Here is a 72089-nt window from a genome sequence, read left to right on the forward strand (position 1 = left end):
ATTTCATGACTTAATTGTAGACACAGACAGAATAAAGTCCATTATTTCATTCAAGAACTTGAAATCTTTAGATCCTAACTTTGTGGTACGACCCACTGAATTCGCAATATTGAGGATCATTGGACACAGACTTTCCATACAAGGATACTGTCAATTGCTGATAAGAAATGACAATTCTTTATACATACGTTATGAGGTTTAAGTTAGTGAAAAAGCACCGTCAATACTGGGTTAAAGAAATTTGAAAAAACTTAAAGTGGAGTTGGCTTTGCAGGTTTCTAAATAAACGTCTGATGCTTTAATTAAAGATTTGATATCTGCTTGTGCCAAGTACAGTAAAGGTGTGAGAATTCAGCCTATAAAACGTCAAGTGATCAAGTCTTTCTTGAAAGACGAATAATTCCTTATGGTCTTCTAGAAGCAGTACATAAGACTTTAAACGATTTGTGTGCGAAAGGTATAATTGAACCGATTCAGGCTTCAACATTGGGATACTCCTATTGTTACGCCACTTAAGTCGGATGGCAAAACCCCTAGAATATGTGGTGACTATAGATAAACATTGAACTCCTGTTTGTTGAAGCAAACGTGCACGACGGTAGAGGCTGACGATATTCTAAATCGACTTCATTGTTCGAAAGTGTTCCCGAAAGTTGACTTGAAAGATGCTTATCTTCAGATCCCTCTAGATCAACCTTCATCTATTTTGACGACAATTAACACTCCTTCTGGCCTGCTCAAATACAATTTCCTTCCATTTGGGTTAAGTGGTTCTCCAGCCATATTTCAGGAAGTTATGAATAAGGTAGTTAGTGCTCTTGAAGGTGTTGAAGGTCATCAAGATGATCTCATTGTTCATGGTTCTGATGAGGTAGTTCATGACTAGAGACCTGTTGATTTATTGCGTCCTTTAATTGAGAAGAATGTTACGGTGAATACAAATAAGTGTTCATTTTGTGTGTTTAGTTCCAAAAGTCTTGGATACCTAGTTGATGGTAATGGTTTTAAACCAGATACGAAACATCTAGCTCCACTGACAAATGCACCGTTTCCAAACAATCTTACAAAACTACGTTCACTAGTGGGTACTCTTCAATACTATTCCCGTTTTATTCCTGATATTTCTTGTCGTGTCAATTGTTTATTTAATATTTTGACATCGAATCCATTTAAATGGGGTGAGGAACAAGAGTCATGCTTGCGAAGTCTAGTAACGTTTCTTCTGTTAGGTTTGAAGCTTCACGAGTTCACTTAATCTGCGAACGAGAACAAGACTCAGTGACCAAAGACTAGTAATCTAGCTATTGATGCGTCCCAGCCTCGCTATCTAGAAGGAGAAGTCCAAGCTTGGTATGGAAAATATATTCTGCAAACAGCCAGAAACGAGCGAGCACACAAAAACAATTTGAAACGTATATATACAAATATATATAATCGATTTTGTCATAGTAAAATGTTTTTAAACATGACTCATTAAGTTCATCAATCGACAGGCATTCAGATATTTAATCGATAAGTTCATCATTTGACTTCCATCCAAAGTGATGCTGTCCTTCAAACTTACTCATCACATAGTTTAAATCATGTACTTATTACTGATGCATCACCTGTGAGTATTAGTACAGTTTTTGAGCAGAAGGGTAAATTAGTTATCTGTGTTTCACTCAAACATACTATTACTGAACAAGGTTATTCACAAACTCAACGAGATGTATTTTGAGGCGTTAAAAGACTTCACAAATATTTATTTTTAAAGAAATTCGCTATTCCTAAGGAACAAGAGGCTTTAGAGTTTATTTACTATCATGAAAAATCCTTAGCACGTTCCTCAGCCGGGATGGTTCAATGATGATGCAGTGCTGTAAGCGTCAATCACCAAACGATTCGGCAGAGAAGTGCCAAATAAATCCAACATATTGACTGTATATCTCGACGAGCACTACATGACAGACGTTTCAATACTTCAGACTGTTGTTTAGTGCAACCCTTTCCGGTATGACGTCCAGATCTCATTGGAGAAACTCGGTAATACTTTGGATATATATTCAGTGCCATACGGGAATGTTGGAATGTCAATCTTAAGCATAGATTTCCTGTCTATTTTGCAAAGAGGGATGTTCTATCCACTATTCCTGATTTTTTTTGAGTGATCATGTTGTTATTCATGATTCATTAAGTGAATCTGTCCTTGAAGATCTTCAGAGTGGCCATTTGGGTGTCGCGAATATCAAGTCCTTGACAAGGCTCACATGCTGAGAACTGGTGATAACCGCAGACATATGTCGTACAACAAACAATTGTGTGAAATATCGTAAGTTGAAAGGTCATTTATCAAAGTGTACTCCATGGCCAGTATTGTTCGAGGCCTGGCAGAGAATTCATGCAGACCATTGCAGTTCATTTCTTTGCAAATATTATGCACTTACAGTCATTGATTCTTGTTCGAAATCGCCTGAAGTTTTTTCACAACTTCACCGAATTCTGACTTCACAATCTGAGGATTATGAAAGGTGATTAGTCGAGGAGGGGTTCCCATGGTGTTAGTGGTTGATAATGACTCTCGTTTTGCTGCAGATGCAGTCACTACATGATTGAATTGCATAGGGTGCAGACATCTGTTTACTGCTCCTAGTCACCCTTATTCTAATGGTCAGGCAGAAAAGTTTGTCAGGACATTGAAAGCTGATATTGATTTTGTTGCCACCTCAACATTTAATGAACTGGAGAGGGAGGTAGATGCATTTCTACTGCAGCACAGAAATGCTAAACATCCTCCGACGAATAAGACTTCATCAGGGCTGTTAAGAGGAAACACTCTTCATTTGAATATGAAGTGTTAAGAGTCTGCAGAAGGTACACATTATCGTGGAAATGATCTTCGACCAGCGACGGGGATTGTGCCGAAGAATGTCGGGAAATCTACTGTGTGAATTCTCGATATTAATGATTTCAATACACACAACCGACATGTAGATCAAATACAATTCCAGGAACTGTGCGAGTCTGTTTCAATTTCTGTTGTTAATTTTAATACTAACGAGAACAATCTGGATAATACAGAGTATACATCCAGCACACTGTCGGACAGATATATGATGAACTTAAGGAGAAGACGTCCAATCGGTTACAGACACTGAGACTCCAATTTATGCCTTGGTGGATATGTTAAATTTGTGAAAGGACGATTCCTTTGTAGTTTATGACTGACTAATTTCGAACTGCAAATACAATACGTACGTTCGTGCTCACCCAGTTCCTCTTGGTCGAAATAGCGTTATTTCTGGGATTCTTAGCTCGAACTATAATTCAAATACTCTCAATTATCAAAATAAATCAAAGGACCTGTGTTCTCTTTGCAAGTATGATGTTCAGCACTAGTAGTTCTGTTTTTCTATTACTTGAGGCTGATCAGTGATGTTTAATTAAGTGACATACTTCCACGGGATTACATGGATGCTTACTTTAAATAAGATAAAATGTTGGTGATTTTGTTGGGATCTGAAATATCATTCAAGTACCATCCATCAGTTTGGGTTTTTAATGCAATAGCTTCGATTGAAATACATAACATAATGTAAAATGATAAGACAAACGTGACAAGATGAGTAACCGTCAACCAATTTTAACAAAATTAAGAGCAACACTAGCATTACTGAAGTTAATAATCACGATACTAATAGCGAATCAGTGATGCACACAGATTACCACTCAATCAACTTTTATTAGATAATATTTAACAAACTACTCATTATTAATTAAGCATTTATGACCCTCACACTTTATGCTTCACATCTTCTTAGTGTGAAATTCAAGCTAGTAATTCGGTGATCATTGACGTAGAAAGTTGCACGAATGAGAGTCAACCAATGTTGCAACAGCTTAGATAAGCACAGTGATAGGAAATCAACGGAATGATGAACGTTGGATGAGGAATATTAGATCAATCGGAAATGTTATTGCACAAGAATAGATTCAAGAATTAGAAGCATGAAATGATACTCATCTAAACATTTCAAAATATATTAAGAATAACTTCAACCTTACTACTGAGACCGAATTTTGACCATGTCACCAGTCGGTTATTGTGCAACTCCAAACGTAACTCAGACTGTTAGGCCAATATTAGCATGTACTAGATTGAGTGGTGTGAACATGTCAGCAGAAGAATAGGTTATGTCCACCAAGTCAATGCTAACCTACTTTGATATCTTTTATTCATGTCGACACTAAAACTTTTTTGACTTTATATACAGTGTTAGTGCGTTCTTAACTTGAATACTGCATATAAGTGGCTAGCCTCTTCTCAAACAAAGACAGTGAGCTTTTGGAAAAGTCCGAGAGAACAGTAATTAAGCCGATTTCAAAAATGGCGATGCTCCCATATGATACTCGACTGGCCAAACTAAACCTATTTCCACTGTCATCTCGAAGAATTGGATGTAACTTGATTACAGTTTTCAAATCAGTTAGTGATAAATTCGCACTTGCTTTCCAAAACAGAGAATTTACGAAAAAACTCCAAGAATGTTCACAAGCCCAGAGCAAATTACCCGTCGGGTGACTATCAACTTTCCCATCGAATTATCAGCGTGTGGAATTCATTACACGTGATTCATGTGCTCTCCCACAACCATGATAGAGCATATAACCCATCGGATGACATAACCACGTCACTGACAAAATGATTGTGTCCATGTAAAGACCTTACAGATACTCCACATTCACCAGATTCTCGCCTCAAGTCCCAAACAATGAGAGATTTATCTCGAGAAGCTGAAACAAGAAGATCCGGTTGGGTAGCATTCGTCGCTATCTGTGTGACCCACCCACAGTGTCCAGATAGAGTGCCCCTAAACACCAACTGTTCATTCACACCTGAAACAACGTGACGAGTAACGACTCTTTCAAAAGAAAGTTAAATCAACTGAGAGACCACCACTGTCATGACTATTACAGGTCATCTTGCCTCGTGTGCTTTCCAAACTGAAACTGAATCTATGAACAAGGTATACCTGAATCAACCTATTAAGAATCACGATAAATTGACGAAACCAAAAAATTAACAGAATACAAGATAATCTGAGGAGATGTAGAATAACATTATGAGATTGATGGATGTCATGTACCATTTTGTCTCCACTGTCTTTTTAGTAGTTCACACAACTACATATGGCCTTCGCAGTCTTCCAAACTCATGACCTTGGAGGACAGATGCGGTTGCAATGTCCTTGCGAGTCATATTTACAATGCGTTAGGATCCATGGTAACCTTATAATTTCATATTCTGCGTATAGTTTGAAGATCATCGTCTGATCCATGTTAGTCCCAGAATAGTGAATAAACTAGTAGATTTCATACGTTATGGACCGAAGAATATGCAAGTAAGAAATCTCTGTAAATATTAATGTGAGGTTGTTTGTGATTTTGATCACACATTGTCCAAATACATTCACAATTCTGAGAAGGTCCCTGTTTGTCATGGTAATTCTTGTTTGTTTGAGATAATACAGTAAACATGGAAGAATTGTTCATGAAAAATCCTAGAATTCCTGAGATATCTAGATTACGGGTAAGTAGGTCTTCAATTTTTATTTTCCTAGCTCAAAGAGCTTCTGGACCTTTATTTACCGCTTGAAACGTCTTGCGGCATATATGAGTGCGAGAAGTTGTCACTCATGATGGAATTTTGGAAATTGGCCCATAAAGCATTGGTTGATGGGAATGTATCTCGAAGTGATATTGATGGTTGTGTTTTGGAAGGTGGAATAGTCTTAAGGTCGGTCCTGACTTTTAACGTGCTTTTATCACTATTTCACACTGTGGGACGCAAGTGCGTGCTCGTAGGAGTAGGTTTCAACACTACGTACGCGAAAACATATAAGACATTTAAAAAATTATAATTAACAAATAGATTAGTCATTTGATAATTAACGTATCCATTCTGCATTTGGTCAAGTGATTTTTAAAAAGGATTTCTTCATTCTCAGTAGATTGGTACATCCACTGACCCAGTAACACTTGTTATAGTAATTAATACAATATCTTCCGAGAACTGATCGTGTGAACCGAAATCTGCTTATGCACATTTGTAATCACTATAGTGGTGGTAGTAGTACATCTATCGTTTGTTGACTTCAGATAGTGGCTGTGTTTATGAATGAGCATAGTTCTAAGTAGCGTAAAGAACTAAAACACTTTGGCCAACGGTATTTGGTTAAAATGGTTTGCATCACCGTCATATTTTGCGCTCTTGCCCTACATCAGAGTTCTGTAGTAGACATTGTATACACTTAACTCAACGTTCAATAGATTTCCAAAAGTAGTCATTTAATCAGCAACAACAAAAAACAACCTGAACAAGAACGATGAAATTTAGTTAGTCAGCTCTTAACCAAAGTTTATTAACGAGTAACTGGACCTTATCTCTATCTACCTTAATTATGGCACATGTAGCTTTATTCCGACAAAAGTTAATATGTATGCTTTAACATCACAACTAAGTATCTAGTTATTCCCGTGTTATATACACACTGACGTTTAAAAGCACTTCAATTTGTACTGTTACTTTTATTTTAATACACAAAATGAATAACCTATCTTTAATTATAGGAAAGTGTTGGATTTATCAAATATTGAATAGTAATAACAGAAAGGTACACATACACACATTCACTCTTTTTCACATTTATAACTTTCCACATTATTCACATCTTACTAATTCATATTTTCCTACCGAACAAAATGAATGTCTTGATAAATTGTTAGTTTAGGTTTGGTTGTCAGACGTTATATTTTTTTTGATATTAATTATTACCGTGACGACATTCATGTAAGGTTTCTGGACGTAGTGCTGGGATTATTTAATTTTTAGATTCTTAGATTATTTCAAATATAATTTTTACAAATAATATATTTTATATACTTGGCGCTCAATTTCTATCAAACTGTTCGTTCAGATATTGACGAATATTCGTATAAGTCATCTAAGTTGCCTACATTCATTCAAACAGAAGGTGCTGCATTAGTTAATGTAATTTCTTAATGACACAGATGACTAAAAGTAATTAAGGTCTTACAATCAGTTTAACAATAGCTTGAATGAAATAAAATGTGAACATAAAAGTGTCGTCTAAGTTGTCACAAAAGTCAGTTGTGCATCTATATTTTTTTAAGTGCTCACAAGAATTTATATATAGTACGCAACTCACTAGATATTTCTGACCTTTATTCACTTGACTAAAACGTTTACTAGCACGTATATTGAGTGGGCTTTCAAAAGTATTATTTCTCAAGATAAAAGTCAGTACCCGCTCCATTCGTTGCGTCTTGCTGTAATAGTTCGCTCATATACTCTTTCCTTGCATCTGCACGCCCCTCCCAATAAAAAAGACTTATTCATTCACATAAATACTATTTTTTTCTTGGTTGACATAATTAAACTCTGTCAAATTTCTCATTGATTCTAAAGAGCTAGAAGATTAAAGCCAGATACTATGTTCGAATTCTCATGGATATTCTTTGTCACAAAAGTAAAGATAACTATTTTACATTCCAAGCATTTGTAACTTACTGTATTCTGACTAGTAGTATCTTAAAAACGTTGGCTGTGGTATTTAACATTCATACCGTAGCTATAAATCTCTGTTTTAAGCACAAACATGTATGGGGTTTTATTTATGTCAGTCTTCATTGAAACATTTATCAAAAAGCCTCAGAATGTTGTACCGAAGTCGTTGATCCATTCGAGTTGTCGATGAACTACGAAGCTGCCAATTTAAAAACTGATTTAAACGTTAGTTAAGTTGGGTTTTTTTTATCTAAGAAATGCATTTATTTTAGTCCATCTTGGGATTTATTCGGTTTGATGTTAAAAAGTAACCCTTTAAACGTACAGTACGTACCTATCCTTTTATGTTGACAATAAATCTGTGAACTTGTTCACATACATCGAGGAATCGCTTACATAGTTGACAAATTGCGATGTTGTACTACGAATAATTTGGTTACAGTATTCTTCACATTAACTGACATTGTTTGGTTCAAAGTAACCAATGGTTGGAGACTCTTGGTGACATGGCTCAGAATCGATCACAATGGCGTCGGTGTATACACTCTCTATCTTCCCTTAAACTAAGAGATTAAAATCACTTCATATCTTTCTTTCTACGAACCAATTCTTTCTTCTTGTACTATATCTCTATATGCAATCTTTCTCTTATATATTACCACCTTTGACCTAACCACTGCTATGAATCTGGTGTTCATCTTGTTGTGCTGATGCGGTATGGCAACCTGGACCAATGCACATATGTGCCTGGTCCTACATTGTAGCTGACTGACTGACTCAAAGTAACGTACAGAACTAACATCTAACTTAGAAGATATCGGTATTAATTTCAGAGAATATCCTGATCGTGTAAATAAAAAGAGTAGCTTGCTGCTTCATTTTTCTTATCAACCTTTAAACCAAAGTAATAGTACACTGAAAGTATATTTATAGTCTTACAAAAACATACTTTTCTATCCACATCAATTTCGCGTTCAAAGAAATCAGTTAACAGTGCATCTGCTTAGGTTGCTGTAGTGCAAGGTAAAAATATAAACGGAATAATTGACAAGAGTAATTGAAACTTAAAATCAACTACAAATATGACATACAATGGCGAAAAGTGAATAAATTCGGAAGACTAAAATGTTTGTCCGTTGGGTTAGAATATCGCGAAACTCTATTTGTGATACCTTGGTTATCTTAAAGCAAGTTCTGAGACAAATTTTAATTTTGGAATTCGGTATGTCAGTATACTGATAGTTGATTTTCATACCCAACTAGATTCTTAATTAAGCTTTACTAAAAATATGATGTTCTCTGTGCACACTTTTCACTACTGGTTAGATTTACAACTTAATATTCAGAGGTACTATTTGGTCAACTGAGGCGTCATTTCATTATCTAATTGAACATTTTCATTCGATGGTATGTTTAAGAACTATGGTGTTTTGGTTTGTGGAATTATGTTCTCAAACACATCGCGAAATAAATACTTCCTCAAACATACAATATCACGTTTGTTTTTTAGTTAATTTATTCGTTGTTCGGTTTTCCAAGTTTTAAATCATCCAGACGTTAACTAGTATATTAAAGTTCAAAACGCTTTCAATTTGATTATTCTTAAATTTGCTTATTTGTATATTCTTTAAATTTCATTCTTTTGTCCAATTTTAACCGCAACACTAATTTTAGGAATAATGCAACTGATTTTGTAAATAAGTTGGCTGAACTCAGCATACCACTAATTATATTCTCTGGAGGCATAGGAAATGTTATAGAGACAGTTCTGACATCGTCAGGTGTATCCTTGGAAAATGTTCGTGTTGTTTCAAATTTTATGGACTTCAATCCTGAAGTAAGGATTAATATTCTTTTGATAGGTTTCATAATTAGTATTGTCTGATTACCCCTTGATAATCTAACACAATTGCCTGGTAAGCGAACTTGAAGCTATATGGGTATATAAGGGCTTAGTTACCTCTACTTATTTAGACAATCGTAGATATACATTATGTTTTATTAATCTCCAATACATACGGTGTTTGTGTTATATCTCAAAGGGCCGCCGATTAGAGGGCAGTGACTTATCGATCGGATCAAGAGACTCAGAATCTCGATAGACTATTCTGGTCCGTTGTCCCCGACTCAGCTAACGCGATCAAGAAATCTTTGTAAGGCGTAGGAAGTGTATTCTACAGGCAAACAGCAGATACCAGGTCAGGTCAAGCACACAAGTCAAGCGTATTTATACAAATATTTACAATCGACATTGTCATAGTAAAATGTTTTTAAACATTAATCAATAAGTTCATCAATCGACAGGCATTCAAATATTTAATCGACAAGTTCATCAATCGACATCCCTTCAAATATTTAACATTTAATCGATAAGATGAAATTACAAAATATGAGTTTTGGGGATCTATAGTCCCCAACAGTTTGGGAGATTATTATCAAGAGGAGAAGCTGCGTGAATAAAGGATTAGATAGTGGACGAACTGTTTCTTGGAACAATCTAAACAGTTCTTACTGGTTTCTCACTTATTTTATCCTTCAAAAGTTCGGATTCTGTCAATAGATGCTCTTCTATTTTTAAGGCCAGCTAGTTATCGGGTGATTTATTCGCTAATCGAAATACGACTTATTCAATATTAGTACTGTTCTAGACCAATGACGTTCGACCGGTATGAGCAGTCTAGCGTCTCTATTGGTCCTTTGTTCGCCTAGCCCGTCCAGTTGAGTCCAGAACGCCACTAACGACTTCCACTGTGCAGAGCGTTTATTCCAAACACACTTGGTTTATATACCAGCCAAACAGACCTCATCACACAATAAAATAGGAAATAATATGTATACAAGATCAAGCTAAAGAGTGACTGTGAACATGAGAGACTGTAATCAATGAACTGAACATAACTTAAGAACAGTAAATCGTATAATAATGATCTATAGGTCAAAATGAAAATTATAATAAGAGGAATATAGATATACATAATCTAGCTACTGAACAGTTATACAATAGGAATATGTATAATGTTAGTCCATTAATAGTTCTCAGAAGTTACCCGTAATTTAATCTTCACTAGGATATAACAAATGCTAAGTATTCTAATGACACGAAGTACTAATGCAGTTATCCTGGCCCCCAACTTCTGTAAACAGTTGGACTTGATTACCTAGGATTGGTTAGAGTTTCTTTATTTTATTCAACAATAACAATCACATCCCACATCTGCCCCCAAATGCCCTGGTGCGACCGAAATGCTCTCACATAGCCACGTGCATACAACCACTGCCAGTAAAGTCCTACTCACTGCCTTCTCGCGGCGGGGGTATTGTTTACGAAATTTAGAGGACGAAGAGTGAGTGTCTGGCGCTTTAACCGGGTTGGTGGACGCGGAGGGTTCACCTAGGGGAGTCGGAAAACCCTGATTCCAAACCAGTGGTGCACATGAGCTTCAGTATCCTAAGGGAACAAATAGCGTATGAACCAGTCGTTGGTCACCGACTACTATGCAACTGCATCTCCTTACGTTGCTCCACTACCTTGTGGATTAGACCTTTAGGATGAAGGCTTCGGGTGTGGCCCCCTAAAAAACCACCTGCTTCGGTTTGGGCATCTGGGCATTATCCTAGCCCTCACGTAAATCGAATGATTTGTGTGGCGCATATCTATTTAGTGTCTTCTTGTACCTATGTTTATGTGTTTAAATAAATAATAAGTACATCCTACATCTGTAGAAAAAAGAGCACTACATTAGACTCCTTCAGTAACAGCTGAAATTTCCAGGCTCGAAAGCCACCACACCAATGCCGCTTTGAGAAACTGGGCAGGATAATTAACTCTCACATTTGAAGCGTAGCTCCTACCCTGATTTTCTGAATTCGTTACATTTATTCGAGGTCTAGTCCATTTGACCCACTGCAGTAAAACAAGTTGGGTTTTACCATACCTTGCTGTCTTAGTAATATCCAGTTTGTAGATTTGAACTCATCATAAAGTACTGTTATCTAATTAACAAGTGTAGCTAGCAAGTAGGAATTCTTGCCTCGGATATCTTGACGTTTTTAAACCACAACTTTTCTTGTTAACAGACATGTTTTAAACTTTATTTGCATAGTAATTGTTTTCAAAAACGATAATTTATTACTCTTGTACTTAAACTGTACATCATTGTAACTTTTATGTACACGACCATGTTACTGGAGTGGTGTTATAGTTACAAACAACAGTAAGTGTTGTGATTATAACAAACTTTTCTTATAGTTACAATTTCTATGGGGTTTTAGATCCTTAATACATCGTTGATTCAAAATTTGTCTCTTCTCATACTAGCTATTCAATCCTTATTTTTATAAACTGTACAGGAACCTTTTTTCCAGCATAGTTTTAAAGTAGTATTGTCGTTTTGATGTCCTCTTTTACTATTTAATAATTTATATATTTTAGTCTCTACGAATCACATCGTCTTTTAATGTTAAGATACCTGTAAATGTATTGTTTTAGGGTCGTTTGGTTGGATTTCAAGATCCTGTTATTCATTCTCTTAATAAAATGTATAATGTAATACAAAATTCTGAATATTTTGAAACCATTCTGTCGAAAAGACTTTGCATTCTGCTTATTGGTGACTCAACTAATGATGCAAAGATGATTGATGATGGGGAAAAGTTTTATTATGAACAAGTTATAGTTATTCGTATAGGATTTTTAAATGAAAAAGTAAGTATTTTTAGGCTCAATATCCTTTCACAAACGGAATCTATTCTTTTGTAAATTTCTTGTGAACGTGGATTTCAGCTATTGATATTAAAACTGTCTGTATCTATAATTTGAGAGAAGTAGTAAAAAAACGTTTGACTTAATTTCATAGGATTGTTGAAGTTCATACGTAAGATATCTTCAAAACTTCAGTAATTCGAGATATGTTCCACTGATACACTGTATTGATGATTCGAGACTGTAGTTAAAACAATGTTCAGTTTTCGAATAATCTGGTGTTAAATCAAACATGAATAGAGACTCATTCCTTTCAGGTGAGGTGTTTTTACTCAAGGCTCATAAAATAATAAAAATAAAAATGAAATATTAACTTGAAATTAATCTCTCTATATATTTAAATTCAATAAAATTAACTAATAATCCTGATGTTACTCAACTGACTTTCTAATTTGTATTCAATGGTTAAGAAGGTGTAAATATAACCAGAATATGCGACAGAATTCTATCTTGTGTAACATAGTGTGTTCAAGTCATGTTTAATTCTTTTTGACTTTTTAAAACAGCCTTTGATAAAATAGTTATTGTTATTACAGTGTGGTAAGCATTTATAGTTTACTTTGGAGATATTTTTATAGTAGTTACATTATTTCTCATTTGAAGACATATGGTTCGACGATTTAAGCACTTGAATTTAAGGAGGTCAATACCTACCTAACTCCGCCTGGAGTCCCTCCGGGGGCTACTGCTGGTCCCAAGCCCGGATAAAGGAGGAGGGTTGGGCATGGGGTTAGCGTCCCCATCCCGTAGAAAACTAACTCGCTAAAAAAACGCTAACCAGAAAAAATTATTCAAACCTTTTGAACTCTGCCCTGGGAGTCAGAAGATCTTCATTTAGAAGAATTATGACGCCTCATGATGAAAGCCGAATCCCTTCGGAAGTTGCGAGGCCGATGCCCCTTCTGACAACCAGAGCGACCATTTATTTAGGTACATGGAATGTTCGTAGAATGTGGGACACCGGAAGAGCCTTCCAGATTGCTGCAGAAATGAGAAGATACAACCTAGAGGTACTTGGGATCAGTGAAACACATTGGACACAAGTTGGACAACAACGACTAACTACAGGAGAGTTCCTGTTATACTCCGGCCATGAAGAAGAAAATGCACCACATACACAAGGAGTTGCATTGATGCTGTCCAAACAAGCGCAAAATGCACTTATAGGATGGGAATCTCATGGACCAAGGATCATCAAAGCCTCGTTTAAAACAAAGAAAGAGGGCATTTCAATGAACATCATCCAATGCTATGCGCCTACCAACGACTACAATGAAGACGCTAAAGATCAATTCTACAATAGGCTGCAGTCAATAGTCGAGAAGTGCCCAACAAAGGACCTGACCATTCTGATGGGAGATTTCAACGCCAAGGTTGGAACGGACAACACTGGATATGAAGACATCATGGGACGACATGGACTGGGAGAAAGAAACGAAAATGGTGAGAGATTTGCAAATCTATGTGCCTTCAATAAACTGGTCATAGGCGGCACCATATTCCCACATAAACGCATACACAAAACCACATGGACTTCACCGGATCACTCTACACAAAACCAAATCGACCATATTTGCATCAACAAAACGTTCAGGAGGACTATAGAGGACGTGAGAACGAAGAGAGGAGCTGATATAGCATCAGATCATCACTTACTGGTCGCCAAGATGAAATTGAAACTCAAGAAGCACTGGACAACGGGGCAGACAGTATCACAAAAGTTCAATACGGCCTTTCTCCAGGATACTAACAAACTCAACGAATTCAAGATAGTCCTCAGCACTAAGTTCCAGGCCTTTCATGATCTACTCAATGGAGAAGGAACTACTGTGGAGAGCGACTGGAAGGGGATCAAAGAGGCAATCACTTCAACATGTCATGAGGTCCTGGGTCACAAGAAGCACCACCACAAGGAATGGATCACTGTTGATACACTGGATAAGATTCTAGAAAGGAGGAACAAGAAGGCAGCAATCAATACCAGCCGAACAAGAGCAGAAAAAGCCAAGGCACAAGCTGAATACACGGAAATAAACAAACAAGTGAAGAGGAGCATCAGAACCGACAAACGTAAATATGTGGAAGATTTAGCAACGACGGCGGAAAAGGCTGCAAGAGAAGGAAACATGAGACAATTGTATGACACGACAAAGAAACTCTCTGGAAATCGCCGCAAACCAGAACGACCAGTGAAAAGCAAGGAAGGCGAGGTAATCATCAACATTGAAGAGCAACAAAACAGGTGGGTAGAACACTTCAAAGAACTGTTGAATCGACCAGCTCCACTGAACCCACCCAACATCGAAGCAGCACCCACGGACCTCCCAATCAATGTTGGCCCACCAACAATTGAAGAAATCAGCATGGCCATCAGACAAATCAAGAGTGGCAAAGCAGCAGGACCGGACAACATCCCAGCAGAGGCACTAAAAGCAGACGTAGCGGCAACTGCAAGGATACTCCACATTCTCTTCAATAAGATTTGGGATGAGGAACAAGTACCAACAGACTGGAAAGAAGGACTACTGATCAAAATACCGAAGAAAGGCGATCTCAGCAAGTGTGATGACTACAGGGGCATCACTCTTCTCTCAATACCGGGAAAAGTCTTCAACAGGGTATTCTTAAACAGGATGAAGGACTGCGTAGACGCCCAACTTCGTGACCAGCAGGCAGGATTCCGTAAGGATAGATCGTGTACAGACCAAATCACAACTCTACGGATCATTGTGGAACAATCAATTGAATGGAATTCATCACTCTACATCAACTTCATTGACTACGAAAAGGCATTTGATAGCGTGGACAGAACAACACTATGGAAACTTCTTCGACACTACGGCGTGCCTCAGAAGATAGTCAATATCATACAGAACTCATATGATGGATTACACTGCAAAATCGTGCATGGAGGACAGTTGACAAAGTCGTTCAAAGTGAAGACCGGTGTTAGGCAAGGTTGCTTACTCTCACCCTTTCTCTTTCTCCTGGTGATCGACTGGATCATGAAGACGTCAACGTCTGAAGGAAAGCGCGGGATACAATGGACATCTAAGATGCAGTTGGATGATCTAGACTTCGCAGACGATCTGGCCCTTCTATCCCAAACGCAACAACAGATGCAGGAGAAGACAAACAGTGTGGCAGCAGCCTCAGCAGCAATAGGTCTCAATATACACAAAGGGAAAAGCAGGATTCTCCGATACAACACAGAATGCACCAATCCAATCACAATTGACGGAGAAGATTTGGAAGATGTAAAAACCTTTACGTATTTGGGCAGTATCATTGATGAACAGGGTGGATCTGATGCAGATGTGAAGGCGCGGATCGGCAAAGCAAGAGCAGCATATTTACAACTGAGGAACATCTGGAACTCAAAGCAACTGTCAACCAACACCAAGGTCAGAATTTTCAATACAAATGTCAAGACAGTTCTACTGTATGGGGCAGAAACCTGGAGAACTACAAAAGCCATCATCCAGAAAATACAGGTGTTTATTAACAATTGTCTACGCAAAATACTTCAGATCCATTGGCCGGACACTATTAGCAACAACGTACTGTGGGAGAGAACAAACCAGATCCCAGTGGAGGAAGAAATCAGGAAGAAGTGCTGGAAGTGGATAGGACACACATTGAGGAAAGCACCCAACTGCGTCACAAGACAAGCCCTCACATGGAATCCTGAAGGTCAAAGGAAAAGAGGAAGACCAAAGAACACATTACGCCGAGAAATGGAGATAGACATGAGAAAAATGAACAAGAACTAGATGGAACTAGAAAAGAAGGCCCAGGACAGAGTGGGTTGGAGAATGCTGGTCAGCGGCCTATGCTCCATTGGAAGTAGCAGGCGTAAGTAAGTAAGTAAGTAATACCTACCTCTTACCATCGCATGATATATGACAAACTTGTACTTATCCATTATTACTGATTTTTGCGCTGATATTATCGTGGTGTAAGTCATGTATACTAAGAAGCTTCTTGATACTGCTATCGGCATTGTTCTTTAAAACTCACAAACCTTTATATGTTGCTTTTTAATCAAGTAAGTTTGTTACTTAACAATTTGGTCGTCTTATTATGAACAAATGTTTTGGGAACGCAGGATTTCTAATTTGTCTATTACATAAAATATTGATTATGAGAATTCTTTGTTGTCACTATCTGTTTAATTTATTTTCATTATAAGACTGAATATTGTTTTGTGTTCTAACAGTGTAGTTCAGTGACTAGTACATGTTTCCTAATACTTATTCAACCAGATACGAAGAGCGTAGGGCGAAGAGTTGGATCTATCACAGTGTTAACAATACGGTAATTCTAAGGCGTAGCATGGATTTTATGTCTTGTTGTCGTGTCGATTTTGAGTTAGAGTTCACATAGATTCCTATTGTTATTTATGGTAATAGTGTTTGTAATTAAAAGCATTATATTCCATATAGAACTTTTCCGTTGAATGTGCTTTTAGTTCGTTAAACGGTAGTGCCCTTTACACATTTCAAAATAAAGCATTCACTCCATGTAAATTAGTCACTAGTAATTGGCAGAGTTTACTATGATATATATATACTGTAATTGGACTGAGTCGAAAATATAACTATTTGGGCTTCCTGATGTTGGTAAACCATTACCTTAGAATGCGCATATCTCTTTAAATTAAAGGATAAAATTTTAATTTATTTAATGTATTCTATGTGAATGACTAATTTTTTTCAATCCATTCTTTGTATATTATGGATTATTCAATTTACTATTTATTTGTGTTCACAGAATGACGAGAAAGTGGAATTATTCAGTTCATTATACGATCTGGTTCTTTTGAATGACGAGACATTTGATATTCCTTTGTTCATCTTATCATCTATTGTTGATTCTACTGAACTATGTAAACATGAGAGCAACAATGAGACCCCAAATATCTGACAATAATGCTTTTAAAGACATGGGTGTTTCTGATAAAAACTGTATTCTAATTATAATAAAGTATTTAAATCCTTGTTTGGTTTTTGAGAAAAATGTATTATTTGGTGAAGTAGCAGTACCAAAGCATTCAAATTCATAAAATTGATGCTCGGCTAGTTGTTCAAGGGAAATATAAAGTGTTCTGCTAATAATTTTCCACTAAATAAGAAAAAGACTCGTAATTTATTAGTTTGATTGCTTGAATTAACGGATGACTAATTGAATTTTCAGTATTTTTCATACACATAGTTCCCTTTATCATTTTGAAAAGAGCAAGAACAAAGATTCTAGCAGAATAGCATGAATTCATTTTATTTCGTAGGTTCTCGTCAGCTGCTTACAACCTGTGATATTTAAAAATCATAATTGCATAATGGATTTAAATTGCTTACTGAATATTGTAAATATATACCTAATGTGAAAGAATATTCTACAACATTAATTGTGACAACAGTTCAAAAGTGGGTTAGAAACAATTGATTACATAATGAATAAACATTTATAGGAATATAGTGATTAGAGTTCAGTTGAAGGATTATTAATTTGAAAGATAGTTGAAAAAATAAAATAGAATCAATGATGTAATAAATGCAACAGAAAAGAGAAAAAAAATTTAAGGTTCAGTGAAGGAATATTTGTCACCAGGGCTAGGAAAGATTAACCACCGTCTTCTTTTGAATACATAGGTCAGGTTTTTGACGCCTGATGGCAATGGCTTCAGCAAACTTCAGAAGACTGGAGTTTGGCTGCTTACTAATCACCCTAAAGGATTGTAAGGTATCTACCTGATGTCCTGTATCAAGGAGATGTTTGGTGATTGCACTGTTCAGAGTCTTTCTCTTGTTCTAAGACTTTTTGGAACATGTTCAAAGAATCTAAGATATGCTCTCCTTTCAGTTTGGCCGATGTAGCTGCTTTGGCAGGTACACGTAAATTTATAAATACAGTTGGCGGTAACATGAAAGGGTTGCTTGTCGATCTTTGATTGGGTTATTGAACATGTTGTTTTATAGAGAATTAAAAGTTTAGCAGCCGGATAAGTTCTGGCTAGCGCTATATTCAGTCTCTTGTTGATAATTTGTGCGACGTCATCACCTTTAAAGTTAAGATTTATATATACTGGCTTTTTATTCACCATAGTTATTTCCGTTTTCTTTTCCTTGGACCTTTTATATTTGTCAATAAACTTTTGTGGATAAAAGTTGTCTTTTAGACATTTTTCTACGTTCATTAATTCTTCTTCCAGTTTGTCGGTGGTGCATATCTTTTCTGCCCTGTAAAATAGTGTTTTAACCAACGCCTTCTTGTAACTAATTGGACAAAAACCATTGAAATTCAGGTAGAGGCCATTCCAATTACTTTTTCTATAAATTGAACGTTGGACTGTCCCGTCTCCCCTGCGTTTTATGGCAACATCAAGAAAGTGGAACATATCGTTCTGTTCGTGCTCCATAGTAAAATGTATGTTATTATGAGCGTTATTGAAGAGTTTGAGCAGGCGGATTGCATGTTGTTTATTATTACAGATAATAAATGTGTTGTCCACATACCTGGAGTATTCCGTTGTTTCACTAATTGCCTGTTTAAGTATCGTGTTTTCAAGATACCCTATAAAAATATCTGCCATAATTGGACCTAGTGGACTACCCATTGCTACGCCATCGACTTGGCGATATATGGTGTTAAATTGGAATTGAACATCTGTTGTGCATATTAGTAGTAGTTCTTTTAATTCTGGGGCTGGTAAAGGCAGGAGATCATCATTCTGACAAATTATATCAATAGTTTCAAAAAGTGGTATATTGGTGAACAAGGATGTTACATCAAAAGAGACCATGAACTTGTCGTTAACATTCAGTAGTGAACATAACACAGATTTGAGTATATTCTATTTCAAGAGCCTGAAGTAAAACAAATCGTGTACTTTCATCAAATAATCTGACTATTCACTATGAAATATTTTCTTTAACTTGGAGATATTCGAAGAAAGTTCATCAATATTCATTGTTGACCATAGAGAAAAATGTGACAAATTCTACTGAAAATCGTAATTCCTATACTTTATTTTAGAATATTTCAACTATGATTTTCTATTTCTACCCATTTCATACGAGAATTCTGATTGATTTCTTCAAACAACACAATGTATATGAATCAATTTATTTAACTTACCCCTTGTACGAGACTTGGTATGGTGTTATTTATAGCCACATAAAAGGCTTCTAAATATTTAATTAATAAGGTTTCGGTGTACGATTTTTCTAGTGAACTTTCAATGAAATATTTCGTCTACATCATCAATCATAGAATATATCTTTTCCGTTGTTATCAATATACGAAACACTGTCCTTTACAAAAGTGTTAATTTTTGTCAATCGTTTTTTGCATTAATTCTATAAGAGATAAAGGTCGCGAATGGATAGTTGAAGTTTTTGAAATTTCATATTATTTTATTGTTGTTGGATAATCTGTTTGAAAACTTGATGAAATTTAAAGTCATTTTAAAGAAGCAATATGTGAAGACCACATATACACTGAGATTTTTATAAATTCTGGCCTACTATTTGTTTAATAAAACTATTTTGTTTTGTTTTCTGATTTATTGGAAAATGCCAAGTTTTAAATCATATTTATTACCGTTGCATCTCTTCATTGTAATCTGTTCATATACATCTTGTAATTGATGATGGCTTTTGTTATGTTTTCAATACCATTCCATAGTATATACCTTTATTGATAGTGCAGTTCATCTCATTGGTCGTAGATATTGGTATTGTGAAATCGTGAGCAATCATTTCTGACGTATTAGTTGAAGGATCACTTCCAAATTATCTTTCATTTATTTTCTATTATTTGGCGTAATCATTTACCGTATGATATTTGTTCGTTGATAAATGGGAATTATGTTCTACATTACTGATGTCCTGAGAAATCGCTTAATTCAACCGGTAGTATGGTATTTTATTATTGAAGACTAAGCGAAACATATTAGTCAAGTGATACAATGTCATCCCAATTATAAAATGTAACTTTGTGTTCGATAGTACTTTTTCTATGAAATATAAGTCTACCTAAATAACTCGAAGATTTGTTTTATAACAGCAGGGACGAATAATACTATTCTAAATCTAGGAGGAAACATCTGTTCTCTCCACCTTGTTAATAACTGCCACCGGAAACTGGAGTTTCCAATCCACCGAATTTGACAGTCCAACTGCAAGTTCTAGTTTTTACCCACTTATATAAATTCTCCACGTCCCTGAACTTACACTTTATTTCACTGGTTATTTAATCTGTTAAGTTTTAAGGTCAAGTAAGTACTGTAGAAACCATTTCGAAGGAATTCGCATATGCTTTCCGTCGTATTCTAGTTATACAAATAGTGAAACACGTATTTTTTTACCTAGTTCACTTATTTGAATAACGAAGTAATGCGGTCTAGTATATTTAGGAAAATAACTGATAACACGGTTATCAGTCTGTTCAAAAAATATATAGGATGTTTCTAGTGCTGTAAAATTATGCTGATACACATAATAAACTTTCAACTTACAATTTGATTTTTTTAAAGGCTCCACAATACCTTTTAGAAAGCAGGTATTATTCTACCTTAGTCTTAAATTCATCCTAAATATTTACTGGGATAGTAGTATGCTTATGACAAATGTTGAAATATAGTTGTTTGGTGAACCATATTTCGAGCACAATTTATTATGTTTAGGCACATCATAAAATAACATCCAGTTAAAATTCGTTTGGTATGTTATCGTACGAAACCAAACATCAATCTGGTCACCTATAGTCACAAATAAGTTGTTAGTAGTTCAATTCTGCTTTTCAGAATATAGCGCCCTACGTAGTTTCACCCATTTTTTTCTGCCAATCCTGTTTGCAAAGAGTTAGAAGCGTGGATACTGACTGAACCGACCCTCAGACTGTAACATTAGTAATGTTAAGCTGAATGTGATCCATAGTCAAAGATGTCTCGCTCAAAATGAAATAATGGGAATCCCACATGAATTAAAGAAATAAAAGCTTTCATATTCAAATTTAGAACTGCATAAACAATTTTCAAGGCAAACGATGTTCACAAGCTAGTGATTGAATAATTACTCGTAACTAGAGAATTTTTGCAGCTGTAAATTATGATATTGAATGGTGAGTTTGAACATTTACATTATAATGTTGAACTTAAAACCTTTCAGTTTGTTTCTCTTTATTGCGATCTGCGACTAAGCGCTCAATGAATACGTCATATCAAGCTCGATGGCTTTGTTGGCCACAGTAATCCAGTAATAATTGGCTGACGAGTTTATGAATGAAAGTAAATTAGAGAAAATTATATTATGTTTAAAGTGTAGTCAAAATGATAGTGATATCTGAAGCTCAATAAAAATACCAGTCTCTGTATTTTGATGAAAGTACTCTAATGTTCATTCAGTTGTTTTACTGACTTCAGTATCTAATCCTTATCTCAAGATCAAGAGATTTCACCAGTTGCATAATTTATCCAACAATCTAGTCGTCACTTCAGCTACATTTTACTACGTTGATGAAATGGTAATTAATGACATCTTTGTTGAGTATGGGACAATAATACACAGTATCTAGCTAGATTCTCATTAATATGAATAGTAAATTAGTGTTATCTGTGTATTGTTGCTATATGTATGCCAGTTGGTAATAAATTAATATCGAATAGTGAATGATAAGTTGTTAAACATTGAAGTATTTATGAAACTTCTTAATTTAAAAATATAAATTGTATTAACTAGGCGATGATATATTTGTACTAAAGAGTATCAACTGTTAGTTTTTAGTATTTTAAGTCTATACGCTTATATGATCAAATGATATGTCATGAGTAGAATGGGGATATAGAGTTACTTTTGCAATCTCATGGTGCCTATCTTTTAACAAATGACGGGTATGACAATGATAAATTAAGGTAGAAATAAGGGACGGTCTGTTGTGAAGCAGCAGGAACAATCGAGATTTCGAAGACAGATGTACACTGGATTTCATTTACCGAATAAAACACTTCAGAGAATTTGGAACAAGACTGATATCGGATTTATATAATGTCAGTAGTTTTCAATGTATTCTAATGATTATCATTAAATGATCCAATCTACGAATAATGTGCATTATCACCATTCTGTTTATTATGCGCAACCCTATTTGAATTGATGTCAAATTTTTATTTACTCTTTAGATAAATACTTGAGTAGTTAATATTCGGTACATATTAACAAACAGGTCATCATTATTTTGGTAAACTATTGTCATAACTGTGCCACATAAACATTTTTCTGAAAATGTGTGATTAAACACGACTAAAATCATTTACAAATGTTTTGTTTATTAAGTCATAACCTTCAAATCGCTGTCGTAATTGTTTTATCAATAAATAAATATGATATGCTTAGATACTATTACGGGTTCACCTTACTCGGTAAACGGAACGAAGGTCAAAGATACAGTGACACGACAGGCTATTCTAATCCGTTGTCCTCGGCCCTCCTAACTAGACCAATAAGTCTTGATGAGGCGTAGAGAATGTATTCTACAAGCACCCAGAAAATACGAGGTCACTAAGCATACAAATCAAGCTTATTTATACAAAGATAGAAACACCCTTGGGAGAGACACAAAATAGCGTAATAAAAAATATTCCATCAACCAATGACAGCCAAGGATTTCCGAGTGCGAAGTGTAAGCCGTATGTCAACTAAGCGTTTCTTGGTGCGAAAACATAAAATTCAAATTTCCAGAATAAAATTACAAAATTAGGATCTTCTCCAAGTGAGTTCAAGGGATCTAACATCCTCGACAAAATAATAATGGATCAAGAAGTTACAACACATGGATAAGGTTCAATACTTTTAAGTTATATCAGATTTTCATTAAAATTTATATAAATTAACATAACTGAGAAAAATATTTCACACCTATTTACTAACTCTTATTGTCAGTAGTTGATTGGATAGTTCAAATTTCCAGTTTATAAAAATTTTAAACGACACATGAATCTATGATGTCGGGATGTTAATGTTATGTCCCGATAAGCATAATGAATGGTAACTTTGGGATCCATTTGTGGACCAATACTATACATATATTTTATCGTATAATTGTTATGTAACTAAACTATACATATTCATGTCTCTCTTATTATGAGCTTTATGATGACCTACGAACTATTATTATACGATTCACCATTCTTGAATTATTCCCTGTCTATTAATCACTACCTCCCTTATTCACAGTCACATTTGGCTAACTCGTGCACAAATGTTGTTTCACACTTTATGGTACGGTGTGGTCTGTCTGGTTGGTATATAAAGCTAGTATGTTTGAAATAAATGATTCATATCGCAGAGGCTCGGATCGGTGTTCTGGACATAACTGGCTGAGCTAGGCGGAAAGCAGGACCAATCAGGACTCTAGACTGCTCGTACGGGTTTTACGCGTCATTGGTCCGATCGATATTTCACTGCTCTCTAATTGGTGGTATCAATACGTATACATTAACAGGCCGCACCGGTCACAAGTTATAACAATTAAATTGTACTTCCAGTTTTGTGTTTAAATAACTTTATTCTTTTAATTCATACTGATAGGTTTCTGAACAAAATTACGAACTAGTGACACAGAACACGTATATAACTTGAAGGAAAACAAAAAATGCACAGTACTACTTTTTTGTTTGGCGTATGGATCAAGAAAGTTTAAAACTAAATTTCTAATGTTCATTGATACTTTCAATATAAAGACTAAAGAAGATATATTTTAATTATTTTTGTATTATTTATGTTATCTCTAGAGCTTAGAGTCTTGATTTACCGCGTACAACATGAGCACTCAAACGCTGGAACCCTCCAAGTCGCCAATGAGAAGGAACCATATTCTAATCAGTGTCAAATATGATATAAAACTCTCAGGTATTTATAGTTTTTAGTAAAACCAAAATCATCATCATAGTCATCCAACCCGCATACAGTGATCTTTAGCATTTGTTCAATAAAGAATCTACATACCGAGATTCTCGGATGTTCTTTCAAAAAGTGATTCGATGCAAAGTTTCGTCGACTTCACCCTTTGGCCATCCTCACAATTCGTCAGTGAATAAAACTGATTAATTTACTCTATAATCAAATTATGTTTTAATTCATCATGAATAGTGTCTAGAATATAACTACATGGCTAAATTATTACAAAATTCTAGTAGTCCATAATCAGAGATAAATCAACCTTAAATGAAACTAACTTATTGGAATCTTATGTTTAATTAATTAAGTTTCAAATGGACTTTTCAATGTACATTAATATGAATAAGATTTAATTGTATGATTTTCTGTTGATAGATTTCAATAAACTACGACTCTATAGATTTTTGAACGGGTTAAATCATTCGCTTATTAGATTTGAATCATTCGTTTACTATTGAAAGTATTAAACTTCTCAAACTGTAAATCACTTTCTTATTGATTAATTGTGCCAATAAAATGTACAAATGGTAATATCATTTATAACTTTAACCAACATGAAATGTTCATGTTTCTTTTTTTTGTCTTTTTTAATTTTATTTATTGAATGCTACATATTTTCAGAAAATTCGTAAACACTGAAAATTTCAATGTACATTAGTTAGTCATTTAAATATTGATCAGGATAATCATTGGAAATTACAGTATAATCTTGTTACTAAGTGTAATTCATCAAATGTTAAGTATATTCAAGAAATATTATATAATTCTTGAAATAAACAGATCAATCCAATGAATAACAATCCCATCCGTTTGTTCTGTTTGCATAAGTTGGAATTAGAGATACGATATATTGTGTAATAATGCAATCCTTTGTTAAATTATTATAATAGAAACGTGTACAGTATTCATCCGTTGCACAACTAAAATGAAAAAAAAAACAAAACAAATTTACTTGATTCATTGAATTTAATACGAAAATCTACATACTACTTAGTAGTAAGTAGGTGAAATAATTTTAAACTTTTGAAAATAAAATCAATTAGGCTGTCTATGTTTAATTTAGTTTTCTTGGATTCTTATCATTCACTCCATTCATAACCAATGGATAATATTTTAAAAGAAGTAGCCATCCATATGTGAATGTTTAAAGTAAATATAAAGTGAGAATTAAAGGTGACGAGTCTCAAATAGGACGAAACGCGCTTCCTGGATTCCACTGCTACCCACTATCCATCATTGCTTACAAAAAGCTTGTGAATTAAGGCAATATCGAGGCATACGCACAGTATGCACAAATGCCAATAATAGACTGACCAATTACAGTCTTAAACCTCAATGGGAAGATACAAGCGAAACAATACCAAGTGAATTTGAGAATTAAAGTGTTGAGAAAATTCTGAATTTTTCTATTAAGACATGGCAAATAATTTTTTAAAATAGGAATTAACTTCCTTATTGAAGTATTCCCTATCCTAGGTTATATATCACAAATTAGGTGGTATTAACTCTAATATTGTACGAGTTATATGCAAGATGGATTAAAATTATAGTTTCAGCAATTTTTTCTATATTTTCATAGGAGAAAAATTGTCATTCCTTCATTTTTAGTGAATATGCATAATTCAGTTCATCCTTAATGTCACTAATAAATATTCGAAGCACCATGAATACTTTGAGCAAATATCCCTCTCACAAAGTTTTCTTAAAGTATAAAGCGTCTATTTCCCGAATCAAAATATTCCCTGGAAAATTTAGTAACTCACTTACTTACGCCTGTTACTCCCGATTGAGCACAGGTCGCTGATCAGCATTCTACAACCCCATATATTCTGGACCATCATTTACAGTTCTATTCAATTTTTGTTCATTCTTCTCATGTCTATCTCCACGTCTCTGCGTAATGTGTTCTTTGCTCTTCCTCTCCTCCTTTGGCATTGAGGATTCCATGTGAGGGCTTGTCTTGTGACACAATTGGGTGCTTTCCTCAATGCGTGTCCTATCCACTTCCAGCGCTTCTTTCTGATTTCCTACTCCGCTGAGATCCGGTTTGTGCTCTCCCACAGTAGGTTGTTGCTGATAGTGTTTGGCCAACGGATCCGAAGTATTTTTCGTAGACAATTGTTAATAAACACCTGTATCTTGTGGGTGACGGCTTCCATGGTTCTCCACGTTTCCATCCCATACAGTAGAACTGTCTTGACACTTGTATTGAAAATTCTGACCTTGTTGTTAGTTGACTATTATTTCGAGTTTCACATGTTCCTCAAATGTAGAGATGCTGCTCTTGCTTTACCGATCCGCGCCTTCACATCTGTATCAGATCCACCCTGTTCATGAATGATACTGCCCAAATACGTAAAGGTTTTTACATCTTCCAAATCTTCTCCGTCAAGTGTAATTTGATTGGTGTGTATTGTGTTGTATCGGAGAATCCTGCTTTTCCCTTTGTGTATATTGAGACCTACTACTGCTGCTGACGCTGCTGCTACATTGATCGTCTTCTCCTGCATTTGTTGTTGCGTTTGGGATAGAAGTACCAGATCATCTGCGAAGTCTAGATCGTCCAACTGCATCCGAGATGTCCACTACGTCTCGTTCTTCCCTTCAGATGTTGATGTCTTCATGATCCAGTCGATCACCAGGAGAAAGAGAAAGGGTGAGAGTAAGCAAACTTGCCTGACACCGGTCTTTACTTCGAAAGACTCTGTCAATTTTCCTCCATGCACGATTTCTCAGTTTAATGCATCATACGAATTTTGTATGATATTGACTATCTTCTGAGGCACGCTGTAGTATCGAAGAAGCTTCCATAGTGTTGCTCTGTCCACGCTATCAAATGCCTTTTCGTAGTCAATGAAGTTGACGTAGAGTGGAAAATTGAGTAAAACACTACTAAAAGCAATTCATCATACATACTTATTTGGAAGATCCAGAGTATTCATCAAAAAAAAGTTCAGAGGGTCCCTGAAAACTCCGGGTAACATTTTTTCCAATTAGAATTAGATAGAAGTTTTTCAGAAACATCTAGTAAGTGAAGAGCCACCTGTCACTTTGTCGGTTGGTTTAATTAGCTATCCTGCTACTGAGTTTAGTAGGGTTCCAGAGTCTTTCAGGAACTCGAGGCCATGTGGAGTGGTATAAATACTTTCAATTTTCTGTAGATAAACTAACATTAGAGTAAAGTGCTCTTTCCACATTTCGTGCCTTTTCACTCGTATTCATGTCGTGTAGATTTAGCCTGGGGTTATTAGAAGAGGTTTGGAAACCGATTCAAGCGTCCGGTTAGAAGATTTATCAACACCACAGCTTTCTATTTCTGACTTCAGTGTTCTTCATGTACCGTATAATGGATGTTATTGCATCAATCAGTTTCACTTCCATGTGTTCTCAATTTGATGTGTTTAATGTCTTCAGCATATGCTGAGTTGGTTAAATGTGTCAGGTTTTGGAGTTTGACTAACTGTAATTACAAATTACAGATTTCTAAGGTTGATCAGTGAGAATCAGCAGCAACATTATCATCACTGTGTATAACTGAACTAGTCACAATAATGCAATTATAAGACTATCTTTAACCACCAGCTTACATCTCAGCATAATGCACGCGATGTTGGGTCACCTAGACTACTGGACATATCGCAACTTGGTTGATAGAATTTGATCTGCACTAAAAAAGACCTAACACACATGATATTCGTTATATCTCATTTATCAATCAATTGTACAATTATAATTTGATTTTTACCAAGTTTATTATGATATTTCGTGGAGTAATTTAACACACTCTCAGGATGTAATTTATAAATCTCTGTATGCACTACTACTTAAGCATAAAGAAATTAGCCGTTTATCTACGTTCGATAATTATTGTTTTTGTATTGAAACCTTCATTAGACAGGAACACTATCCTGGCAATAATTAATTTCATAATCAAAGAATTTGAAATAATGATGACTATCACTTTTCTGCTAATTGAGTTTAGAATATCTGCTTCAGCAGATAGAGGGAATATTATTTTTCTCAGAAAATATAACTGCTAGTTTGATAATCAATGATTCAACAGATAGAAAATTTCAAACTAACCTGTAAGCACAATATTGTAAACTTGACATAATATTTTGTGAATAACAGCCATCAAAATCTTTATTTGGTGAAAATAACACTTCAGTATTTACATTCAAACACTTTCGAAATTGTTTTAGTTGAATAAAATGATTTTGATCATGATTTGTATTTTTTTCTGTTTCACAAATTACATCAATTTCATCAGTTCTATTTAATAAAGTAGTTTGTATTTTATGATCTAAATGATTATAATATGCAGTATATTTACCATTATACTTGGATTCATTTTTATAAGAAGGGAAATTTGATTCTAATTCATGCATTAAATATAATTTAGAATTTTCATCTATCCAATTATTTACTAAATTAGAATTCTTTATCTGTGAAATATTCATTTGATTTATTTTAATCCAAAATGAATGATTTGGGAAATATTCTATAGCAAACATAAAATTTTGTCCAATAAGTTTAGAAATTCCATTGATTATTTTCCCATGATCCGAACATAATTGATTTGCTTTACAAAAATTATTTGTTTTAGTTACAATTTTAAAATTATGACTTATACTAATTTCAGTAGGATTTGAAGAATATGAAGAAATCATTGATGAACAATAAGAATATTTCTTCATGACATAATACGATATAAACAAAATAATGAATAGAGATTTCATGTGAAACGAATAAAATGAAAAAAAAGTTTTATTCAAGTTTATAAGGAAGAATTTGTTTATTCTTTGATAATTAAAACAAAATAAATGAGGATTTATTTCATTGGCCTAAATTAAAATCAGTATAAATAATAAACAAATGAAAATTGTTTTAATTATCTTTTAATGGATATATTAACTTGAATCACATAAATTAAAAGAAAGAAAAATGTTTAATTATGGAACGAAATCAATATGACTTGAATTTATGCCATTCGTCTTTTCACACCTACTTACGTACTTACGTTTGTTACTCTCAATTGAGCACAGGTCGCTGATCAGCATTCTACAACCCCATATATTCTGGACCATCATTTACAGTTCTATTCAATTTTTGTTCATTCTTCTCATGTCTATCTCCACGTCTCTGCGTAATGTGTTCTTTGCTCTTCCTCTCCTCCTTTGGCATTGAGGATTCCATGTGAGGGTTTGTCTTGTGACACAATTGGGTGCTTTCCTCAATGCGTGTCCTATCCACTTCCAGCGCTTCTTTCTGATTTCCTACTCCGCTGAGATCCGGTTTGTGCTCTCCCACAGTAGGTTGTTGCTGATAGTGTTTGGCCAACGGATCCGAAGTATTTTTCGTAGACAATTGTTAATAAACACCTGTATCTTGTGGGTGACGGCTTCCATGGTTCTCCACGTTTCCATCCCATACAGTAGAACTGTCTTGACACTTGTATTGAAAATTCTGACCTTGTTGTTAGTTGACTATTATTTCGAGTTTCACATGTTCCTCAAATGTAGAGATGCTGCTCTTGCTTTACCGATCCGCACCTTCACATCTGTATCAGATCCACCGTTTTCGTCAATCATGCTGCCCAGATATGTAACGGTCTTTACATCCTCCAAATCTTCTCCGTCAAGAGTGATTCGATTGGTGGAACACTGCATTGTTGTCTTGACATAGTTATATCTAGTTAGTTCTACCCGAAATACTTGCTACTCATTTTGAGAAATTTATTCAGCATCCATCACTATCCACTAATTTGTGCCTATTTCATATTATTCTACATATTACACAATTTCTGTTTTGTAATTACATGATTATCTCTCTCATCCCATGTTCACCATATTTATTCCGATCACTTAACTCACAATTTCATTTCACTTATAAACTGATTCAAGCTAACACTTCATATTAGCTACCTAAACATTATCGATTTGACTTTATTTTCTATTCCAAACAATCCTTAATTCACATGGTATGATTTTAAATGGTGTACTCTGCACTAAATCTGACCAATTTTATGGGTTATTAATTTGGATATATAATTGTAGGGCCTGATAAGAAATTATTGAAATGAATATTCTTCGTTCATATAATTGTGCTTTACTATGATATCAAGCAAAATATATTCATTTATCGTTGAAATTAAGCAAAACAATGATTTGTACACCTACAAAGATAAACGTTATGAATTAGGTTCCTTACCTTCAATTAATTTGTTCTTGAACCGAACAATCCAATGACATTTGACTGAATCCGATCGTTATTCAATGACTAACCCGAACATTGCTAATAAATTGAATGTATATCAGTACAGATTATATTGATTACAATTAGACTACGGAGTTTCTTACTTCAAAGCCTAATCTTATGCTTTACCTGATGTCACAAAGTATACAGGACAGTGAAATCAAATAAATAAATCAAATAAAACAATAGCGCAAGCACAATATTACTTGTATAGGTATCTTACAAAATACAGTGAGAATCACTAAGCTTAATAGTTGATTAGTTAGCAACCAACACATGTTCTGAGTTATACTGAATAAGTTAGAGATAATGATAATATTTAATTGACCAAACTAAAATAACAAATGTAAGTGAATACATATAATCAGAAAGAATTCCTCAATTATATATACTGTATATTGGAATACATTTTAAATGGTTTCAGAATTGCTTACTCATACATAAATGAAACTCAATATAGTTCATACTAATGATAAGCTTAGAGTCAATTAATTCAAATAGCTATGACATAATAGCTGTTCTATTCATAAACAATTAAATTAAGTAGCTACAAAAAGAACACAGGAAACTGAGCTACATCAAATTACTCCGCCAACTCCTGAATTTTGAATAGGTCTTGAAGGGTGATCTGAAATGTTTGTGTTGGTCAAACTGATATTATACAGTTAGGAGATGTTATGATTGTTGAGCAGGTCACAATGAGTTCTCTAGGTACATGAAGACAAGTTTTTAAAAACATGTTTCATCTCAAACACTGACGTTACACCAATTAAATTGGAAATACACGCTTACGAATACCACATGCAAACGTAAGTTCACCAGTACACTAGTCATGTGCCTTTATCAAACATTATTACTTCAATAAATTATTTCATCTCCTAGTATGCTATAAATGCTGGTTATCACAATTCGGACACAAACTACCTCTATTGTACACTTTATACCACTTCGAAAACGTCAGAAACGTATAAACTAAAATTTGTTTATCATAAGCAATTTTTTCAATATTACAAATATGTTATTTTTATTAAAAATAATCAATTCAATGTTCAATTTATTGGAAGTTATCAGGTCATACCATATACATAAGATCTACAAATATGTTTTAAAGTAAAATTTCTGAACACATTTACTAGTTAGCTCATTATTTACATTATTTAAACTGAACTAATTAGTATATTTGTTCAGAAATTTTACTTTTAAAACATATTTGTTGATGTGATTGGCATGGTGTAACTGAAATTCTTGGTCGATGTAAAGGTGTTACAATAATGTTGAGGTATTTTATACACATAAATATAAAGAAGATTAGGTTATGTTTTAAAGAATTGAAAATGAGTTTATTCAGAGCTAATTGGATTTATTTAGATGGACTAAATCTTCTAGCTGGTGGGGAAAATGACAAACAGCTGCAAGTTAAGAGAATAGATCAGGAGTATAAACTGTTAGAATTTGTGTTCCTGCAATGTCAATACGATTACTAGTAATATAAAATCATACATCATGTCAAGAGGATAATCTATTAGCCGTGTGTAGAGAGATTCTAATGAATTCCTGGAATACAATGCTCACGCTGACTTTATCTAAAAAGAAGCTAAAATTGTGACGAATAAACCGTCTACATAGAGGAGAGTTCTAATTTGAAGGGTTGTTCGCGAAAAGCGGTGATATGTATATTTCATTATCTTGGGTGTGTAGCCTTCACTAAGAGTTTCAGTGAAAAGTCGTGAGTAGCGAAGTCCGACTTGAAGTAGTTACTCATCAAAGACGATGATATCTAGTCGCACAATATCTCAAAGTGATTGAAGTAAAACACGTACACCATGATATTGCTGCTCAGTGATCTGGACGTTAAGGATTGGCGTGCAAGACTGAATGCTTTGCGCTCGATCCTCGACAGCATCGTGGGTTTTCACTGCTGAGGAGTTCAATGCGAGAAGTCTATCCGATCCTTTCTTATTATCAATGGTGGTGTGGTTGAGATTAATTGGTCATTTAAATTATGAAAATCTACTAAACATCTTTCAAGTTTTGCATTTAAATCTTAAATTCACAGGAAGCATCAAAACATTGTGATATATATATATATATATATATATATATATATATATATGATATAAACAATACTCCCATAAATAAAATGTTGGTCAATTGGCCAGTTATTAAACTATTATTGAGTAGTAAGATTTGAAATGTAAGTGGATTATAGTTCGTTTGAAACAGATGTATTTGTACTTTTATTGCCAAGGCAAATTTATTTTATCTTTTGTTGGAATAAAGTTTTCCATGAACAAAACAATTTATTTGTATAAACGAAATAGTCTTACTCAAACTCAACCTGTTATCAAAATGGAAGTAAACACTGAGTTTTTATCAAGCAAAACAAAAATCTCCAAAAATCATAAGAATTTTCTTTAATGTAAAATGAATAAATCAAAGGACCTGTGTTCTCTTTGCAAGTATGATGTTCAGCACTAGTAGTTCTGTTTTTCTATTACTTGAGGCTGATCAGTGATGTTTAATTAAGTGACATACTTCCACGGGATTACATGGATGCTTACTTTAAATAAGATAAAATGTTGGTGATTTTGTTGGGATCTGAAATATCATTCAAGTACCATCCATCAGTTTGGGTTTTTAATGCAATAGCTTCGATTGAAATACATAACATAATGTAAAATGATAAGACAAACGTGACAAGATGAGTAACCGTCAACCAATTTTAACAAAATTAAGAGCAACACTAGCATTACTGAAGTTAATAATCACGATACTAATAGCGAATCAGTGATGCACACAGATTACCACTCAATCAACTTTTATTAGATAATATTTAACAAACTACTCATTATTAATTAAGCATTTATGACCCTCACACTTTATGCTTCACATCTTCTTAGTGTGAAATTCAAGCTAGTAATTCGGTGATCATTGACGTAGAAAGTTGCACGAATGAGAGTCAACCAATGTTGCAACAGCTTAGATAAGCACAGTGATAGGAAATCAACGGAATGATGAACGTTGGATGAGGAATATTAGATCAATCGGAAATGTTATTGCACAAGAATAGATTCAAGAATTAGAAGCATGAAATGATACTCATCTAAACATTTCAAAATATATTAAGAATAACTTCAACCTTACTACTGAGACCGAATTTTGACCATGTCACCAGTCGGTTATTGTGCAACTCCAAACGTAACTCAGACTGTTAGGCCAATATTAGCATGTACTAGATTGAGTGGTGTGAACATGTCAGCAGAAGAATAGGTTATGTCCACCAAGTCAATGCTAACCTACTTTGATATCTGGATTGAATCACAAGTTACAAACTTCACGGACTCATTCAAGTGACACTTCCTTGGACTCTACAAATACACAAATAATTATATTCCGGTGTTTATTATAACGTTTTAATAATTCATAAACACGTTTTACATATTGTGAAACATTCCAGTCAGATGAAATGATAAGGAGGCCTGCTTGAATAGCTTTGCTACCCAATTCGTGCCATCTCGATATTTCAACAGGTTATCTATTTTTATGTTTGTTTTAACACATCATTATGCCTATTAGTCTCATAACCTATTCACGTGTGTTTGTGAAAAGTTTCCGACATTTCGCTGTACAACTTATTAAACAACTCAGTCAGAGACGTCATGGTTGCTGGCAATATTCATCGTAAAGAATATACATTATTCAGATGTCGATTCCCGAACTTCAAACATCTGTTTGGCGACCACTCTGTATTTGTCGCAAGGATCAATCAAGAAATAAGAAACGGAAGCTTGTTGAAATATTTGTGCTGTGAATTCTATACTGTACCAAAACTATAATATTGAATAATGCCACTAATAATAGTAATAATAATACTCCATATTTCTTTGATGAAAAAAGCCAATGTGATTGAGCACATCATTAAACCTTGTTTTCATATTTTTCTAGATATTTGTTTATGTACTTTTACATTTTTATTGACTTGTAAATGGTCATTATTACTTAAAGTACTCGTCACTGCTAACCAGTGATGCATATACAATATTTATGTGTTTAATGTGTTAGACAACAGAAAATAAGGAAAATTGTGAACTGTGAACCAATTCAATTTATTTCAACTTCAGTTGGTCTCCTCAACATTTACGTATATGGACCGTGACATTAAAAGTTTGATCTCTTATTCCTTCTTATTGTTGTCTGAAATTACTATACTGATTATAATTATTTATTAAATTAAACGTTTACTAGATTAGACAAACTTTGATATAAACATGTCAGTGATTGTATATAAATAAATGGGGGCATTCAGCTGATGCTTACGAAAACGAATCCTTAGTGCAAGTGTTGAAGGCCATTACTCACAGATGTAATGATAAGCTAATTCTTAGGCTGTTGAATACAGAGTCTTAGTTAGGCCAATGTCAGAACATGTGGGCTATTCAGTATGAATAATTCCATCTGTTTCCGAAATGTAAATTAACGCCGTTAGTATACAAATCGAAGAAGTCAATACAGTCTATTAAAGAGAAAAAAAAGAGAGAGATAAATAACATAATAAACAGTAGCTAGAGGACAGGAAAAATGATTCTTTTATAAATTGTCTAAATAGTCTCTACCTAGAGTCAATTTCAGATGTAGAAAGTCACTAAACTTAGTATAGATAAAAAATCAAAACTTGGAAACTTGATCATGAGCTAAGTAACTATAGGTGTACTAGGAACTCAGAAAGTGGGGATGGACTGATGGTCAAATGAGGTGCATAGTAGCCTTATCCTCATTTAGGCTTGTATATGTTCAAATCATGTAAGACTTTGATTTAATCCATTTGGTAGATCAAGTGTTATTTTAGTCCATAATAATTTCAATACTTATTTTACACATATCATTAAGCTTGTGTAAATGAGTATGTTTGATTAAGTGCAAGCTGAAGCCTACTCACTTACTTCTCTTGACTAGATAAATATTAATTACCTAGAAGTTTGATGAACCATTCGTGCGCGTTATAGGTTATGTTGTTGAACTACATCTATTAATTCATCTCTCTCACCACGCACTGGCCAGTCACCTAGTTTGATGTGTTTGAAATAAACTGTTCTGCCTATTTCGTCTGACTACTGAAATTTATAGAGTTCAGGAATCATGGTAGTAACGGTTGTCTCATCACTCAACATAAGAAGTATCGCAATAATCGTAGAGATATCTGTAATAAGTATATTCATAAATTAATCATGACGTCACGTGTTAGGACCCGAGAAACATAATGAATGGCAACTTTGGGATCATTTTATGGACCAACACTAAATGTATATTTTTATCGTATAATTGTTAAATAACTAAACTATTCATATTTCTCTTATCATAAACTTTATTTTGACCTAGGAACCGTTATTATACATTTTACCATTCTTGAATTATACCCTGTCTATTAGTCACTACCTCCCTTATTCACAGCTACATTTGTCCAAATTTTGTCCAAATGTTATTTTCTATTTTATGCTACGTTGTGGTCTGTTTGATATACTCAGTATGTTTGAAATATAATGATTCGATTTTTTTTGTTAAATTTATTCAAATCAACACTCCACAATGATGATACACATTTAAAACTAACAAACTTCTATTTTATTTATAAGTATATTGAACATATGAGTATTTAATGTTGCCATTTGAAAAGTTGTAAGTAGCTGTGACTCCTGATGAACTAATGGGTCATGAAGATATCAACATCTGAGGGAAGCATGGGATAAAGTGGACAGCTGGAATGCAGCTGCACGATCTAGACTTCGCAGATGATCTGGCTCTGAATAATTTATATACTTTACGATGAATATTGCCAGCAACCATGACGTCTCTGACTGAGTTGTTTAATAAGTTGTACAGCGAAATGTCGGAAACTTTTCACAAACACACGTGAATAGGTTATGAGACTAATAGGCATAATGATGTGTTAAAACAAACATAAAAATAGATAACCTGTTGAAATATCGAGATGGCACGAATTGGGTAGCAAAGCTATTCAAGCAGGCCTCCTTATCATTTCATCTGACTGGAATGTTTCACAATATGTAAAACGTGTTTATGAATTATTAAAACGTTATAATAAACACCGGAATATAATTATTTGTGTATTTGTAGAGTCCAAGGAAGTGTCACTTGAATGAGTCCGTGAAGTTTGTAACTTGTGATTCAATCCAGATATCAAAGTAGGTTAGCATTGACTTGGTGGACATAACCTATTCTTCTGCTGACATGTTCACACCACTCAATCTAGTACATGCTAATATTGGCCTAACAGTCTGAGTTACGTTTGGAGTTGCACAATAACCGACTGGTGACATGGTCAAAATTCGGTCTCAGTAGTAAGGTTGAAGTTATTCTTAATATATTTTGAAATGTTTAGATGAGTATCATTTCATGCTTCTAATTCTTGAATCTATTCTTGTGCAATAACATTTCCGATTGATCTAATATTCCTCATCCAACGTTCATCATTCCGTTGATTTCCTATCACTGTGCTTATCTAAGCTGTTGCAACATTGGTTGACTCTCATTCGTGCAACTTTCTACGTCAATGATCACCGAATTACTAGCTTGAATTTCACACTAAGAAGATGTGAAGCATAAAGTGTGAGGGTCATAAATGCTTAATTAATAATGAGTAGTTTGTTAAATATTATCTAATAAAAGTTGATTGAGTGGTAATCTGTGTGCATCACTGATTCGCTATTAGTATCGTGATTATTAACTTCAGTAATGCTAGTGTTGCTCTTAATTTTGTTAAAATTGGTTGACGGTTACTCATCTTGTCACGTTTGTCTTATCATTTTACATTATGTTATGTATTTCAATCGAAGCTATTGCATTAAAAACCCAAACTGATGGATGGTACTTGAATGATATTTCAGATCCCAACAAAATCACCAACATTTTATCTTATTTAAAGTAAGCATCCATGTAATCCCGTGGAAGTATGTCACTTAATTAAACATCACTGATCAGCCTCAAGTAATAGAAAAACAGAACTACTAGTGCTGAACATCATACTTGCAAAGAGAACACAGGTCCTTTGATTTATTCATTTTACATTAAAGAAAATTCTTATGATTTTTGGAGATTTTTGTTTTGCTTGATAAAAACTCAGTGTTTACTTCCATTTTGATAACAGGTTGAGTTTGAGTAAGACTATTTCGTTTATACAAATAAATTGTTTTGTTCATGGAAAACTTTATTCCAACAAAAGATAAAATAAATTTGCCTTGGCAATAAAAGTACAAATACATCTGTTTCAAACGAACTATAATCCACTTACATTTCAAATCTTACTACTCAATAATAGTTTAATAACTGGCCAATTGACCAACATTTTATTTATGGGAGTATTGTTTATATCATATATATATATATATATATATATATATATATATATCACAATGTTTTGATGCTTCCTGTGAATTTAAGATTTAAATGCAAAACTTGAAAGATGTTTAGTAGATTTTCATAATTTAAATGACCAATTAATCTCAACCACACCACCATTGATAATAAGAAAGGATCGGATAGACTTCTCGCATTGAACTCCTCAGCAGTGAAAACCCACGATGCTGTCGAGGATCGAGCGCAAAGCATTCAGTCTTGCACGCCAATCCTTAACGTCCAGATCACTGAGCAGCAATATCATGGTGTACGTGTTTTACTTCAATCACTTTGAGATATTGTGCGACTAGATATCATCGTCTTTGATGAGTAACTACTTCAAGTCGGACTTCGCTACTCACGACTTTTCACTGAAACTCTTAGTGAAGGCTACACACCCAAGATAATGAAATATACATATCACCGCTTTTCGCGAACAACCCTTCAAATTAGAACTCTCCTCTATGTAGACGGTTTATTCGTCACAATTTTAGCTTCTTTTAGATAAAGTCAGCGTGAGCATTGTATTCCAGGAATTCATTAGAATCTCTCTACACACGGCTAATAGATTATCCTCTTGACATGATGTATGATTTTATATTACTAGTAATCGTATTGACATTGCAGGAACACAAATTCTAACAGTTTATACTCCTGATCTATTCTCTTAACTTGCAGCTGTTTGTCATTTTCCCCACCAGCTAGAAGATTTAGTCCATCTAAATAAATCCAATTAGCTCTGAATAAACTCATTTTCAATTCTTTAAAACATAACCTAATCTTCTTTATATTTATGTGTATAAAATACCTCAACATTATTGTAACACCTTTACATCGACCAAGAATTTCAGTTACACCATGCCAATCACATCAACAAATATGTTTTAAAAGTAAAATTTCTGAACAAATATACTAATTAGTTCAGTTTAAATAATGTAAATAATGAGCTAACTAGTAAATGTGTTCAGAAATTTTACTTTAAAACATATTTGTAGATCTTATGTATATGGTATGACCTGATAACTTCCAATAAATTGAACATTGAATTGATTATTTTTAATAAAAATAACATATTTGTAATATTGAAAAAATTGCTTATGATAAACAAATTTTAGTTTATACGTTTCTGACGTTTTCGAAGTGGTATAAAGTGTACAATAGAGGTAGTTTGTGTCCGAATTGTGATAACCAGCATTTATAGCATACTAGGAGATGAAATAATTTATTGAAGTAATAATGTTTGATAAAGGCACATGACTAGTGTACTGGTGAACTTACGTTTGCATGTGGTATTCGTAAGCGTGTATTTCCAATTTAATTGGTGTAACGTCAGTGTTTGAGATGAAACATGTTTTTAAAAACTTGTCTTCATGTACCTAGAGAACTCATTGTGACCTGCTCAACAATCATAACATCTCCTAACTGTATAATATCAGTTTGACCAACACAAACATTTCAGATCACCCTTCAAGACCTATTCAAAATTCAGGGAGTTGGCGGAGTAATTTGATGTAGCTCAGTTTCCTGTGTTCTTTTTGTAGCTACTTAATTTAATTGTTTATGAATAGAACAGCTATTATGTCATAGCTATTTGAATTAATTGACTCTAAGCTTATCATTAGTATGAACTATATTGAGTTTCATTTATGTATGAGTAAGCAATTCTGAAACCATTTAAAATGTATTCCAATATACAGTATATATAATTGAGGAATTCTTTCTGATTATATGTATTCACTTACATTTGTTATTTTAGTTTGGTCAATTAAATATTATCATTATCTCTAACTTATTCAGTATAACTCAGAACATGTGTTGGTTGCTAACTAATCAACTATTAAGCTTAGTGATTCTCACTGTATTTTGTAAGATACCTATACAAGTAATATTGTGCTTGCGCTATTGTTTTATTTGATTTATTTATTTGATTTCACTGTCCTGTATACTTTGTGACATCAGGTAAAGCATAAGATTAGGCTTTGAAGTAAGAAACTCCGTAGTCTAATTGTAATCAATATAATCTGTACTGATATACATTCAATTTATTAGCAATGTTCGGGTTAGTCATTGAATAACGATCGGATTCAGTCAAATGTCATTGGATTGTTCGGTTCAAGAACAAATTAATTGAAGGTAAGGAACCTAATTCATAACGTTTATCTTTGTAGGTGTACAAATCATTGTTTTGCTTAATTTCAACGATAAATGAATATATTTTGCTTGATATCATAGTAAAGCACAATTATATGAACGAAGAATATTCATTTCAATAATTTCTTATCAGGCCCTACAATTATATATCCAAATTAATAACCCATAAAATTGGTCAGATTTAGTGCAGAGTACACCATTTAAAATCATACCATGTGAATTAAGGATTGTTTGGAATAGAAAATAAAGTCAAATCGATAATGTTTAGGTAGCTAATATGAAGTGTTAGCTTGAATCAGTTTATAAGTGAAATGAAATTGTGAGTTAAGTGATCGGAATAAATATGGTGAACATGGGATGAGAGAGATAATCATGTAATTACAAAACAGAAATTGTGTAATATGTAGAATAATATGAAATAGGCACAAATTAGTGGATAGTGATGGATGCTGAATAAATTTCTCAAAATGAGTAGCAAGTATTTCGGGTAGAACTAACTAGATATAACTATGTCAAGACAACAATGCAGTGTTCCACCAATCGAATCACTCTTGACGGAGAAGATTTGGAGGATGTAAAGACCGTTACATATCTGGGCAGCATGATTGACGAAAACGGTGGATCTGATACAGATGTGAAGGTGCGGATCGGTAAAGCAAGAGCAGCATCTCTACATTTGAGGAACATGTGAAACTCGAAATAATAGTCAACTAACAACAAGGTCAGAATTTTCAATACAAGTGTCAAGACAGTTCTACTGTATGGGATGGAAACGTGGAGAACCATGGAAGCCGTCACCCACAAGATACAGGTGTTTATTAACAATTGTCTACGAAAAATACTTCGGATCCGTTGGCCAAACACTATCAGCAACAACCTACTGTGGGAGAGCACAAACCGGATCTCAACGGAGTAGGAAATCAGAAAGAAGCGCTGGAAGTGGATAGGACACGCATTGAGGAAAGCACCCAATTGTGTCACAAGACAAACCCTCACATGGAATCCTCAATGCCAAAGGAGGAGAGGAAGAGCAAAGAACACATTACGCCGAGAAATGGAGATAGACATGAGAAGAATGAATAAAATTTGTATAGAACTTGGAATGTTGGCTTAGGACATAGTGGGTTGTAGAATGCTGATCAGCGACCTATGCTCCATTGGGCGTAAGAGGCATGAGTAAGTAATGCGATGTTCACTCTCGTTTATTATAGTTGTAATACTTTAATCAGTGTTAGAATTTAGCTGATATGTAGAATACTATTTTGAAGTGTTCTTTATGAATATGTCACGTTTCTCTTTGAAATCAATCATTGACTGCTTAATTACTTTAAAATTTAAATGTCAACTACTATCCCTAACATTCATTGAAATTATATGTAAGCGTAAAACGGAAGAAGCTCAGTTCATTTTTTAGATTTTCTATCGTGACAACTTTAATATTGTGTGTTTCATAAAGTTCTAATGACTTGCCTGATGTGTGCAGTTGAAATCGTAGGCATCACATTTTATTCGATAAAATAAGATGCTTATCACTTCATTCTTGTAGTTCACCATCATTCAACTTTCTCTAGCTATTCCAAGAAGTTTGATTATATGAAGTATTCATAAAATGATCAGAGAAAACCACTGATTTATCAGTTACAAGTTCAAGTTACTCGAGTTCGAATCACAACTTTTTATGATGTTCAATGATATTATCCAGTTGCCTCAAGAGAAGTGAATAAACAGGACATATTCTAAACTGTTTTAGTAGACAACGGTGAAAAGTCTAGAACGGGAAAAGAAAACTGATATTTTTACAGCAGTTTTTCAAGTAAAATTATCACTTACAATAATCATTTTATAAGACTGTTATTGTCTGTGGTGGTTTATACAATTAATAGCGTTTTCAAAAATAAGTAAAATCTAAACTATTAAAATGAATCAACATGAACAAATGAAAGTGAACATAAGTTGACTGTGATGATCAACTAAGCGTTTTGTGAAATTAGATATGATTTTGTGAACAATGCAATATAGAGTAATGTGTGAGATTAAAACTTGGATCTAATTGTTTACTTGTCATTTCGTTTAAAACTTTCTTCATGATATAATACTCTGTGCAGTCATATGCAATCGGTTCAAAATCATCATGAAACTTATTGGCGAAGAATTCAACTCGTGACGTTATGTACGGAAGGTTGTTTATGCCTATAATGCAAACAATACGGCGCACTCTTGGACTTTTGCAACCTTCATGATACCATGTTACATAACGAGCTATGAAGATTTTCCGTGGATCTGAATGATTAGTCACATGAATTTCATTACAAGCACCAGGGGCACCAAGTAGTGGATTATGAGTTAGTGTAGGAAAAAATAATTCATCTGGATGTTTTCTTAAGTGTCTTTCTTCTTTCATCGCATTGAGAATTTCGTTTGCTTTTTGATCAGTTTGATAGAAGTGAACAAACTCGCGCTTTAATGCCATGTAAAAACTTCCCTTGGTCCAAATAATCTAGAAAAGACAAATGGTTCTAGAGATGATGTTATTGTGACAAAATACATGATTCCACACACACACACACGCACACACACACACACATGTATACTTATATACGAACAAAGCCGCACAACGATCTATTCATTACAAAAACTTTTCATATCAGGCTAAAAGTTGATTGAGTATAGTTTTAAACCCAACTTTACTGTGAATTCTGGTATTTCGATAGCTTTCAAGTAATTTGAACAAAAAGTGATTTGAATAAGTGTGGTGTTTGAATGAACTAATGATTCCTTTGTACTTGTTGAATGCTTGATTTCGAATTCTAAATACGGTACATTCTTTTGTGGTTATCTAGTACTTCTTGATCCGATTACGTTATTTTTGGGATTATTAGTTCATACTTTAATTCAAATACTCCTATTTATCACATTGGGTTTGCGATGGAGCCTGCGATGGAACAGTTAGATATTCATTCAACTGCTGAAGCTTTTGAGGATTACTTTGAAAGGTTCGAAATCTGGGTTATGACCAAGAAAGATGGTGAGGATGGTAATGTTGTGGCACATTTCCTCACATTCATCGGAAAAGAAGCATATAGCTTATTAAAAACTCTGGCTTTACCCGAAAAGCACATTTCGTTTTCTCATACAACTCTCAAGGATCTACTGCTAGACTATGTTAAGTATACAATTTTCGAATTCGGTAAGGGAGGAAGATTTCGTAAAATGATTCATGAGAATATAAAAAATTCCACTGCATTATGTCATCCCAACCCAGTGCATACTCAAGGTTATGCAGATAATTCATTGAGGAGTTGCGATTCAGTTCACGAAGATGGGCACAAGTTTGGTCAGTATTTGTCCGGTGACAAGTTCCACTCTTTGAATTCATGTAAATTTCGTGATTCTATATGCTTTTAATGTGGTGATGTTGGAAATATTCAGTCAGTTTGTAATACTACTGTTCATCTTGCTGCAACTAATATTAAGTCGTGTAATTCTGATTCTATTAATTCGAGTATTTATAATGATCATTTATCTTTATCAACGATTGCAATAGACAGTGAAGAGTCATATAGCAGTTCAGAGTTAAGTGAAACTCAGAATTCTTGCGAGACAACAATTTCTAACCAAACGATTTATCAGATTTCTCATGTTATTGTACCAAATATGGTTTTTCCTAATGATTCACCTATTTCTGACGAAATCCCTGGCAAATCTGAAGTAAATATGTTGAGTGAACATAATTATGATCGAAAACGTGATGTAGTTGTGATGGATGCTGATTTTTCTAATGATCCTTTGCTCTGCAATGACATTCTTAATAAATTCGAGGAAACTATTTCAGAAGAATCAAATCGTGATGTTCTATCAAATATTATTTGTCCTCATAATGCATTTGTTTCTTGTGGGAAAGTTGTTCAGTGCTAAGCACTAGCACTAAATGAGCTCGATTTTGATTACAATTCGGATGATTTCATATCAACTACTGTTTATCCTTATCACAAAAACACTTCTAATGTTTACTCGAGTCAATGTGAGAAATATGTTTTAAATGAAGCCATATCATTCATAACTTGGGGATATAAAGATCCAACATTATTTCATGGAGGAAGATAGTGTTGGGAAATCTGTGCTTTAAATTCTAGATAGTGGTTTCGGTACACAACCGACATGGAGGTTGTATACAATCCCAGGAACCAAGTAAGTCTGTTCCGATTTCGGTTGTTAATTCCAATACTAATTAGCACATTCTAGATAATACAGATTCCTTATCCAATGCAGTGTCGGACAGACACAGGATGAACTTAAGAAAACGTACAATCGATTACAGACACTTAAACTTCAATTTAAGCTGTGGCGGATGTGGTGTTTGAATGAACTAATGGTTCCTTTGTACTTGTTGAACGCTTGATTTCGAATTCTAAATACAGTACATTCGTTTTTGCTTTTCTAGTACTTCTTGATCCGATTACGTTATTTTTGGGATTATTAGTTCATACTATAATTCAAATACTCCTAATCATCATAATATGTTATGAGTATTATATTAACTTTTTCAAGATAAGAGTTGCGGTAATCAATCGATAGTTATTAAATCTAACCGGCTTTTCATAACACTGATTCATTTTATTTAATAGATGTAATTGTTATTTGAAGTGTGCAAAATGTACGACCTAATCAAGCGAAACTTAGTTGCATGTTAATCTCTATCTCTAGTGATTTACATCACTTCATTCGGGAATATAACCTCAAACAGACTATAGTGACTATATTAACTGGAAATCAAGCAAAAAATTATGCATCGAGTTCAATATTATAAAGATTAGTGGTATTCGTATGATACTGATGGTTTTCGCCAAATGCTCAGTAGATTACTGACTGCAACATTATGGATTGCATAATTAAAACAATCAAAACAATCAAAAGCATTTATAAAAAATAGCTTCGAAAATACAAGAGGTATATGTGTAGATTCAATATTGTAGTTTTATTTCAGACTGTTTTACAAATTGTTATGTTACTTCTGTTACCATAGATCTGATTACACAGGTGTTGTATATTGTCTATTTTAATCATATTTACATTTACTGTAACTCTACAAGTTTAATTTATCATGATAAAGGCTTCTTTATGGTTGCCCCAACTAGACATGCAACGCATGGTTCATAACTGTATTTACTTTATTATTATATTAAGTTCCAATAGAGAAAATCATTATCAAGATCATAATAACTATAAAACTTACAGGAAATGAGAAATTCTTTTTAGGCCAACGTGAAGGGTTGAAATTTGGACCTAAGCCTTCAACGACATTTGATCCGTTTATTGCTTTCAATGCTGCAACCAACTCCCAGTTTGTCCTCAAAGGTAATTCTTGTCCATTCAAATTCAATAGATATTTCCACATATAGTCTGTGTTTTTTATTAATTTGTCCGCACATACAAGAAACGCTTCAAGTAAGGAATAATATCCCCACTGAATATTTATACTTTCTGTCCGGTTCAACACCATAACATTTAAACCAAAACATCGGGCCAACTCTAACACTTGATCATAAAATTCAATTGGGGATTTAGAATCTACATGAATACAATACAAATTATGTGGTCTGTATATCAGTCGAAGTAGACGTGATACTTGTTTAATGTTTTGATGAACAGATAAACTGAATGCTAAAGGAAATAGTTTTTCTTCAATTGAGGATTGAATGACATGACCATGGAACAATTTAAACTCTTCACATTTATGAGGATTTGATAAATACATAGAGCTTTGGTCCCGATTTGACTGAATACTTTCAAAAACTCCATTATTGGGATTCACACCTTTGGTTGTGAGCAAATATTCACAAATTTTTTTAACTTCACTGTATTTTTCTGTCTGAAACTGATTTAAATCATTGCTGACTCCAATAAACGAATACAGTAGACAAAACAGCATGAGGACTGACAAAATTAGCAAACAATTCAATATTAACCTTTTCATTTGAATATAATGATGAGATCGTATTGTGAACGTTTTTATTTCATGTGTAAACATCATTTATCCAGTTATTGAATATACACATTCAACTATCTGACTTTATCTGAAAGAGAAACCAGAATATGAGGATGACTCAAATTGAATGTTATTTAAATACGAGAAGAAAATATCCATAAATACTTCTGAAACCAATTATTAGACAATTGACAGGTATACCATAAACAAGTGGTATGATTACATACAAATTTTGAGTTTAAAAGAGAACACTCACAGACAGATTCATCTAAATGTTTGACCTCAATAAATCGTAGTATAATTGTGCTTATTTGACATTTACGGATTCACAATAATCTGTGCATGACTTAAAAATGTTACTCACTACACCTACTGACATATGTATATATAATTTAATTGGATGAATAAAGTACTGTTTAAAAGTGCTATCGTAGTGGACGGAAACTCAAATACGGCAAACCAGTTTATTATTTTATACAAAAGCACACAATGCCTTTGTAGAATATGAAGTACATACATTAAATACATCATTTGTACTCCATCATCCTCTCAATTCTGTTGTTATTCCGATAGCACTCTTCTTTCCATCCTCTTCTCTCTATTTCAGTCTTCTTCCGGTTAACATTTTAACTCCAATTCCTACTAAACACTACTTATATCTGTCCGCATAAGTAGCGTACAACACACTATATATATTCTCTAATTCATAGATTATTTATTAGTACACAATGTTAATACAATCCAAACGGAAACTGTTGGATTAGGCTTGTTAGTTATGCTTTTGGAAAGTGTGTATATTCATATATTTTAGTTTCCAGCAAATTTTAGAATAACATATCAGTTTAAATCCTAGACTTATTAAATTACGAACTTTCTTAGTGTATATGGTACATTTTCCCATTTATAAATAACAATTAACTAATTAACGACATATCTCTTACTATTTTGATAAACATGTTTCAGATGTTATGATTTGTAATGTTTTTCACACTGTTTTTCCATTATTTTCTTATAAGAATTGTGGAGGTCAGTATTCGTCCTGATAACCGCCCGACGGTGTATAAATCAGAGGACGAATATGAAGCATTCATTACGTTTATTGTTACACCACACACAGATCACCAAAACCACAGGCACACGAATCAAGAATGATATGCGAGTGCCGAAGAGCAAACGAACTAGTGAGCGAGTGAGTCAATGAACATTATTAAAATGTACACATATGTACATATAAAAAATGAATAAGTCATCGGATCAATTAAGCGACTAACACTAAAGCTAGTAGAATGAATATGTGCTTAGTCGGTAAGCGATGATCAAGCATACGTGTTCATACAAGCGCAACAATAATAAAAGTACAATGGTATAGATAAGTTTTTGTTGTTGTTTTTGTACGTGTGACTCTGTTAAATAAGTTAATGAAAATGCGTAACCAAATTAAATGTAAACAAACTCAAATGTGTGTAATCTGCTATAGTATACATTATTTGTAAATGGTCATCTTAAATAACAATCTATTACTGGTGTTAGCTTCTGTTGTTTGAAATAAAGGTTAAAGAAAATAATGAATTTCACAGATTCTTATAAATTTATAACTCAGATAATTAAAGTAAACAATTTGTTATTGTCAGTTGATAAACAGTGAATAAAGAATATTGATTATTTTCAGTTTATTTCTTTGATATATAAACTGTTCTACGCGATTCCTCCATTCGATGAAATGATTATTGTATGATAAATACTAATGAATAACAATCTCTTTACTGAATTAAATCTTTTGAACATGATAGTCGAATAGCATAGATCTTTTATGTTAATTTAGATATTAGACACAGGAACATTCTAGACTGTATTGGAATATTTTTCAGATACATCTATTATTTTCAAATTATAAAATGTAAGGTGGTTATGGTACATTTGTCAATAGTGTGTTTTATATTTTATTTGTAATTCAGAATAATCAGGAAGGGGGTTTTGTGGAGATTTTAGTAATTTAATAGTTGAACTCATGAGTCAATTAAAGCTAGACCACCACCATGGAAAACCTGGAAGTACTGGACGGCCGTCTCGTCGTAGTATGGGACTCCTCAACATCACACTAGAGTTTGATCACTAAAATACTGTCATCATTCTCAGTAATGTTCGTTTTAAATTTTATTACCCATCTTATTTGCAACTCCAGAGTTCTGGAATTGCACGAGTAGCTGCCCTCTTTACTTTTTCTAGGATATCCGAGTCACCTTTTAAACAGGGGCTTGCGGCCTGAACGCATTTCTCAAGCTTAGTTCTCACTAAGGATGTGTATACTGTGGTGAATATGGCAGTATCTAACCTAGTGAATGTCTGTTTTAGAGCCCAGAGGGTTCGAAACCCCTTAGCTGCGACCTCTTGGCAATGGGCCGTCGTCTTAAGATCATGACTCACTGTCACCCCTAGATCTTTATGAGACCGGACTACGGGTAGTGGCACTTCCCCTATGTTGTACCTATTAATCTTTGAATCCCCAAAGTGCATGTAGACACACTTTGCCGCGTTGATAGGCATCAACCGCTCTTTAGACCAGTTTATCACATTATTTAAGTCTGCCTGAAGAGCACATGCGTCTTTGTCTCCAGTTATTTCTCGCCAGATTTTTACATCGTCAGCGTATAATAACATTGGAGACTGCACTATACTAAGAAGATCATTAACATACATTATAAAAAGTAAAGGACCTAGGACGGAACCTTGAGGTACCCCACTAAGTACTGGTCTCCAGATGGAGCACTTGGAATTTATTCTTACTTTCTGCCTACGACCTACTAGGAAATCCTTAATCCATTTTGAAAGAGGTCCGGCAATACCTAGGTTTTCCAACTTCACTAGCAGTCTATTAGTTGGTACCTCGTCAAAAGCCTTACTGAAATCTATGTTGACAACATCCACTGAGTTTCTGTTGTCTAGCGCATTTATCCAGAACTCCCTTGCTATAAGGAGATTTGTTGTACAAGATAGACCATTTCTAAAACCATGTTGTTCCATGTCTAGCAATTTATTGTTTTCCATAAATACCACTATGGTCCGTTTGGTTACTCTTTTCAGTATTTTAATTACCACACTGGTCAGGCTTACGGGTCTGTAATTCGATGGAACTTGTCGTGGACCTGTTTTATGTATGGGAGTGACGATTGCGTCCTTCCAGTCCATAGGTAACACACCTTGATCAAGTGACATATTGAATATCACAGTCAGTGGGGCCGCGATATTTTGGGCAATATGTCTCAAGATTTTGGGGTGTAGTTCATCTGGTCCTGTTGACTTCTCCATGTTTAGGGTGCTAAGAGCCTTAAGCACATCGTTTTGGTCGAAGTCCACGGTGAGCAGCTGGTTTGTTGACTGTTTATTTTGGTCTTATTCTTTCTCTAGAGGAGGTTCCTGAGTGAAAACTGCCCCAAAATAGTCAGCCATAGCCTCTGCTTTTTCCTGGACTTCCTCTATCATTTCAGATTCACTTCCTTCTTTTATTAGATTGGGAATCCAATGATGCATCCTTGTTCTGTAGTTTATGTACGAGAATATTCTCTAAGGCTGCTTGCGTGCAGATTGTGCCAGCTGCATTTCATATTTTCTTTGAGCTTCCCGAATTTTCGCTATACACTTGTTTCTCATCGATCTGTAGCGTTCCATCGTACCTGCTGTGCCAAGGCGGACGGCATCATCCCAACATTTCTTCTTTTGTCTTAGTAAACGTCGAATATCCCAGTCTATCCAGGGATGTCCATGCTTCTTTTTCTTTGGGGCAGTCCAGGGTATGTATGGTTGAGTTACCCGATTGTATAACTGCCTGAATAGAGCCCATGTCCCTTGTACTGATGCCTTTGAGTCAATTTCCCAGTTTTCAGCCGATGCTGCGGAGTTAATTGCCTGCATATCTGCCTTCCATATGTTGGGACGGGCCGGTGCAACTGTTTGACAGGCAATCTCAGACATGAATTTAAATAAGATGACTGCATGGTTACTTCTCCCTAAGGGTGGGAGGAAAGTCATTTGACCAACGTCATCACCATGTGTGAAGACTACATCTAAAAGAGAAGAGTTTCTTAAGTCATATATTGTAGGATTTTTAATGTGTTGGAATAAAGCTAATCCAACCGAGGTGTCTAACAATTTGCAATCGAACGATGTTATCGATGACCCTACTTCCAAGTTAACCCAGTTTATGTGTGGTGCATTAAAGTCGCCTACTATAAGGCTTTTACCTTTGCTACACCAGGACTTAAGTTTACTTAAGAGAAAATCATCTGCTACACATTCTGGACTGCGATATACCACAACTAATTCAATATCTTGCCTTCGATATTTCAGCTTACATCGCACCAGTTCACATGTCCCTGAAACATGTGCTACCGTCTCAGCTAATCTTATGGTTAGGGTACTTTTCGTGTAAAGAATAACCCCGCCTCTTCTACGATTCGATCTTTCGGCCCTACTGGTTTAGAAACCAGTCAACTGGATTTCACTATCTAATACTTCTGACGTTAACCAAGTTTCCGAGACAGCAATAACGTCCGGTTTTTCTTTATCCACCACTGACTTGAGCTCCGCCATTTCATTTAGTAGGCTGCGAGCATTTGTGTAGTATACCTTTAAGTCTGTGTATAACTTTACCTTACCACCCAGAGTGGCTTGAGGATCGTTCTGCTCCAAACGTTTAACATTTGAAAACCCTTAAGAACGAGGTTTCTTCCCCGTTTTCGCGACGCTCATTTATTTCCGCTTCTGCAGGTCGTCTCTTAATACGATCAACTAGGCTGAGATCCTCCCGCACGTATATTGCGGATCCAATCAGTTTACGTGAATTACCTAGAATCAGGTCCCTTTCTTCAACCGTGGCAAATGTAACCTTCAAGAGGCGGTTTTCTGACGACTTTCAGAATCCACCTTTTGTCCTATTCTATAAAGCTTACATATACTAACTCCTGAAACTGTATCTGGGAGTCCATTTCTCACCACTCAGGACAGCCACACAGGGACTATTTGGGGTGGTGACAGTTTTATACGGGTCTTCGATTTCGACTACAGTTGTATGATTGCCGATGTCAGTATCAAGCGGCACCTCACCCCTCGGTAACATTAACGGGGATTTCACCTGCCCGTCAATCACTGTCGGGTGTTTAGCGGTTCCGGTAGCAGCAATTACTACACTGACAAACTCTTCACATCCAATGCTCGTGTTATCAGCGCTGCCGCCATCGTATGGTACCACTTTTTACAATCATCGCACTGCACTCCTTCCTCAACGGGAAACAAGCAGTTTGGTTGTCCATATTTGTGAGTCTTACCAACCATTGTAATTTAATAAAAAAGGTTAAAAACACAAAAGGATCACACTGTAAACACGAGTGTCAGTCCGGGAGTAAAAAAAGTACCACAAGACAAATTTTAGCAAAAGATTTCAGACCTCAACCTAAGTAGTTTTAATTAAAGTAGACCAAGAATGCCTTATGGTGCAACAAGTACCCAAAGTAAGGATAATCACAACAAGTACAAAAATAATTGACTAGAGCCAAAGGATCACCGTTTCTCTTCAGTATTCTGTTTTAAGTGACAAGAATAGTTAGTGAGTTGGTCATTGTAGGTATCTCTTTGAAGAACCAGTATCACGGATATTTTGAAGGTTGTGTAGCGGTAAAAAAATCCCTAACATCAATAGCTCTGTAAGTCTTCGACATTTGATGCTGACCACATTGGGGTTAGTGGACTCACCTAGCTGTAGGCTCTCGGTCATGCATCCACGCCAGATTACGAGTGAGTACGCCATGCTTCACTTCCCCTACAACCACTATCCAGCATAGACTAGTCACTTCTCGATATGTCAATATTCTATGAAATATATGTTCGAGCCTCCTCGCTAGTGACTTCCGATTTCACTGGTTTGGCACGTTTCGATTATGAAAGATGTTACTGGTCAAGGTATTATCAAACTCCAAATACTTGTAGCATCTTTAGTGATGAGCCTAACGTGATCTGGTATACCTATTCATAAACTATGAGTCTGTTCCTCTTTGGAACTTTATATATCAATATGTTACTTTAATCTCTATATATTGTGATACATACTTTAAATGTATCATAACCGAACAGACTCCCGAATTATTTAAGATGAAGACTCTTACACCACCCTCATTTAAGCTAATACCATTCTGGCCCGACAATACTGAAGCCTGGTTCTGCCACTCAGAAGCTGACTACCACAAGCACGGCTTGACCGATCCACGTGCACAACTCGCAGTAGTGAAGGCACTACCGATCGACTTTAACAGGCACGTCACACCTAGTATGTCCACTAGTGATGTTTCGGAACCTTATGAAACTCTCAAAAGGTCTACTCCTAAGAGCAGAGATCTGACCGACCGACAAAGTTTAGACCAACTCTTCCACAACATCGATCTACAATATGACTCAGCAACAGACATGTTGTTGCGAATGAGAGAGGTCATTAGTCGACAGATCCTCGACGATGGCCTGTTTAGACAAATTTTCTTGTCTATGCTCCCGCAGAAGGGGCAGGCGGTGCTGGTCTCATTTCAAAACAACGCTGTAAACGAGCTGGCTGCATCTGCCGACCGGATTCTGAGGATCACCAGGATTTCTAACGCCGGGGTCTGTTTAGTCAAAGAAAAACCTCAAACAACACGAGATGACATTACGGAATTTCGTCATACTCTGACACATTACCTTAGGATTCGTCATGACCGTCGACGATCTCAAACTCCTTGAAGGAGTACTTCACGAAAACGATCTGTCTCTAGATCACGAGAGACAGATAACCCTGATTGACGCTAGTAACATAATCAGTATGGAAATTCTTCTCGAAATTGCAGAAACCCCCACAGCTTTGCGAGCTCCAAACCAACCGACATGAAAAGTGTTTCGAGAAACCTCCCAGCCTGCGCGCGTTAACGGCAACCTTAGCTGGCAAGCATGGCCGCCTGTTTTACATCACTGATATGACTGCGGAAGTTCTCTACCTCGGCAACACCGGCGCAGAGGTTGGCGTTTTTTCGGCGAATTCTAACAACCAACTGCTTGAAGCAGTTTTCAAATTACAGGTGGCAAGTGGGAAACCAGTTGCCATATATGGTAAGCGATATGTTTATCTTAGCGTGGATTTACGCAAACCCATCCACTGGATTTTCCTTGTTGCAGATGTTTCTGTGTCAATCATTGGTATAAACCTGCTACATCATAATGTACTCATAGACATGGGCAAATAGGGGTTAGTAGACGGCAATACTAATTTATCTTTTTGTGTGACTTTTTCCAGTTGTAAGTTATCTCCACTCACAACAAAACACACGATCGATCCATACTACCAACAAATACTGACTAAGCACCCTGAGATATACCAAGCACAATCAGAATTGCCATGTGTAACCAACAATGTTGTGCATCACATAACGACTACAGGACCACCAGTATTCTTGAAAGCGTACCAACTAGCTCCAGAAAAGCCGAGGTCGGCCATAAACGAATTCGGCCATACGATAGACTTAGGAATCATTTCGCCATCAAACAGCCCTTGAGCATCTCCCTTGTACATGGTCCCTAAAAAGGGCAGTAACAATTGGCGTCTAACTGGCGACTATCGGCGACCGAACGAGAAAACCATTCCTGATCGTTACCCATTGTCTCACGTTTACGATTTGACAGCTACCCTGAAAAGTACAACTGTTTCTTCGAAAATAAACTTGGTTAATGCATATAATCAAATTCCCATGGCTGTTGACAACAATCCTTAAACCGCTGTCGTCACACATTTTGGTCTCTACGAATTTTCGCACATGCCTTTCGGCCTAAGAAATGTTGCACAAACTTTCCAGAGATCCATCGATGACGTTTTTCGAGGTCTTAACTTCGTACATGAGTATGTTGACGAATGCTTGGTTGCAAGTTCAGACAGAGAATCTCACCTCCAGCATCTGGACCTTGTCTTAGGACGACTACAAAAGCACGGCATTACCGTAAACATTCAGAAATGTCAAATCGGCACCGAAGCTCTAGATATTCTCGGACATATTGTTGATGCTCGAGGCATCCGACCTCTAAAAAGCAAAGCGTTGGCCCTTCTGGATTACCTAGAACCGAGCACAGTCAAGCAACTATGTAAGTTTAACGACCTAGTAAGTTTCTATAAACGGTTTATATCAAATTCGCGTCTCTTATGAGACCCTTAACCGACCAACTTCGTGGAAATGCGAAATCCATCGATTTAAACGACATCGCGAGAAGTATCCTCCACAGTTAAGGAGCTTATCGCCGAGGCGACATTGCTCGTACACCAGGACATCAAAGCACCCATTGGTGTCGCAGTAGATGCATCCAACTCGACAATCGAAAGAGTCTTACAACAATGGATTAGCCACACCTGGCGACTTCTGACATTATTCTCCAGGTGGTCGCTAGACACCGAATTGAGGCATAGAACTTTCGGCAAACAACGTCTAGTCATGTGTTGTGCTATACGGCACTTTCACTCTTCTCACCGATCATGAACTTCTCACCTTCTATTCGAGCTCGTCGTCAGGCAAGTACTTCCCTCGAGAGTGTCGACAACTGGATTACGTCTCGCAGTTTACTTCAGATAAACAACACATTTCTGGAGAGAACAGTAAAGTTGCAGACGTCTTGCCTCATGTAAACTTCTTGAACAGTTTCCAAGTTATCGACTTTCGTAAAATCATTCAGCATTCCAAAAAAGACAGAGGTCTTCAGAATGATGTATTATCAATAATTATGATATATATGATCAAATATTTGCGAGCAGGTAGGTAAACTCTATTACGTGACATACATATTGCTAGGGACTATCCGATCACGTCGAAACTGTAACGTCATAACGGCCTCAATATGTTGCACGAACTAAGTTTTCTAGTTGTTCCATCAATCATCAATCTCGCAGCAGAAAGATTTTATTGGCCATATATATGTAAAGATGTGAGTTAGTGGGCACGATATGTATAATCCGACAGAAATTTAAGGTAACTGGGTGTAATAAATGCTTTATACGTACTTTCACAACTTTTGACGCTTGCTGATTACACAGCCATCTTGCTTTGGTAGGGTCCCTAGCAGTATCAAAGGGACACTGTAATATCTTAACTTTACGGCCGAAACAGTGGTTCTCGTCTTCGTCGAACTTTGGGTCATTGATTTCGGCTACCTTTCAACACTGGTTACAGACCATAAACCGGAAGTGGAATCTAAATAATTAATAATACGCTTTCAGATAATAATATGTTTCATGAGGCACGCCAGTTTACAGGCAACATCAAGTTGTTACAAATAATACAGGCTCTACTCTTGTTAGGTTATATAAATACTTTTATATGTTATAGTGCATATGGGTAAAGTAAACTGGGGACAAATTTCCACGCATTAGAATATTCATATGAGCATGGCTTTAATGTCCAATACGAGAGTTGGCGCGCTTTGTGGAAGTTCTGCTTCAATAGGCAAATGGTGGTTGAGAATGAGTGGAATTGAAGTTCAGAGCAGTCAGTCGAATACGTCAACTCAAAAGTATAAGTTTTTGCTTCTCAGGTGTGATCTAATATAAATTTCGGAGGCATAAATGATGACGCGGAACAAAATCGTATGTTCCACAAATGTTTTCGGTGGTATACCATGAGGGTGCTGAAAAAGAAAGAAAAATGGAAAGGGCGAGAGGTAGAACAGACAGTGTTCATGACAAGTAAAGTTCAGCCATTCGTAATGGAACAATTAGGGTGTGATTAATTAGACTTATTCTCTTTCATTAGGTCAGTTTCTAAGTAAGTATGTTTCATCAAGTTAAAGAAAACAAGCTATGGTGTGGCGCTGAATGAATAAAGTAATGTACAAATGGGAAGGGGCTAAAAAGATCCAAGAATTTAAGATTATATGTATTTTCAAAATTTAGTAATAAAAACGCAGTATCCGGATACCAACTGGCTTTTTCCGTCAAAATTGTTATGACTCGTTTTATTTTTATAACTTTTGTAGTCCTGAGTAGACTCCCATTCGGAGTAATTATCCAGTTTTGCTTGCAATAAGACTCCTCGATAGGAAGTGAAACCAATCCAGGGTCACAGACATGAGTCAAAGAGGTGTTTGGCATAAGAAACTGGGATCATTACCACTGATCCGTGACATCTCACTTAACCATAAGGAGCCATAATTTAACAAAATGTCCTGCGCTACAGACATCGGTGGGTTGAAGTTATCCCACCACTATCATGTTTGCTGATCACTAACTCCACCCTCCTTTTGTGATTTTAGGCTCTCTTACGTTTTTGGTAAGTATGAATATTGTTTTGATTCAACCTCTACGCTGCACACCCTGTTATAATACACTGTAACTACCAGTCTCATGTTACAAGTAAATCTTACAGCTATAGCTTTTGTTTTGTGGATTAACCAACTATTAAGTATATCACACTTCTATGAAGATAACCAGTAATATAAGACATGAGATACTGGCCAGGTGATATATGGTTAAGTGACGATAAGGACAGTGAGATGACCAACGAATATGAGAGGAGTTGGGAGTTGCGAAATTTATGATTAAGACGATAAATGAGTAGGGGAAAACAATATTCGAATGCTATTGGAATATGAACTGAAGAGAACTCACGATAATTTGGGATTTCATAACCTCCCACTATATTTCTGGGACTCATACGATTTCCTATTGCAGTGGTAACGGTTCTCAACCACACGACCCTTAAGGCTGAACACATGACAACTGGGAATATTTGGATTCAACACTTGACAATTGGAGGGGCTAAGAAATGGTGAACTCGGGGAGACTTTATTGGTACGGCATGGCTCAACCATGTAAACGTGATCACCCAACGTAACCACCTCCTTTTCATATTGAATATATTATTCTGCTCCTAACCCAAATGTGTTCTTCAGAAGTCTCAGGTAGTAAATCTCTGACTGTCATGTAGGACCATTCAGTGTGGACATAGATGTGACTTTCACGTAAGATCATATAACAACAATAAAAATGATAATTTGTCTGTTACATGAGGCATTCCAGTTTACAGGCGAAATCAAAGTGTTACGGAAGATACGGTCTTCACTGTGGTGTCAATGCTATTTCTGCCCATTTTTATTTTCATAGATTTTATAGGGTCATGAGCAGGCTTCGTTTTTGGCAAATTGTCTAGTTTTTCTTGTAATAAGATTATTCGGCAGGCAAATTTACAGTTCTAAGACTATGTTTAGCACCTTGGTAGTGAAGTTAAATGGAATTTATACTGATCCGAATATCGACTCTACAAATGCTTATCATCCGTTGGCTAATAGTTCAATAAATCGATCCCACTGACGATTGGAAGACTCCCTTTCATCCGTCAACGTATGTCAACACAATAACGTTCCTCTACTTGCTTTACTGCAGTGAAAGATGACGTTGTATTAGCAGCTGCCAGACTCATTTACGGCATGACACTTTGATGCCAAAACAAACTTATGGATCTTTCATCTTTTTCATTGAATATGAATCCAAGCTCCTGCATGGACGGATTTTAAAACGCCGAACGCTGACTTAAGTCTGCTTCCACCGGACCACAACCAACCTATGTCTTTGTTTAGCTCTCTATGTTGTTTTTCACACTTCTTCTCACAGGCCATGCGTTGATCAATTAACGCTGCATATGAAGGATGCATAGAGTTCTCCATCATGAACCTGAGTATTATACCATTAACGAGAACATGACAGAAGATAACAACAGCATCGACTGGCTGAACGCTGCTTCTTTGGAATGCAATAACTTCTCTATTGACTTTCTCACTACGCAATCAAGCGTCACAACACCCGAGGTTTTTGTGGAACCCCTGAAATTTTAACACCCCAGGAATCAATCTTAGGTGTCTGACAGCGGATCCAAATCGACATATTCTGGCATCAATATGGGACTCTCAGAACTTCTAAACGACTTATCTTCGTGAGACAATTTTATCTTGTTCCCTAAGTTCTACAGCTCACTGGTCACATTTCTAACTCTTAGTGTATTAAAAAAACAGAAATAATACTTCATATACCTAAGGTAGGAGATTGCGAGACGCTTCTGGACCTAGCAACTTCTCCAAAAAACATTTTTCGGGTTTAAACTTCTGGCTAGTGACGTTACACAGCCTACATAACCCAACAGAAGGGGGGATTGTCAAACAATGTGTCTATGACACTTATATGTTCTTAATGTGTTACAAAAGGAGGAGGTTTAATTACGAAATACTCTACACCTGCAAGTCCAGTTTTCCGAGTTAACAGCATAATAACTACTGTTGTTGTAATATTTCATATTTAGTAAACTTAACAAAATTTTACTTTGAAGACAGGAACGATATGAAAAAAGTTGGCTGAATTTCAGCCTTTTCTGCTTATAATAAACGAATATACTTCCAGGGCCGCCAGATCTGATTCATTATCACAAAATCTGTTCATCTCAAGTTGATCATTACTTGGCTGTGGGCATTTTTAACATAGCCACTTGTTTTGTGTCAAAGTATGGTCATTTCGCTCACATTAGACTTCCCCTCAAATCGTTGTGTAAGCTCAGTGAAACGCCACTGAGCCCTATCCAAATCATATATCATGTTGAACCATTTCTACGTTGGACGATAGATCACTGATAGTTGGATGGTCTGACAGACACATGCGAGGCCGATGGTGATTGACATGCATTAATTAATTGCACCCCATGAGCTGACCCATGCGACAGTGGCTGTACTCTGTTTCTGCAACCTATTCTAACTAATATATTTCCCCTTGATGACGTCATTTTTATTCTTTGCGGTCATGAGGTTGATTGTAGTGCCTGTATATCAAGAGAGGGTAATCTACGTAAGATATTGACTGCGAGGGGTGACTTAGACGTAAGCTAGAATGTTTTACCATTCCCGTCGAAATGAAACACACAGAGACCGTCTATAGGGATCACCCAGATTAGTGATTCGTTATTTTTGAGTGATTCGTTGGCGCCATAACTCGTACAACCGATCAAGTATTAATAGTTAAACGTTAAGGAGGGTCGAAAATGGCAGTTCGACCGATATTGTATCGACGTTTACTTTTACAGTTCTTCTATCTGACTGTCACGGTATACGTAAACGTATTTATTACAAGCACAGGCTGAGAAGCGTTAGTGACATAAAATATGCATGAGTAAATGTCTTGAAACAGAACATTAATTTGAGCAACAAATATTTTGGAAACAGACAATTCCGTGCTGATGGTCTTGATGAATTCAATATTCACGATGGCCAAATTTCAAAGATTTTACAAGATACAACAATGTTGACGATTTGCTGTAGCTCCCTCAGCATAGCACAATAACCTCGTACGTAATTCTATATGGATGAAAACCGGGTGATTTTCTGTACAACATCCCGGAGTTTTCTAAGATGCCACAATTGGCTAATATGGTGCAACAGACTGAGAAAAACGAAAATTTATTCAGAACTTCTGGAATAACAATCCAGCCATTCAATTCCTATGTGGCTGAACATACCAAACCCATGATTGTGTTCAGAGAGTAGATTTTAATTTTGTTTCAACGACCATCATACATCCTCTGATAAGGATCAATAATTTTAGATTTATCATATCTCAACACAGTCCAGAAGCTTATATCTCACATTAGCTTTTAATAAAACTGAAAACCAATCCATCATCTTGTCATTTAAACGGTTGTGTTTGTGAGCAATTGATTTAACTCTCAATTATTCCTAGGAGTGCTAAAATGGAAGAATACCGAACTTTTTCCCTTACGAGAGTGAACTTTTATCTAAATCACATTTTTATTTCTAGTTCTAGTCAGATATTTTATGGAAACTGACCCACTTAGATTATCGTGCTTGTGAAACTATAGATGCTTCTGTATGCACAAAGCATTTTCATCAATTCCACGCAGTGTAAAGGTTTGGTGACATATTTAGTGGTCCATTTATCTGATCCGATTTGTAGAAATAAATGAATATGCCGTTTAGTTCCCATACTGCACCTAATCCAACACTATTTGAGCGACGACGGTAATAAGCGACCGAATGCAGATTTCGTAGGATGAATTTATTTCAGGGGTTAGTCTACTCAGACAGATGGGAAAACGAGAGGCGGGAAAGCGGAGTGGGAAGGAGAAATATACCGTAGAAAGCAAACATGGCGACTGACTATACTACTGAAAACAGATAATACATAGTGACAAAGAGATAGACATTATAAAAAACAATAAGCGATAAGCATAGGTACACAAATGCACACAAGACACATGGGCTGTCCTGAGTGATGAGAAATGGACTCCCAGATACAGTTTCAGGAGTTAGTATATGTAAGCTTTATAGAATAGGACAAAAGGTGGATTCTGAAAGTCGTCAGAAAAACCGCCTCTTGAAGGTTACATTTGCCACGGTTGAAGAAAGGGACCTGATTCTAGGTAATTCACGTAAACTGATTGGATCCGCAATATACGTGCGGGAGGATCTCAGCCTAGTTGATCGTATTAAGAGACGACCTGCAGAAGCGGAAATAAATGAGCGTCGCGAAAACGGGGAAGAAACCTCGTTCTTAAGGGTTTTCAAATGTTAAACGTTTGGAGCAGAACGATCCTCAAGCCACTCTGGGTGGTAAGGTAAAGTTATACACAGACTTAAAGGTATACTACACAAATGCTCGCAGCCTACTAAATGAAATGGCGGAGCTCAAGTCAGTGGTGGATAAAGAAAAACCGGACGTTATTGCTGTCTCGGAAACTTGGTTAACGTCAGAAGTATTAGATAGTGAAATCCAGTTGACTGGTTTCTAAACCAGTAGGGCCGAAAGATCGAATCGTAGAAGAGGCGGGGTTATTCTTTACACGAAAAGTACCCTAACCATAAGATTAGCTGAGACGGTAGCACATGTTTCAGGGACATGTGAACTGGTGCGATGTAAGCTGAAATATCGAAGGCAAGATATTGAATTAGTTGTGGTATATCGCAGTCCAGAATGTGTAGCAGATGATTTTCTCTTAAGTAAACTTAAGTCCTGGTGTAGCAAAGGTAAAAGCCTTATAGTAGGCGACTTTAATGCACCACACATAAACTGGGTTAACTTGGAAGTAGGGTCATCGATAACATCGTTCGATTGCAAATTGTTAGACACCTCGGTTGGATTAGCTTTATTCCAACACATTAAAAATCCTACAATATATGACTTAAGAAACTCTTCTCTTTTAGATGTAGTCTTCACACATGGTGATGACGTTGGTCAAATGACTTTCCTCCCACCCTTAGGGAGAAGTAACCATGCAGTCATCTTATTTAAATTCATGTCTGAGATTGCCTGTCAAACAGTTGCACCGGCCCGTCCCAACATATGGAAGGCAGATATGCAGGCAATTAACTCCGCAGCATCGGCTGAAAACTGGGAAATTGACTCAAAGGCATCAGTACAAGGGACATGGGCTCTATTCAGGCAGTTATACAATCGGGTAACTCAACCATACATACCCTGGACTGCCCCAAAGAAAAAGAAGCATGGACATCCCTGGATAGACTGGGATATTCGACGTTTACTAAGACAAAAGAAGAAATGTTGGGATGATGCCGTCCGCCTTGGCACAGCAGGTACGATGGAACGCTACAGATCGATGAGAAACAAGTGTATAGCGAAAATTCGGGAAGCTCAAAGAAAATATGAAATGCAGCTGGCACAATCTGCACTCAAATGGTTCAAATGGTTCAAATGGTTGTGGACGGAATAGAAGAAGCTTTCGCTTCACAGGCTTCCGTGTCTAGTAGCAGGGGATCACCAAATCCTCCAGGCAGGGACCTAGGTATGTTAACAATAAAAGAGGAAAAGAGATTGGTAAATCATAGTGTGATGCTGTTCTTGGTCCTTAAGAATGGGTCAAGTTGCCTCTTGAAGGACTCCTGAGAAGTCGCTTGGACTAGCTCGGCCGGCAGCGAATTCCAGCTTTTGACAACTCTTAAGGAGTAGAAGTTGTATCTACATTCCGTCTTGCTATGTTGTGTTTCCAGTTTCTGGGTGTTACCCCTAAGGTTAGTGTTCGAACTAAGCTTAAGTAGGTGTTTAAGAGGATGTCCAGAAGTGTTAAGAATGCTATAAGCCATTAATAAATCACCTCTAAGACGCCTATATTCTAATGGGTAAAGGTCTAGTGAACGGAGGCGTTCTTCGTAAGGCTTAGATTTGAGTCCTCGAACTGATTTCGTGGCTCGCCGTTGGATACGCTCCAAAGTGACCTTATCCTTTCGGAGTGAGGGGGGAAGTACTATGTTTCCGTACTCTAAATGGGGACGGATGAAGCTATTGAAGATTGTGTGGAAAGTGCTTCCGTCAAACTGGCCAAAAATGCGCCTCAATGTTACCAGTGCAAGGTTTGCTCGGAAGGCATTTTTGTCACAGTTGGCGTAAGACTTCAAATCATGGGGCACCAGGACTCCTAAATCTTTTTCGACTTGGGATACTACTAGAGAGGAGTTTCCTAAGTTGTAACTGTAGTTTGCAACATGTCGCAGATGGACTACTTTACACTTTGAAGTGTTAAAGGTAAGTCCGTTATCGTCTGCCCAACTTTGAAGTCGAGTCAGATCCTCCTGAAGTGCCTGTGTATCGTCTTGGTTGCGTATCTCTCTCCAAAGTTTCACGTCGTCGGCAAAAAGTAATAAGTCTGACGTTACCTGTTGAGGAAGATCATTTATGTAGATCAAGAAGAGAAGGGGCCCTAGTACTGAGCCCTGGGGGACCCCACTAGGACATTCCATAGCCTGAGATAAAGTGAAATTAACCCTAACCTTAAAGTGTCGATTTTTTAGGTATGAAGTAAGCCAATCGATTAGAGGTGGTTTGATACCTAGTCGTTTGAGCTTGTTGATAAGACACAAGTGGTTAACCTTATCAAAAGCTTTTGAGAAATCAAGGTAAATGACATCAACCTTTCCCTTGCAATCGAGGATGCTTGTCCATCTGTCCACCGCAGTCAGCAGGTTGGTTATACAAGAGTAACCCTTCCTGAAACCATGCTGTTGGGGTGAGAAGAAATTTAAGGACAGTAGATAGTCATTTAAACCGTCGCATATCAGGGACTCCATGAGTTTTGAAGGTAATGACAGAAGAGTCACCGGCCGATAACTTGAAGGTTCATTGCGTTCACCTCCTTTGAAAATTGGTGTGATGTGAGCCAACTTCCAATTTTCCGGTAATTTGCCTCGGCTAAGCGAGTAAGAAAACATCACGCTAAGCGGCGTTGCCAGGATTGAGGCTGCCCCCCTCAGTATGACAGGATGAACCGTGTCCGGGCCAGGAGAAGTGTCTAGTCTCAAGTGCTGCAATTTCCGGAACACCAAGTCAGCGCTTAGGTCCACTTCAGAAAGTCCTGTGGAATTGCAGATGAAACTGTCATCAATAAAGTTGATGTCAGCCGGTTGAAATGTTTGAGAGTAATGTGCCGCCAGAAGGTTAGCGGCGTCGCCATCGTTGTTGGTCGGGCCGTTAAGACCTAGCAGTTGAGAAACTCCTGTTTTGGCTTGACGAAGAGAGGCTGCATAACGGAATAGGCTTCTAGGGTTAGAGGCGAATTTATCCATAAGCTTTGTTTGGTACTGAAGACTGTCTTCTCTTATAGCCTTCGTGCATATGTTCCTGATATGTTTATATTGCCTATACGCTCCATCGTTATTAGTTCGTTTGTATTCCGCCCAACAGTGCCTTTTGCGGCTTAGCAGGCGAAGGGTACGGTTCTTGATTACTGTAGGTGATTTGCAGCTTTTGGGAACCGTTTGAGGAACTGAATGGTCTGTAGCACATAAGAGCGTGTGCAGTAAGAAGTCCCAATGACCATCCACATCGAGTTGAGGGTGAACATCCCAAACCACCTGTTGTAGATAGCCATGTAGAGCTGGCATATTCAGCCGTTTAAAATTCCAACGCAAATTATTGTTGGGATACCTTAGCTTAGTTTTGATGACAAAACTGAAGGCTATGACGGCATGATCGCTCTTTCCCAGAGGAGCCAGGATTGAGAGGTTGTCGACTAGGAATCCTTCGTTAGTGAATACACAGTCTAAGCGCGATGGTGTCTGACTGTTTCTCCAACGAGTTGCCGACCTCACATTTTCATATAAGCCCAAGTCATCGATGTCGTTGTAGAACCGAGCTTCAATTGAGTTGTCGCCTCCAATGTACGTGTGTTCTGCGAAGTTGACTCTAGGGAGATTAAAGTCCCCTAGAATCAGGATGTGTGTGAAACCGAGACGGATAGAGCGGGATAGTCCTTCCAGCATACGACTATCGTACTCGATGTCGGCAGTTGGCTTCCTGTAAATGACTCCGACTAGACATCTCGAAATACTAGACAATCTTACAGAGCACCATATGGATTCCTCAAGATTGTTAAACTCGAGGTTGTGAACTTGGTGCACCTCCAAGCAAGAGCTTATGTATATGGCTACTCCGCCGCCAATTCCTGTTTTTCTGTCGTTGCGGAACAAAGTCATCCCAGGTAATGCTAACTCTTGGTCCGAGAACTGAGAAGATATCCAGGTTTCAGATATTCCTATCAGATGGGCCTTATTAGCGTTGCTAAGTTCACGTAGTTCATCCAGTTTGTTTGGTAGACTCGCGGCGTTCATATATAAGTACTTTATGCTTTCAATTTGGAACGCGTGAGCTTCGTCCTGTTTTTCTGTATGAACCTTGTGTGAATGGACAGGTAGCCCACCTATATGAGGTTTGCCGAGGTGGTAGGCCCTGTCCTTTACACGTTTTTTTATCGTTTAGATAGTCTACAAGTGGAATGGTCAGCTCCAACTTGCCTTTGTTCTTGGTCCTAGTTTCGTATGGCCTATCCGGGTGCATGTGGATTCCAGGTGGCAATCGACGTCTGTTGGCACGAAATGCTTTCAGAGTTGCAGCCGCCATATGGAAAGATGGGAAGGTTATCTTCATTAAACGGGGTCTAGAATCACCATCCTTCTTGGCTAGTCTCGTCACATGCTGAGTCAGTATGTGTTTGAGCCTCAAGGACTGTTTGATGAATTTCCATTCCCTGATGTCAGAATGTGATTGAGTAGGGTCTGCATTTTCCGGTATACCTTGCACAATTATGTTTCTACTGCGGAAAAACTTCTCGCGAGATTCTTTAGGGATGTTTCGTATTATATTGCGCTCAGAGTACGGTATGTCGGGCAATATTCTTACGTTACCATCTGATTTCAGCAAGTGACTTGCTAGCAAGACGTCCTCTACGTCGGTAGCATTCTTAAGTGTTACTCGGAGAAGCCTCGGGTGATTTAGATGCTTAGAATCCTTTCCTCGAGTGAGCCGGGTGACCGTCAAAGGCTCTATTCTAGGAAGTCCGAGCTTCTTGTTCAATTCACCCCAGAGCATCCTGTCGTTTTGTCCTGCAGACTGAGAGGAAGGTCAGGATTGTCAACGAGGTTCATGATAATGAGAGAATCGTCACGAACTGTTGTTAATTTACCAGGTTTCACGATGGGTTCAGGTTTAATAACTTGTTGTTTGGAGGTCAGTGTGCGTTTTTGAATCTTGGGCTCTTTATTGAGCGGACGAACAGTCTTGGGGGTAGACTGTGCGACCAAATCACCAGTTATTTTCCGTGCAGCAACACTTGGGTTGCTCGGCTTTGGCAGTGATGCCTGGTTCTTTAGGGCTCTCTTAACGTGGGTCGAATCACCTACAGGGTTTTTAGGAACCACTGTTGTGTCCAGGGACCCTGAGCTTGGAGACCCGAGTTTGCTTAGGGAGTCTAGTACCGTCGACGTAATGATGGTGCTGAACCTCGACACGTCGCCATTAGTGTTGATGGATGCTCCATCGATGGTATACCTATCGACATCCCTATTTTTGAGTCCGTCGCACGCTCTTGTTTGTCGACCGGTTTTTTTACTAGTGTTATCCAAGTTAACTGACAACTCGTTCCGAAGACCTGTCAGTAGGACAATGATGTTACTCAGCAAGACTACTGCGTCCGTGCTGCACGTGACACATACCCACTTTCGGTCTGACTTGCTGAGTTTGTTGTAAGAAGTTGCTGTCAGATCTGTGCATGTTTCGTGGAACCAACCTTTGCAGTTGTCGCACTGCATGCCAGTTGTGACAGCAAAACGGCATCCCGGACGTTTGCATGAGTTTTTCATGACTGAGTTGAAGCAAACTATGTTATAGATGCTTGCAAGAGCCTAAGACCTTTTAAAAAAAACACTAAAAAGCACACTGAAAACGGACAAAAATGGACAAAACGAGTGATATAAACTGAAACTAGTCTATACGTGAAAAACAAAAACACCGAATAGTAAGCTGAGGCAAAACCACAGGTAACTATTAAATATAGTGAAACTCAAAAAAAAGTAATCTACTGAACGTATAGCTCAGGATAGATTCTTTAGAACTGAAATGGTACTTTTGTTGCGTAAGAACACAGCAAAAGTTTGATAAATGCAAATCACGTTAGGACTAAACTTCCCGTTCGAAAATCGCGCGTTATATATCAAGCAGCCTTAGAGAATATTCTCGTACATAAACTACAGAACAAGGATGCATCATTGGATTCCCAATCTAATAAAAGAAGGAAGTGGATCTGAAATGATAGAGGAAGTCCAGGAAAAAGCAGAGGCTATGGCTGACTATTTTGGGGCAGTTTTCACTCAGGAACCTCCTCTAGAGAAAGAATAAGACCAAAATAAACAGTCAACAAACCAGCTGCTCACCGTGGACTTCGACCAAAACGATGTGCTTAAGGCTCTTAGCACCCTAAACATGGAGAAGTCAACAGGACCAGATGAACTACACCCCAAAATCTTGAGACATATTGCCCAAAATATCGCGGCCCCACTGACTGTGATATTCAATATGTCACTTGATCAAGGTGTGTTACCTATGGACTGGAAGGACGCAATCGTCACTCCCATACATAAAACAGGTCCACGACAAGTTCCATCGAATTACAGACCCGTAAGCCTGACCAGTGTGGTAATTAAAATACTGAAAAGAGTAACCAAACGGACCATAGTGGTATTTATGGAAAACAATAAATTGCTAGACATGGAACAACATGGTTTTAGAAATGGTCTATCTTGTACAACAAATCTCCTTATAGCAAGGGAGTTCTGGATAAATGCGCTAGACAACAGAAACTCAGTGGATGTTGTCAACATAGATTTCAGTAAGGCTTTTGACGAGGTACCAACTAATAGACTGCTAGTGAAGTTGGAAAACCTAGGTATTGCCGGACCTCTTTCAAAATGGATTAAGGATTTCCTAGTAGGTCGTAGGCAGAAAGTAAGAATAAATTCCAAGTGCTCCATCTGGAGACCAGTACTTAGTGGGGTACCTCAAGGTTCCGTCCTAGGTCCTTTACTTTTTATAATGTATGTTAATGATCTTCTTAGTATAGTGCAGTCTCCAATGTTATTATACGCTGACGATGTAAAAATCTGGCGAGAAATAACTGGAGACAAAGACGCATGTGCTCTTCAGGCAGACTTAAATAATGTGATAAACTGGTCTAAAGAGCGGTTGATGCCTATCAACGCGGCAAAGTGTGTCTACATGCACTTTGGGGATTCAAAGATTAATAGGTACAACATAGGGGAAGTGCCACTACCCGTAGTCCGGTCTCATAAAGATCTAGGGGTGACAGTGAGTCATGATCTTAAGACGACGGCCCATTGCCAAGAGGTCGCAGCTAAGGGGTTTCGAACCCTCTGGGCTCTAAAACAGACATTCACTAGGTTAGATACTGCCATATTCACCACAGTATACACATCCTTAGTGAGAACTAAGCTTGAGAAATGCGTTCAGGCCGCAAGCCCCTGTTTAAAAGGTGACTCGGATATCCTAGAAAAAGTAAAGAGGGCAGCTACTCGTGCAATTCCAGAACTCTGGAGTTTACCATACAGTAGCGTCTGGAAAATCTGGAACTCTTTACTCTGTCCTATCGCAGACTAAGGGGAGATCTAATTTTGATGTACAGAATACTGAGAAATGATTTTGGACCTGACTTATTCTCTCTTATTCTTTCCACCAGATCAGGACATCTCAGAAGACATAGCAGGCGAGTAGGAAAGCCAAGAACGAACAAACTACCCGTGGCATACAGGTTTTCACACCGAATCATCAATACTTGGAACCTGCTGCCCGAAGCAGTGGTGTCCGCACCTTCAATTGACTCTTTCGAGAGAAGACTGGACACTCACAGAAGCATACTAGAAAAGGAATAACATAGGCCGTAGGCCTTCTGTCTTGACTACAAAAATCTGAATCTGAATTTAGTCATAAAACTGGTTACGCGAAAGCTTCTGTTCATTCACAACAATTTGAAATGTTTGTTCGCGTGTAATTTCGAGCAACCCGATACGATGCTGGGGATTCATGTACGTGCATTGTCGGGACGAGGACGTCTTGTCTGGGTGAATTTAGGGAGTGTGAGGAATGCCAACACCTATTTGCCTTATTCAGAATATCATCCAAATATTTATCCTCAAGTGATGGGAGAACTTTGTGATCTGGAATTTCCACCTGATAGAAGGCGTTTATCTGTTGTCAATCGACAACCTCAGCTACTAAATACTAAGCCATCCAAATATACAAGACAAAAAATTGACTGGCGTGGTCCGGAAACCTTACTTAACAAATTAAACTATCATCAGTACGGAATACAAGTATGTTATCCTAAAAGATTACTTCGTATTGTTACCATAGTTGCAGTTATACTTTTAAGTTTTTCTTTACTTTGGTTCTCAATAATTAATATTGACTTACAGTCGATTACACGTTGACTGTTGGCCGATTGGATCTCATTATACTTTTTACCATATGACGTCATATCTCATTGGTTAATATTACAGTAAGACGAATTCACTGGTGGAGTGGATGAATATGTGGTCATTAGAAATTAATTCTAACGAGCGTAGTGATGCGAATTAATAACTGCGACGATTTAACATAACTACACAACAAGTGAGTTGGTATTACCTAAAGTAACTGGTTATAAAGATCTAGGAGTCAAAATTAGCGGCAACGTTTTTGTATTATACCCGGTGTTTGCGAGGTAATATCTGGAATATAAAGTTCAAGCAGAGCCCTTGTTTCAAGTGTGAAACGGTTTACCGTCAATTGAATGATGATATTGTTATTAATATGTCTTATAATTTCCATATGGGAATGATTATCGAATACAGCATTGTAAGGACGTTGGAAAATGGAAATCAATTCGTTTACGTCCGAGTAGTGAATTACTATAATCCTCTATCAGAACACATAATAGCGACGCTTATTGGTAAATTAAAAGCAAGATATAATCTCTTTGTACTTCAGATTTCAAGTATTAAAATAACTCACTTTACCTCCCATCCTTATTTTTGGAGACTAAATAATTATGAAGTTCAGATTTATGTTTATCGCTTTGAGCTACTTAGGTAAAAGTTGGTAATACTTCCCGGTTGCTCTGACTGAGGTAATTTGGATAGTGTATAAAACTGCGGTCTGTTGTCTGAAATTTATGTATACTGGCCATAAACTGCTACAACAAAATTATATTAAGAAAGCTCAAAGAAGAAGTATGTGCTATACACCATTGAAGAGCTTTTAGTCTCCTGTCCTGTTCATTTTCCATATAAACATGAAATAAGATGTAGCTGTTCTGTTTACTTTCTTAATTGAAATGATGCCGTGTACTAGTATGTAACAACTGATCGACTGTTGAATAGTCGTATAGATAGTTGTAGATTACATGGTTGGGGTCTGGTATTATTGTAACCAATGGTTTGAAAGTTTGGGTAACATGCCTCAGGGTCGTTTATAATGCCCCACATGCATGCACTCTTTTTATCGTCCTGAGTCATAAGTTTACTAGTCATCTAAAAATATATACCAGGGATCCATATTTTCTTCGTGAATCATATATTATATTCCTAGTTAATAATTTCATTACTTTGTCATCCCTCTGTACTGATTTGGTGTATCAACTCGAGCCGATACATATGCTGGATTCTACGTTGCGTATGACTGACTATAGCAATCAATCTTATTAATAAGTTGACCATTTTCAATTAAGATTATTTGTTCAACAGGTCTCCTCAAGTCACTCAGTGGAATAGTTTTAAGTGTAGCTAAGAAATATGTAGAGTCGATAGGTAATATTATAAGAGAATAAGATTCAAAATCATATAAAATACAATCAAAGTAGACCTCATATTACTGTTTAATGAATAATGCCAGAAAACTGCAGCATTATTATTTCGCCCATGTCTTGTGACAACTTAATTCACTAAGTTGTCCAACCCCTAAAATCCTATACAATAAATTGCAATTCACCAATAAATACTGATCTAACACATCTTTTTTTCCACAACGCCTCTTCGTAAGCTGACCACATTTCTGTCCCAGCTTTTGTAAAAAGTATACTGGGTATAATTCAATATAATAACATGCGTAAAACCTGACAAACCCATTCAGGAGTAGAATATTTATTAAATCAACATCAGAATCCAAAACTCGCATTCCTAGACCTTAAAAGTAAGCGTAGTGCAACCACCTTATTTAATAAATTATTTCAAAGACAATTATGATGGAGTACAGTCGTCCCTCTTCCTTAGTAATGCTTCGTAGACGTAAAGTAAAACTAACAGTCCTAGAATAACGTCAAAAAGGGACTTGGATTGGCTTAAGTCACCCTGATTTTCACTAAAGATAAAGTAGTCTTATCTGTCATACCGTCACCAGCTACTGATGCTCAGATATGTGAGGTCAATTGTTCCCAATAACCACCAAATATTGCACAGATAGGCTTGTAATTGTAGTATAACTACATTAAGTACTTTCTTTACATCAGATTCCGTAGTGATGTTGGTAATAAAATAAAGAAATGGGGTTGTGATTGACTTTCGCGTAACAGATACGGGTTGAGTTCCGCGTGTTCATCTTAATTAGTAGTTGGAGAGTGTTTAGTATAACTCTAAATCGTTCACATCAGTCTAGGTTCATCCACTCCTTGTCTCTCAGGTTCTAAATCCCGAGATCTTATGCTTTTCCTTCTTTCTATGCCTAACCTTTTTTTTACTACTTCTGAAACTGGAATTTTTCTTGATAATTTCATATTGCTGTGTTAGTATGATGTAATAACTTGGATCGGTACACATGTTTTCCAAGTTCCACTTCACGTATGAGACTGACTGATTATTTATTTATTTTAACACATAGATATTGGTACAAGAAGGCACCAAATACATATGCGCCACACAAATCTCATTCGATATGTGTGAGGGCTGTGATACTGCCCGGGTGCCCAAACCGAAGCAGGTGGTTTTCTTAGGGGGCCACTCCCCGAGCCTTTGACCTAAAGGTCTGACCCACAAGGCAGTGGAGCATCGTAAGGAGATGCAGTCCCATGGTAGCCGGTGACCAACGATTGGTTCATACGCCATTTGTTCCCGCAGGATACTGGAGCCCATGTGCACCATCAGTTTGGGATCCGGTTAAATCGCCGGACATTCGCTTTTCGTCCTCTCATTTTTGTAAATAACACCCCCGCCACGAGAAGGCAGTGAGTAGGACTTCCCTGGCAGAGGCTATATACGCGTGGCCATGTGAGAGCATTTCGAGAGGGAGAGCGGACTTTCCCCACTCTCGGCCGTACCAGGGCATTTGGGGGCAAACTGACTGATGACGATTGGGGTTAAATTATTTTAAAAAACATAAACATGACATATGATGTCTCTGCGATTTATAAATCAATGTATCTACGTATTTATAAAAACAGTCAAACATTAGGTCAAATGTTCTTTTAATTTGCTAAGCATTTTGTATTATGTCAGAACACCGTCATAATGTTGCAATAACCAGTTGCTTGAACTTATTTCAGATACTTATTTCTATTTGGCGACTAACTAAATCACAAATAATTAGCAATTTCATTCCTGTGAAATCTCAGTATTTCTCGCCACATAAATTTA

At 36.3% G+C, this 72089-nt stretch overlaps 5 protein-coding genes across 7 annotated transcripts in view; 3 read left to right on the top strand and 2 right to left on the bottom strand.

The window, feature by feature from the left end:
* Positions 1 to 5178: 5178 nt before the first annotated feature.
* On the top strand, positions 5179 to 17329 carry NT5C3_4 (5'-nucleotidase, cytosolic III). 3 transcript variants are annotated; one of them, XM_051218538.1, is made up of 7 exons: positions 5179 to 5263; positions 5295 to 5481; positions 5523 to 5569; positions 5601 to 5776; positions 9242 to 9404; positions 12057 to 12272; positions 17103 to 17329. In XM_051218538.1, exons 3-7 carry the CDS (start codon positions 5531 to 5533, stop codon positions 17253 to 17255), a joined length of 747 nt encoding a protein of 248 aa, XP_051074681.1. In that variant the 5' UTR covers positions 5179 to 5263; positions 5295 to 5481; positions 5523 to 5530; the 3' UTR covers positions 17256 to 17329. The 3 variants fall into 3 exon arrangements, with proteins under 3 accessions (XP_051074681.1, XP_051074682.1, XP_051074683.1); XM_051218539.1 differs by having other exon boundaries at positions 5295 to 5569; XM_051218537.1 differs by having other exon boundaries at positions 5179 to 5776.
* Positions 17330 to 25067: 7738 nt separating this feature from the next.
* MS3_00010180 (uncharacterized protein) lies at positions 25068 to 28983 on the bottom strand (the record flags this gene model as incomplete). The annotated part of the gene is made up of 2 exons (XM_051218540.1): positions 25068 to 25206; positions 28370 to 28983. 2 exons carry the CDS (start codon positions 28981 to 28983, stop codon positions 25068 to 25070), a joined length of 753 nt encoding a protein of 250 aa, XP_051074684.1.
* A 13106-nt stretch (positions 28984 to 42089) lies between these two features.
* GCNT1_6 (Beta-1,3-galactosyl-O-glycosyl-glycoprotein beta-1,6-N-acetylglucosaminyltransferase) lies at positions 42090 to 46133 on the bottom strand (the record flags this gene model as incomplete). Its single annotated transcript, XM_035733572.2, has 2 exons — positions 42090 to 42599; positions 45336 to 46133. 2 exons carry the CDS (start codon positions 46131 to 46133, stop codon positions 42090 to 42092), a joined length of 1308 nt encoding a protein of 435 aa, XP_035589059.1.
* Positions 46134 to 50401: 4268 nt separating this feature from the next.
* Positions 50402 to 53653, top strand: MS3_00001759 (uncharacterized protein; the record flags this gene model as incomplete). The annotated part of the gene is made up of 4 exons (XM_051209245.1): positions 50402 to 50707; positions 52212 to 52824; positions 52926 to 53320; positions 53402 to 53653. Exons 2-4 carry the CDS (start codon positions 52230 to 52232, stop codon positions 53651 to 53653), a joined length of 1242 nt encoding a protein of 413 aa, XP_051074685.1. The 5' UTR covers positions 50402 to 50707; positions 52212 to 52229.
* Positions 53654 to 68495: 14842 nt separating this feature from the next.
* Positions 68496 to 72089, top strand: part of MRPL16 (mitochondrial ribosomal large subunit component) — a gene marked incomplete at its 5' end in the record, with an annotated part of 9052 nt that continues 5458 nt past the window's right edge. Inside the window, one exon of the mRNA XM_051218541.1 lies at positions 68496 to 68798. Within this exon, the coding sequence (XP_051074686.1) occupies positions 68496 to 68798 (303 nt within the window). The remainder of the gene's footprint in view (positions 68799 to 72089) is intronic.

Source organism: Schistosoma haematobium, chromosome 1 (assembly GCF_000699445.3).
Source record: "Schistosoma haematobium chromosome 1, whole genome shotgun sequence".
NCBI lineage: Eukaryota > Metazoa > Platyhelminthes > Trematoda > Strigeidida > Schistosomatidae > Schistosoma > Schistosoma haematobium.

What these genes read in the sequence shown, in the direction of transcription:
- NT5C3_4 (XM_051218539.1), top strand. Translation starts at nt 5,516, where the DNA reads ATGGAAGAATTGTTCATGAAAAATCCTAGAATTCCTGAGATATCTAGA. An exon ending in TTATGGACTTCAATCCTGAA is followed by an intron (nt 9,405 to 12,056) that starts GTAAGGATTAAT and finishes GTATTGTTTTAG; the next exon opens with GGTCGTTTGGTTGGATTTCA. An exon ending in TAGGATTTTTAAATGAAAAA is followed by an intron (nt 12,273 to 17,102) that starts GTAAGTATTTTT and finishes TTGTGTTCACAG; the next exon opens with AATGACGAGAAAGTGGAATT.